The 53,330-nt window shown below is 37.1% G+C and overlaps 9 protein-coding genes and 1 pseudogene across 15 annotated transcripts; 5 read left to right on the top strand and 5 right to left on the bottom strand.

Annotated features, from left to right (window-relative positions):
* Positions 1–8,091: 8,091 nt before the first annotated feature.
* On the bottom strand, positions 8,092–12,356 carry LOC121796372 (agamous-like MADS-box protein AGL14). Of its 3 annotated transcripts, none has more exons than XM_042195235.1 (7): positions 11,943–12,356; positions 11,124–11,205; positions 9,504–9,571; positions 9,325–9,421; positions 9,060–9,101; positions 8,911–8,952; positions 8,092–8,457 (listed from the first exon to the last, which is right to left on the bottom strand). In XM_042195235.1, the coding sequence occupies exons 1-7, from the start codon at positions 12,122–12,124 to the stop codon at positions 8,356–8,358; spliced, it is 615 nt and encodes a 204-aa protein (XP_042051169.1). In that variant the 5' UTR covers positions 12,125–12,356; the 3' UTR covers positions 8,092–8,355. The 3 variants fall into 3 exon arrangements, with proteins under 3 accessions (XP_042051169.1, XP_042051167.1, XP_042051166.1); XM_042195233.1 differs by having other exon boundaries at positions 9,325–9,424; positions 11,124–11,202; positions 11,943–12,352; XM_042195232.1 differs by having other exon boundaries at positions 9,325–9,424; positions 11,943–12,348.
* Positions 12,357–14,113: 1,757 nt separating this feature from the next.
* Positions 14,114–16,946, bottom strand: LOC121796362. 4 transcript variants are annotated; one of them, XM_042195215.1, is made up of 6 exons: positions 16,783–16,946; positions 16,123–16,255; positions 15,807–15,964; positions 15,565–15,696; positions 14,878–15,279; positions 14,114–14,493 (listed from the first exon to the last, which is right to left on the bottom strand). In XM_042195215.1, exons 3-6 carry the CDS (start codon positions 15,947–15,949, stop codon positions 14,355–14,357), a joined length of 816 nt encoding a protein of 271 aa, XP_042051149.1. In that variant the 5' UTR covers positions 15,950–15,964; positions 16,123–16,255; positions 16,783–16,946; the 3' UTR covers positions 14,114–14,354. The 4 variants fall into 4 exon arrangements, with proteins under 4 accessions (XP_042051149.1, XP_042051151.1, XP_042051150.1 ...); XM_042195217.1 differs by having other exon boundaries at positions 15,807–15,958; XM_042195216.1 differs by lacking the exon at positions 16,123–16,255.
* Positions 16,947–17,076: 130 nt separating this feature from the next.
* On the top strand, positions 17,077–22,357 carry LOC121796306 (ubiquitin carboxyl-terminal hydrolase MINDY-1-like). Its single transcript, XM_042195134.1, has 12 exons — positions 17,077–17,365; positions 17,826–17,944; positions 18,130–18,236; positions 18,469–18,556; positions 18,719–19,736; positions 19,874–19,928; positions 20,019–20,100; positions 20,750–20,830; positions 20,923–21,027; positions 21,098–21,144; positions 21,573–21,723; positions 22,049–22,357. Exons 1-12 carry the CDS (start codon positions 17,197–17,199, stop codon positions 22,124–22,126), a joined length of 2,100 nt encoding a protein of 699 aa, XP_042051068.1. The 5' UTR covers positions 17,077–17,196; the 3' UTR covers positions 22,127–22,357.
* A 1,553-nt stretch (positions 22,358–23,910) lies between these two features.
* LOC121797084 (phospholipase D gamma 1-like) lies at positions 23,911–26,146 on the top strand. The gene is made up of 4 exons (XM_042195816.1): positions 23,911–24,791; positions 25,579–25,693; positions 25,756–25,950; positions 25,994–26,146. Exons 1-4 carry the CDS (start codon positions 23,911–23,913, stop codon positions 26,144–26,146), a joined length of 1,344 nt encoding a protein of 447 aa, XP_042051750.1.
* A 2,172-nt stretch (positions 26,147–28,318) lies between these two features.
* Positions 28,319–31,386, top strand: LOC121796354 (bifunctional dTDP-4-dehydrorhamnose 3,5-epimerase/dTDP-4-dehydrorhamnose reductase-like). The gene is made up of 2 exons (XM_042195205.1): positions 28,319–28,844; positions 30,688–31,386. Exons 1-2 carry the CDS (start codon positions 28,395–28,397, stop codon positions 31,138–31,140), a joined length of 903 nt encoding a protein of 300 aa, XP_042051139.1. The 5' UTR covers positions 28,319–28,394; the 3' UTR covers positions 31,141–31,386.
* A 121-nt stretch (positions 31,387–31,507) lies between these two features.
* Positions 31,508–35,175, bottom strand: LOC121796317 (cucumisin-like). The gene is made up of 4 exons (XM_042195152.1): positions 33,434–35,175; positions 33,030–33,358; positions 32,634–32,959; positions 31,508–32,539 (listed from the first exon to the last, which is right to left on the bottom strand). The coding sequence occupies exons 1-4, from the start codon at positions 33,734–33,736 to the stop codon at positions 31,884–31,886; spliced, it is 1,614 nt and encodes a 537-aa protein (XP_042051086.1). The 5' UTR covers positions 33,737–35,175; the 3' UTR covers positions 31,508–31,883.
* Positions 35,176–35,469: 294 nt separating this feature from the next.
* Positions 35,470–35,653, top strand: LOC121797556 (annotated as a pseudogene).
* A 582-nt stretch (positions 35,654–36,235) lies between these two features.
* LOC121796390 (cucumisin-like) lies at positions 36,236–39,839 on the top strand. Its single transcript, XM_042195251.1, has 9 exons — positions 36,236–36,590; positions 36,675–36,763; positions 36,882–36,979; positions 37,065–37,205; positions 37,288–37,387; positions 37,466–37,976; positions 38,053–38,381; positions 38,452–38,777; positions 38,872–39,839. The coding sequence occupies exons 1-9, from the start codon at positions 36,507–36,509 to the stop codon at positions 39,534–39,536; spliced, it is 2,343 nt and encodes a 780-aa protein (XP_042051185.1). The 5' UTR covers positions 36,236–36,506; the 3' UTR covers positions 39,537–39,839.
* Positions 39,840–39,961: 122 nt separating this feature from the next.
* On the bottom strand, positions 39,962–43,974 carry LOC121796338 (sucrose-phosphatase 1-like). 2 transcript variants are annotated; one of them, XM_042195184.1, is made up of 10 exons: positions 43,842–43,949; positions 43,506–43,541; positions 42,808–42,891; positions 42,437–42,736; positions 42,209–42,310; positions 41,794–41,988; positions 41,421–41,711; positions 40,870–41,056; positions 40,360–40,406; positions 39,962–40,278 (listed from the first exon to the last, which is right to left on the bottom strand). In XM_042195184.1, the coding sequence occupies exons 3-10, from the start codon at positions 42,865–42,867 to the stop codon at positions 40,183–40,185; spliced, it is 1,278 nt and encodes a 425-aa protein (XP_042051118.1). In that variant the 5' UTR covers positions 42,868–42,891; positions 43,506–43,541; positions 43,842–43,949; the 3' UTR covers positions 39,962–40,182. The 2 variants fall into 2 exon arrangements, with proteins under 2 accessions (XP_042051118.1, XP_042051117.1); XM_042195183.1 differs by lacking the exon at positions 43,506–43,541 and having other exon boundaries at positions 43,842–43,974.
* Positions 43,975–44,095: 121 nt separating this feature from the next.
* LOC121796331 (hydroxymethylglutaryl-CoA synthase-like) lies at positions 44,096–48,252 on the bottom strand. The gene is made up of 12 exons (XM_042195173.1): positions 47,991–48,252; positions 47,253–47,359; positions 46,486–46,618; positions 46,214–46,357; positions 45,858–46,016; positions 45,633–45,706; positions 45,480–45,555; positions 45,316–45,371; positions 45,143–45,230; positions 44,865–45,005; positions 44,609–44,758; positions 44,096–44,526 (listed from the first exon to the last, which is right to left on the bottom strand). Exons 1-12 carry the CDS (start codon positions 48,051–48,053, stop codon positions 44,335–44,337), a joined length of 1,383 nt encoding a protein of 460 aa, XP_042051107.1. The 5' UTR covers positions 48,054–48,252; the 3' UTR covers positions 44,096–44,334.
* Between the last annotated feature and the right edge of the window lie 5,078 nt (positions 48,253–53,330).

Genomic DNA, 53,330 nt, shown 5'->3' with positions numbered 1-53,330 from the left:
CCTTGCCCTCGCCATCGACAGTAAAACAACTAATGGGTTTTTTGGGCCTCACAGGGTACTATCGTCGATTCGTCGCCCACTTGCTGTGATTGCGGCACCTCTCACTGACTTGCTCAAGAAAGACTCCTTCACTTGGTCGCCCGCGGCGGCGGACAACTTCGAGGCACTTAAGAAATCCATGACGGAAGCACCGGTTCTCCACCTGCCGGATTTCTCTCAAACCTTTTATTTGGAGACGGACGCCTGCGACTTCAGCATTGGGGCAGTCCTTATGCAAAAGAGTCATCCCTTGGCATTCTTCAGTAAGAAACTGGGTCCACGTCGCAGAAGTGCCTCCACCTATCACAAGCAATTATATGCCATCGTGGAGGCTGTCCAAAAGTGGAGACAGTACCCACCCCATGTCCGACTTAGTACGCCTTTTAAAGGAGGAGATGGCAGTTGCAGATGACTTGTGCGATCTGCGTCGTCAAATTGAGGCTGGCACGGCGGACCCCAAGTTTTTCGTGAGCGATGGCTTGATTTGTTGGGGCAAGCGTGTGATGGTAAGCATGGATCCGACCTTGCGCGATGCCTTGTTATATGAGCACCATAGCACGCCGCAGGCAGGCCATCTCGGGTTTGAACGGACTCTGCGCAGGCTGAACGCCTTCTTCCACTGGCCGAATATGCGGCGCGACGTAAAAGCTTTTGTGGCCGCTTGTGTGACTTGCCAGACAACTAAGTATTCTACGCAAAAACTAGCGGGTCTGCTCCAACCGCTTCCCATCCCAACACAAGTTTGGAGGATGTTTCGATGGACTTTATTGTGGGTTTACCACTCTCGAATGGGTAAACAACGATAATGGTGGTGGTGGATCGTCTGTCGAAATATGCCCACTTTGCGGCGCTACCAGTCCGGTATGATGTAATGCGAGTTGCTCGTCTATTCATTGATACAGTAGTGAAGCATCACGGTTTTCCTAAGACTCTTGTTTCTGACCGTGACCCAATTTTTTTGGGAGACATTTGGCGAGAATTGCTCCGTCATAGCGGTACTAAACTTCATTTCTCAACTGCTTATCATCCACAGTCAGATGGTCAAATGGAGGTCCGCAACAGGGGGTTAGAACAATACTTGCGTGCCTTCACCGCAGATCGTCCGACAAAATGGGCGAATTTTCTTCCTTGGGCGGAGCTCGCTCTTGACTGTTTCCACAATGAGAGCATCGACACCTCTCCATTTCGTGCCCTTTATGGCAGCGAGCCTCCAGCCCTTGTCGCAGTACTGCCTACTGTAGGTAGAATCCGGGATGAGCCAGAAGTGGCTGAGTTGATTGAGCAGCGGGCAAGACTGCTGGTGGATTTGAGGAAAAATCTGGAACGCGCTCAGCAGAGGATGCGCGAGACCGCTAATAAGCATAGGCGTGACGTCCAGTTCGAGGTCGGTGATAAGGTCCTCCTTAAGCTGCGACAATATAGACAGCACTCTGTGGCACGACCACTATCTGCAAAGCTGGCTCAACGGCATTATGGCCCGTTCGCGATCTTGGAAAAAGTCGGCCCGGTGGCCTATCGTCTTCAATTACCCAATGGGGCGCGAATTCATGATGTGCTCCATGTGAGTTTACTACGGCCGTTTGTGGAGGGTGGTTCTCCCGTGTCACTTGGGAGTCTTCCGAAGGAATTTGTAGGAGGTCGTTCGGTCGTGTTACCGTTGAGAATTTTGGATCGACGAACTACTCTTCAGGGTGGAAAGGCGGTTGAGCAGGTGCTGGTACAGTGGTCTAGCGAGGATGAGTCGTTGGCGACATGGGAGCCGCTTGCTAGGATCGTCGTTCGTTTTCCGGCGCTCCTTGAAGGCGAGGACAATCTTATCGGGGAGGAGGTTGATACGGAGACACTTACCGCATTGCCTCAACTCGAAGCAAAGCTGCCAGAGGCGATCGGAGATCACGAAGGGGACATAGCGACGAGGAGGAGGTCGCGAGGGAGGAACCGCGACGGTCGACGAGGCGCGCCGGGAAACCCGAGTGGTTCAAAGATTATGTTTCACGTTAAGTTAGAGATATTTTAGACTTTTTAGTAGTTTTTATTCTTTTTATTTTATTTTACATTATTAGCATATCTTTTATTTTTGATCTTCTAAGTTGAGTCCGATTCGGGTTTTCTTGTTGGTTCTTTCCCGAATCGAATTAGGTCGAACCAAACCTAGGGTCTTTAGCATTATAAATAGGAGGCTCTGTACGATTGAAGGATTAAGAAATCAATACACAGAATTTTCCTATTTTCCGCACTTTAATTTTCCGCAAAGTTCCTCTCGACAAACCCTACTTGCTCGAGAACCCTAGGCTACTCAACGGGAGGATCCCGCGAACGAACCTAACTCTCCTCCGGCGACTCGCACTGCCGGAACCGATGCGACTACCCTCGTATCACCGACAGTATTTGATAGTGATATATACATATTTGTGATTTTGTTGGTAGTACTATATTTAAATCCCATTTTTTCATAGTATGTTAGTCATTGTATGTCTTACTTATATTTATATTTATATTTATATTTATATTCCACATCCTAATTCCACTAATTTTTTATACGCAATACTCATTCACATTTTTTAAAAACTCTTGTCAAGTTAAAATGAGATATATATATTTACAAATGAATGGAGTATCATCGATCTCTAATAATTTGCTCCATGCGAAATTATGCTGATTTAAAAATGTGATTGTCGTTTGATTTACTAGCAAAGTAATTTGTCTGTTCTTGTAAGAATTTTTGTTTGATTCTGTTTGCTTATGTGCTCTCCAAGAATATTCCAGCCACGTTTAACATTTTCCATATTTTATTTACAGCGCTGTTTTCACATTTGATTGTATATATACGACGCTGTATACCGAGATATTCACATGTAAATTATTATTTACATATTAAAAATATAAATTTTAAAAATAAAGCTTTACTAGAGTGTGACTAATTTTTCCTTCATGTCATGTACTCCAATCATGAGTCTTGTACACTTTCGTGAATAATATCATACCAAGCCCTTCGTAAAATCTACTAACAGCAATACATTCATACATGAGTGCATTATATTGCTAAATTTCTTAAGTTACTAACTCTGAACGTAGTATATTAAAAATATAAACACGATGACATTAAAATGTCAACACAATATTTTAATATACTTTGTTGACTGTATAAATATCGATGTCAACGTAGTTATTAAAATGTCAACTAAGTGTACATCGACATTTTAATGTCATTGTATTGACATTTTTAATACACTACATGCATTGATGAGTTAGCAGAGTTGATAACTTAAGAAAGTTAGTGATACGGTCCCAAGTCAGCCGGCTCCAGCCTCCAGTAGAGTCGGGGAAGCGTCGCCGGGAACAGAGGAAGAAGCATCGCCGGAAGAGGAGGCCGTCCAGGAGGATGAACGTCTGCAGCAGCCATCTATTGCAATGTCGAGGCCGAAGAGGAAAGTGAAGCAACCGGATAAGTTTGGTGACTTCGTCACCAAGTAGGAGTCGTGTTATTTATTTCCTTGCTATTTATTTTTGATATGTTTTTGAGTCATTAATATTCTATTTTATTTATTTTTGGTAATTTAGCGTCTCGGGTTTTCTTTGTTGGTTCTTTCCCGAGATAAATTAGGATTAGGCGTCGAACCAACCCTAGGATCCTTAGTCTATAAATAGGGCTATGTTCATCAAACTTTATTATGAATAAAAATTAGCATTTTGCCCACAACACGTGAATAACTCTAAAATCTAGTTCACAGCTGCCCGACGGAGGAATTCCGCGCACAACGAGAAGCTAGAATTTCCGACGATCCTACGACTGGACGCCGGAAGCCTTCTTGGATCGACGAGCAGATTGCCGCCGACCACCGTTAAGGAATCAAGTCCTTAACAGTTAGCAACAGTTGACACCTCCATTGCATATATGTGCATGTATTTACTCTATATATTGTGGAGTATATGAACGGAACATATGATGATGGATTTTTAAGTGGTATTCGATCAATGCACCATCTCATCCACTTACTTACCATGTCTCAATTTTGTCTCGGAATGACATGATTTTGTTTGCTGATTTTGATATAAAGAAGTCGGAATATTGAATTAATCGAACACGACTCAACAGGTTAGGCATGATATATCTGAGCCAATGGCGTAGTTCGATTGGAGATTCAGATATGAGATATCTTTGGCCGGTGGTCCTATATAGTAGTATTATCTATTCCTATTTATTGTAAATTCTCCATTTATATCTTTTTAATTTTGTATAACTTGTTACTCCCTTCCCTTCCTTCGTACCATAATAAATGTTAGATTTAGTAATTTTATGAAATTTTAGGAAATATTATTTTGTATCTAAAGTATAGAGAAAAATAATATATTCACATTAATATATAAGAGAACTTAATTTTTCTAAAATATAAAATATAACATCATTTGGGAATAAATTATAAAAGATAATGTGACATCTGTTATGAGACCAATCAAGGGAGTATTATATATTATACTCGTCTAGATAATTGCGTAGATATTCAACTTAATTAAATAGCCTTACCATAAATTAGTTCAACACAAAATAACTAGTACTCCCTTCGTCCCTTTGTAGTAGAGACATTTCTTTTCGGCACAGGATTTAAGAAAAATTGTTTTAAATGAGTTAAGTAAAAGGAAAATAAAGTAAGAAAGGAAAAAAAATAGAAAGATGAAGAGAGAGTAAAATATTTTTTGCTAAAAAAGGAAACGACTCAACTACAGTGGGATAACCCAAAAACAGGGGCGGACGGAGAAATAAATATCCATAGGGGCTGAAATTTCTAAATTTTATGTTGGTGTATATTTTTAATTAATTTAAATAATTCGTAGGAGCTTTTACATTAGATTTTACACTAAATTTGACTGAATTTTAAAAAAAATCAATAGAAAAAGTAGAAAAAATATTTTATTGAGGGCTTAAGCCCCTCCCTCCTTCTCTTTGGGTCCGCCCATGCCCAAAAAGGTATACGACTCAGCTATAGAGGGACGGAGAGAGTACTATCTTCGTCCCACAATAGAAGTCCACATTTAACTCGACACAAATTTTAAAAAATGTAAAGAAAATGGGTCGAAAAAGTTAGTGGAGTGTAAGTCACATTTTTATATACTCCCCCCGTCCCACAAAAGTATGCATTTTTAGTTGGATACAAGTTTTAATGCGCAATTGGTATGTGTCACATTTTTATATACTCCCTACATTCTACAAGAGTATGCATTTTTAGTTGGATGTGAGTTTTAATGCGCAATTGGTATAAGTCACATTTTTATATACTCCATAATGCGTAATTGGTAAAGTAAGAGAGTGATATAATAAAAAAGTAATTAAGGTATTGTTAATGGAAATGGGTCCCACCTTAAAGAGAGAAGTATTAGAAATGCGACACTTACCCCTTAAAAGGCCTTTTAAGTGGGAGGATTATCCACTCTTATATAGATAAGATATGATCATCACCAAGTCGATGTGGGAAAAGATTTAATAGTTTTTAACACGCCCCTTTACGTGTAGGTCGGAATGACACATCGGACTTTCATCACGTGGGTAGGCAAGAGAAGAGATAAAGAGAAAAAAATCCATCATTGACTTGGGCCCGCTCTGATACCATATTAGAAATGAGTCACTCACCCTTTAAAATGTCTTATAAGGGGGAGGGTAATCCACTATTATATAAAGGAATTAGGATCATCTTCAAGTCGATGTGAGACAAGATTAAATAGTTTTTAACAAGAAGAATTTTCAAAATTTGAAAATGCATATTCTTATGGAACAGATGAACTAAAAGAAAATAGTAAGTGCATACTCATGTAAGATGGAGGAAGTATTAATTTTATAATAAAACGTTAGTGAAATGAGTTAGTGGAATATAAGGCTTATATGTCATTTATAGCAAAAGTGAAGGTGGAGTTTTATTATGGGATGGATTAAAATGTCAAAAAAAGTAAAAAAAAAATGAACTCTTGGTGGGACATAGAACAAGTATTTTATCAAGGAAAACATATAAATATGCATCGTGAAATTTTAAATTGAGGGTAAAAAAAAGCCGCAGTCTCAGTTGGTTCCTGGGTGGTAGATTGTCCCTAAGCAGACAGGATCGAATGCTGGCAGCCGCAGTGTGGGAGTTTCACCACTGTGGTGGCTCCTTGTGTGCTGGTTACCAGTGTAAGTTCCTCCCACCTAATGGGCCGCTGAGGTACCATGTTTGAACCCCTCCATAGCGATGTCGGGCCGGGTTATGGGGGCGCCTGGGGTGAGCGAATCACCTTTTGTCCCTAAGGGTAAAAAAAAGCAGAACCAGTTTGTGTTGGTGTCGGTGCCTGGCTAAGTTGCAGACGAGGCACATGGGTATATAGTTGAACGAGAAGAAGATGGGTTCGGGTTCCTATGAAATAGTATTAAAATTTGTAACTTAATTTTAATAAAATGTCTATATAATTATATTTAGGACACTTAGTTAGATCAATTTTAATTTTTAATGTCGATAAATTTATTCTTCTTACACTCTTTATCCATAATTAATAATTTTTATTTGTGGTGTTTATGGTTTATCCCATTAACTTCAAACTTTTATAAGGTAACAAACACACCAATCCGGCCGGAATCTCACAAAAATAAGCAATGAACTAAAAAAATGGAAAAAATTTATACCTAAATTTCATTATGTCTAAAGCACTCTAGTACTCTTGATGCACCAAAATCCTTAAAAATGCACCAATATTGTTTTCTTTCAATTTTATCTAAGCCCCATAAATTTAGAATTCACAATCTTTAAAAGAGCCTAACATGTATGAAAAAATTATCATTAGACAATGCATCAATCACCAACTCAAATTGCCATCATCCAAAACAAACACAAATTATCAATATTTCTCTGCTCATACTATGAAAACATATACAATGAATTACATAAATGTAGAAGTTAATAAATTATCAAAATGCAAGAAACTATTACTTATTTTTAATAACTAATATTATACTCCCTCCGTCGGCGAATAAGAGTCCCGTTTTTCCATTTTAGTCCGTCCGCGAATAGAAGTCCCGGTTTACTTTTACCATAAATGGTAATAGAGTCTCACCTTCCACTAACTCATTCCATTCACATTTCATTTAAAACTAATATATACAAGTCCTCTATTCCATTAACTTTTTTCTACCTACTTTTCTTAACATTTTCTTAAAATCCGTGCCGTAAAAGTGGAACTCCCAATGGCTGATGGAGGGAGTAGTAGTATTATCTTTAAATTTATAGTAGTAGTAGTTTATAATAATGTAAAAGTGGACTAACGATCCATTTAAAAAGAATATGAATTGTCAAATGGGCTAAGTTACTACTTCTTCTATTGGGCCTTTAGTTACTTTATCTGGGCCATTTATCTTTTGATTGTTGTGATTAAAAAGCATTTTAAAACCCAGTTTTAAAAGTGCATTCAAATAGTTGAACAGGTATACTGACTAGTGACTACTGACTACTGAGTGTAAGCAATGAGAAATTCCTTTTCACCAATTCTACTCTCTTCTTTTATTTAATTTTTTTTTTTTTTTTCATTTTTTATATCAAGAGTGCATCATCAATTCCATATATTTTCTGATTTAAATTATTTTTATTTATTTAAAACCTTAATTTAATCAAGGTTAATATTTGTTCCATACTTTAGCAGCTCAAAAACTAGACATTATAAATGATTAAATCTTTTAAATTTTCCAAACTAATTTAATTTCAATAATTTTCTGTATTCTTTTAATATAGTAAATTCTATGCATGACGACTTGTCAATAAAATGAATATGAGACTCTATTCATCGACGGTTTAAATGCATAACGATTCGTTGAGAACAGTTATGATTATCCAATGGCAGGTAAAAAATTATAAGAATATTATATAGAAATTGAATATTTTAATATTATTATTGTGATTTTAATTTTTAGCATCAGCTTATTTAAGTTTCTGATTATGTTGAGAGCATCTTGACTGAGGTAGCAAGAATTTTGCAAAATTCTCTACAAGTTAAATATGAATACTTAACGAAGGAAAACAAAATCAATCAAGGAGGAACTAATTAAGATTATTGTTACAAATAGTTTAAAACAAATCTGTGCAAATATGGATAATCAATCAGTCCTATAAGTTCCAAAACTACCTATAAATAGTTTAAAAGGAGTACTATTGCAAGTTGTAACAATACACAACTCAATACAAATCTTCAATTTCAGCCACACACTCTATATTCTTCAATTCTATGTCCAAATTCTTTCTTTTAACAATATTTATATTTTGTGACACCTAAGTTGTTTTATAAATATGAATGATATGTATATATTCATGGCGTTTGCCGGTGCGTTTGGGAAGGTGGTCCGATGAATAAAGCGGTTTCCACCGTGACAGGTAGCGGCGGCGCAGCTGTCAAATACAGTATCTCACTCTACACAAAAAAACAATAGACAATTAGAAGCTTTAGCAAATACTATTAAACACACACACACACAAATATATATATACATACACTAATACACATGGAATAAGATCTACATACATATATGAGTGAGTAAAAATAAAAGGTCTGTTATTGTAAGAACTTAATAACACTTGAGTTGAATATATAAAGCAATTGCATTCACAATCAGAATCAACTGCACTGAGAAAAATAAATTTGTCACTTCAAGTATTCGAATCATAGCAACTTGATATGTGCCATGACTCATGAAAACTTCAATTTGTTTGAAAAAAAATAAACAGTAGCTCTATCTAAACATATAATTATAATTTCGTATTTAAATGATGTCTTATATTTATAAATAATGTATTTACGTTAAGTTTAATGGCACAAAAGTAATGAAGAAATTAGGTAAATAAATCTATTAATATTCTTACATACCTTCTTCCTTAACTCTGCGTTTTCTCTAGTCAGTTTCTTCCCCTACATGAAGATTCATTTTCGATCAAACCTCTATATTCGTAGAAATACATGTAAATAATGAATCTTGATAAATAATTCTCTTAATCAAATTAAAAGATTTTAATTACCTGTTCCTTGAGCTGATCAATCTGCTCGTTCAATAATTTAGTCTGGTACAAGGTAAACATTATTCGAACTGAATATGTTAAACATTAGTCGAACATATATTCAATTAATTGATATGATCACTTGGGAAAGAATTAACTAGCTAAATTCTGGTTTTATTTATCAACTTGGTAAAAATTTGCCCTACAGTTACTAAACAAGTTAGATTTTGGGCTACATATATTAAAATTGCACATGTTTTACTGAAATCGATTTGAATGTATATACCTTCGTAGCTCTGATGCTTCTTAAGCTATGTTCTAACTGTCGTTCGAGCTGATCTAACTCTTCCGTTGAACAAAAATCTAAGCCCTGTCCCAAGAGTCTTCTGAAGCATAGGTACATTCATGCAACAGTTAGATACAGAAAAATCAAGAAAGAAGTGACTAACAAGGAAGATAAATAACCTCTTAGATTCTTCTAGAAACTCTATCTTCTTAAGCAAATCATCACTGCTCTGATCATCTGTCGTTAGCTGTCTCAGATCCAATCATAGTACAAAATTTAGAATGTGTCTCACAGTTGATTAAATTTGTACCGGTTTTGTGGTTTAAATCTGAAATATCATAATTCAAACAGATTATATATGACTCAAAATGGAAGCTAAAGCATTTGATCAATATTTCACACATGTTCCTTATTTTCTTGCATCTTATGTTTCAGACTTCACAAACTATGGCAAAATTCTTGTTTTTAACCAACTGAAAAAACTTCCTAAAAATAACACAAACTTTCTAAATTTTATTGGCCAAAACTCAAATATTTGGAGTCTGATGGTTAAACTGAAAGAACCATTTGAAAGCTCTGAATGATAGCTTTCTAATGGTACTCATAGTAATGGTCATGGTCACCGAAAGTGATCCGAAATTCAGATTTTTATACCATGTACCGTTAGAAAGTTATCGTTGAGAGCTTCACACCTTCGGATTTCTCATTCGACTTCCAAGAATCGAGTTATTGGTTAATAAATTTTGGGCTTGGGTCAAATTTGGAAACATAATTTTGGAGCATTTTTTTATACCCATGACAGAGTTAGGGTTTCCAGTTAAATTTTTTATTTTTACGTATTATTTTGATTTGAACTTCTGGAGGAGAACAAAGATTCGAGGCTTATTTTCGAGTATATTATTTTAATAACATTTTCATTTGATTTGAGTTGTTTAGTAGTCACAAACCTGATTTGCAATATACTTTTATTCTAAAACTACTAGAAAGTGGATAGATTTGTTTTAGATGAAACTTTACTATGAGCAAGTAGGTTCCCTTTTTCTTCTCATTATCTCGATTTGATTATTTTCTTTACATAGAATAGTATGTCATGATCTAAACTCAAAATAATATATATTTTTTTGCACAAGATGATAGTGAGATACAATCACAAAAGGTTATTAGTACGAGCTCAAAGTACAAAGATATAAGACTAACTATTATTAATTATATTGTTATGTTGTAGTTTGATTGATTGGGTTATTTCATAGGAGTAGATTAACTTCTACTAAATTCCCCACTCCAAACTTCCAGCAAACAACACACCATCAAAAAACTGAAAAAAACCAAACTTACCATCTGGAAAAAATTCAAAAACACTCTATCACACTCCAAACTTCCGACGAACACCAACAAAAACCCACGCCCACCACCACACGAACACACCCAACGCGCTACCCCACTCTTGAATCTTGTTGTTATAACGCCCCCCTTCATTTTTTAGTTTTTGGATCCGCCACTGTATGTAGTATTAAGTTGAAATCGGGAGCACAAGATTTAAACTGTAATTTGCATTATAAATTCTAATACACATGCATTAGTTCAATAAAACAAAGACGTTTCACCACAACTTTTTCTCGAACTCCCGGTCTATTGGTTAGAGGAATGGGAAATTATTTTAACTTTTACCAATTAAGTTGTTCTTCATCACGGTTTTTGATACTTTCTTGACCAAAAGCGCAAATGCCTTTTTTCACTAAAATAAAATTAAGTAGAATCAATGTTTCAAAATTCAAAATAATTCGGTGAAGAGTTCTGACCTTGAGATTTTCTTCCATGTTGCTCCCACTTGAAACGGCAGCGTTTGCCATATATCTGTCTATGGTCTTATTGATCCCACTGCTGAATATTAAGAGTTTCAAATGAAAACATCAATCATCAAAAAGCAACCTAACTTTTCATAGAATGACAAATTTAACCACAAATTAGTACACAGTGCATGGCTAATCCTGAGACTTTCCCATTTTCCTTAAGTGTTTGAATTAAATTTTGATGAAATTAGACCTTAATATTAATTAGAGCTAGCATAAAATTAATGAGAAATAAAAGACTCCTAAAATTTCCTAAAAGAACAGACTACTAATGTAACGTTCGAGCCAAATCCCAAATTAGAGAGATATTACGAGAATATGTAGGTATGATGCTTATTTGATGAGACGAATGAATATGTAGGCACTAAACAGTACTGCAAAAAATCTCGTGCCGAAAAAAAATGTTTCGCTCTAAATGAGACAAAATGAGTAATAGTTTACATAAGTACCACTAAATGAGTCTTGTTTAATTTTTGTACTTGTTCATTGTGATGATCTCAATATTTTGTTGAAGAGAATCGCATTGGAGAGAACAAACTTTGGGATTTGGACTTGGCATATTTCCAAACCTTTAAAGGCGTTGGAGTTTACAACATTAATTCAACCCCATTTCAAAACAATAATTAAAGTAAAACAGCAGAAAATAAATAAGCTACCAACCACAAAAATTAAAGAGAGAGGAACCCAAACAAATGGGGGAAAAAATACACAAAGAATTGAGTGAAATTTAAGAATTGAAATATATAATAATAAACAAAGTGATGGTACCTTGAACTTGAGAATTCACATAATTTTCCAGTGGAAGAGAAGACCATGAGAGCAACTTCAGCATCACACAGAACTGAAAGCTCAAATGCCTTCTTCAGCAGACCGCTTCTCCTCTTCGAGAATGTAACCTGTCTGTTCGTCACGTTTTCGATTCTCTTCAGCTCAGTCTTCCCTCTCACCATTGATTACTTTTTTGTTTTTCTCAGATCTGTAGCAGCAATTCAAGAGACAGGGAGAGAGAGAGATTTTGTTGTGTAGAAAAGGAGCAAAATTGGAAACCCTAGATTTAAAAAGGATGATGAGAGATGATTTTGGGGTTTCTACTTTTAGGTGAGTTTTCAACCATGGAATAGAAATAAAGATGCTTTAGGAAAGGCCAGGTGATTGGTGAAGCCAAATAGTGACCTAATCCATTTCTTTTTTTAGTAAAATTAGACAACCTGAAAAGAAAGACTAAAATGAATGGGAATAATAATGCAACAAGTGGAGACCTGTCGGAGTTGTGAACTCCAAAATTCCTGGCCCACTCATCTACTCATACAAATTAATACTATCACTAATATTTGGCCATTTCTCATCTACCCATCAAAATAGTCAAAATATCCCTCAGTCTATTTCAGATTCTGGTAACCTGACATGAAAGCAATCAACTCATATCAGATTTACCATACTTTATTGGTTGCTAAATTGTTATTAAACAAATTGATCCATCTATTAACTAAACAAAAGATAAGACTCTAACCGATGACCGATTAATCACGTTATGGATATCACACCAAACATTTTAATTATCGATTATCAGGTAATCGATTAATTACCGACCGAGTCTGATTCGGTTACCTTTTAGTGAAACTATTTGTCCATCCCTATCATACTTGTAGATATTACTCTTGGTAGAAACTTAGTCGATTTATATCAGACTTATATTAGACATGCAGACTTTATAATCTTGATAAGAACACGATCAATTCATTATATATAGGCTTGCCGGACTTGGTATTCTTAGTACGAAGTCAGTCAGCCTCGGTTTAGAAATAAATATCCATGGTTCCAATTTGAGCCGAGTTATAAATAGAAATAAATTTTAAAATTATTAAAAAAATTAATTCCAACTATAGTAGGACTACGACAAAAAAAGGAATACATGACTATAGTAGAACGGATGGATTATAGTGTTCATTATATTTAAAATTGATTTAAAATAGTTGTATGCGATTGACTATCTACTTCATCTACTCCCATCATCCCCCACTCTTCTAAGTGAACCATTTTTTCTTTTTGCGATATCTCACTCTAAATTATACTATATTTCTAAAAATAGAAACATCACTCTCTCTACGTTTTCACTCTCTCTTACTTTATTTCTCCACTCAACACACAAAACAAGACTACATAAAATCCTATGTCGAAATAGAAATGCACTACTTAGAGTTGGATGGAGGGAGTATTATGTTTATTTTTCACATTTTTTTAAAAGATGGTCACTAATAACGTTATTTACCTTTATGATAATTTAAATCCTCGATATATTGGTATTTACTTTTATAATAATTCAAATCCTCAAAATATTGGATGGCAAGAGGAATATCTTTTTTTACTCTTATTGATTTAATCTCTTACTTGCAACGACATCTTTTAACTTACGTTAGCTCCACATAATTGCCTCTTGTTGAGCCCAACATATATTTATATATTACGAATTGTTTGAGACTATAAGCTAAATGTTTATTTTATATATAATCGATAGTGTGTACAATTTGGGGCTCGGATAATTGAGAGCATAAAAATTGTCGCTTTTTCACAATCGCATTTAAAAATTTAAAATATTTATTAGACTGACGTCTGATGAGCTAACTCAGAAATCCAACTAGTACTGTATTTATCAAAAAGTTGATTGGACCCTTTCTTATATCATGTCATAGCACAGTTTGAAGTGAAACTGATTTAAACATATACCGATGATAAAAGTCACATAAAATTCTGAACTCAAACACTGTTTTTTTTATTGAATAAAATACTAAAATTTATAGATAAGAAATTTACATCTTTAGGTGAAATGTCTAGATAAGGAAAATGACAATTTCTTGAGTTGCTGTGAAGGATGAGAAATTCAGCGGCTGTAGCATTGAAAATACGAAGTAAAAAGTTTCTAAGAGAGGCGATTTCTGGAGTTGCTGTGAAGAATGAGAAATTCACTGGAATCGTTAAAATGGGGCTTCCAAAATTGAGAAAGTGTGAAGGAGCAAGAAATAGATTAATGTTGCAAAGAGACGAAAGGCATGTAAAATGCCAGGTGAAAAGAAAGAAAGAAAGCACTCACAGACGTTCAAAATCTGTCGTTCAACATATCAAATCTCCATATTTATATATCCTGTATCTGTTGACATATAACTTTATATGGCTGCAAAAAGGTCATGGAAGGGCAGGCAACTCGACTTTGGTGAACGACAAGAAACTGACCCTCCCATGCTCGACCACGTAGAGCTTGAGAGGTATTCGACCACAACATGTCTCAATGTCCTCAATCTCTTGTCTGGATGGCGGGTGGCCACTGCATAAAAATGGTATCTTTGTGTCACTATATGCAAAGGCAGGTCTTATCCATACTGAATTTTACACAAAGAAATACTAAAACAGATGGAGTTCGTATAACAGTTTGTGTACTAGCAAGGATCCTAAACCTGATCAAACTATAGAGGGAACATTCAGCACACAAATAAAATGATCGTCTTTAAAGAAAGAAAGACGAAGTGTATTTCCATTTTTCTTGCCGTCAGAAATCATAGGATAACAAAATGAACAAAATTAGTTGCATTTTTTATCCAGACTAATATCACCACATTGTTCATCATAGATGAGTTAGCAACAGTTTGTTGAAACATTATTGAATCGAAGGAAAATGAGCTGATCAAGAATATTTGCTGATTTAAGTTACCTGGCTCGGCACACCATAAAAGATGGATCTCCTGAGGAAGACTTTCTGAACTTGCTATTAGGAGGGAAAACATCAAATATTGGTCTGGTTCCGCCAAGATGCATGTTATTAAACATATCTGTGATGAAACCGTAGTCTACATTTCCCTTATCAGTAATACTGCAGGACTCTCCCACACTGTCATCAGCATTGGTTTTATTTTTCATATTCTTCATGGACCAAGCCACACCATGTCGGCCAACAATATATCCGAGATACTTCAGGCACCGGTAAACCTCAAAAGACTCCCAAGAGCATCCATACTTTTCCCGGTCTTCTGCTAGCTTTGCATACAAATCACTCAAGAGAAGAGGAGTGTCGTCAACATTCAAGACATCCAGGGCACCAATCTCAGCTAAATATCTACACCAAAGAACAACAATAACTAGAGTTCTTTACTCTGAATTAACTATGTGAAATGTACTACCCAAGCAGCAGCATCTATTTAATCCAAATACCAAAATCAGTTATCAACTGAGGCAATAACAGGATTTAAGAACAGTATTTATTCTCTCTGGTAGCAAAAAGTGATAATTGTAAGCAGAGCACTGACAATAAATAAACAAAGTAACCAAAGATAAACAGAGCCCATAATGCACCAAAAGATAACAATGTCGGAATTGAAGATGAAGAGAATGCAACACATACAAAGTTTCTTCTATTGAGCAATATGTCTTCCCATTCCGACTTATCCCAGTCGTGATCCACATTTTACCCTTCTTCTCCAGCACCTCAGCCATTCCCAGCTCTTCAATCCACCACACCTTCGACCTCTCTTTTCTGCAGTGCACATGAATATTAACCATAGTCTCATACGTTTTTAATAACCATTTCCCACTCACAGACACAGAGAAACTAAACTGCACATCACTTGCTTTCCAACAATATACCTAAATTGCAGCTTGGGAAAGTCGCCAGAGGCGAAGCAAAGCTCATCATCAAGTGAATCCTCGACAAAACTCTCAGAATCACTATCACAATCATACACCCCATCATCAGAACTAAAGCTTTGTGAGGTGTTTGTTTCCATCATTCAGACAACCTGGAACTTCAAAAGACAAGAGAACGTATATGTACTTAATCTTTCACAGAAAATATGATATCTTGCATAATGAATGCAACAATCCATCTCATTAACACTGATACATACAAATATCCTAACTTCTACCTCAAAAAACATTCCTTCAATATCAATTTATAACTAACCAGTCAAAATTCTGCAGCAAAATCTTGAGCCAAGTGCCGTTAACTTATTGGGAAAGATTGAGACTTTACGGATTTTAAGGCTTGCAGAGACCGAGTCTTGACGGTGCAGAGACATTGGCTTACCTAAGATGTTCTGCACCATTACAAATATCAGTTCCATTATTTGATTGGAGTTGTAGAATCTAAGAAGGCAGAAAACGCCACAAGTAAGAAGAGAATTAGGTGAGAAGAGTTAAGAGAAAAAATGGAGAATAGATGAGAAGAGGGAAGAGAAATGGGAGGGGAAAACGATAACATATTCCAAGAATATCATTTTAGTAGCTTTCCAATATGAGTGGTGTTTCCCGGCAGAATCAAGGGCACCAGTCCATCTCCAGCTAATTAAATGTAAAAAGCTTAAGCTAATTAAATCCCTCATATACACAGATGATGTAAAAAGCAGTGTTGAATTTTAAGCTAATTAGATATCTAGAGCTGGTGATGCATGCTCAGGAATTAGCAAATGTCACAATGGATGCAATTTCCGTTTCAAATTTTCTACTAAAAGAGATTGATTGTAGAGGTAGCAAGTTTATGTGAAGTGCAAGAGCATAGCATATTGAGAAACATGTGCCCCTTTTGAGAGCAAATTGAGAAAGGAGAATCCGATGTGTGTATTACCTAGGCCGTTGGAGAGGGCGTTGAGTAGTTTGGAGTAGTAGCTCCTGATCCTTTTCTCCGGCGGTACTGAGAATAGAGCGGCGGCGAGAGGGAGGAAGGTTTCGTGTTTGGCTATCAATTTAGTTATATTTTGATGTGATTAGATTTATATAGACTTCATTATTTACACACTATTGCAGTTTATTTACTAAAATGAGTATTAATTGAAAGAAAATATTTGATAATTAATTAAAAATATTTGATCTCAATCTAAATAAAGTGAAATTGCGACAAGAGAACTCCCAAAATCATTTCTTCTATTTCCAGGCTGTAACTGCTATCGTCACTCCACCGCTGTTTGTGTTTTGTAGTAACAACTTCTGGAGAAAGCATAATTGATTTGATCGCTTCAGAATCTGCGAAACAGCTACACGAATGGATTCTCCGCATCAGTCCGGTTCACCCTCCGCCGCCCCGCCGCCTGAGCTGGAGGCCAAGCGCGAGAAGGAGATGGTGCATAAGACTAAAGTCATTCAGTTTCTCGGGCGAACCGCGCCTATCATTCTCCAGAACGACAACGGCCCATGCCCTCTCCTCGCTATCTGTAATACCGTTTTCATTCTCTCTAGGTCGTTCTAATTTTAGCTCTGATAAGAGTTGATGTGATTCTGATCTTAGATATAACGTATTTTTGGGTTTTGCACGATTGATTTCATGAAACTGCAAACTGTGGAAAATGAAAAACCTGAGTGAAATTCAATTCAGAATTATTACTATGTTAATTAGTAATTCTGACTTATCTTGTCTAAGTCTGGAGGGCAGCTCATCACGTTTACTTTTTTTGTTGGTGTGTGGATTGTGTGGAATATGGCTGTGTGAGGAGAACATAATTTAGTCGTAGCTGTTTGTGTTTTGTTTAATTGGTTTGACATCATGGGTATTGTGGCTTAGGATAAAAAACTGATCTTGTATACTGAATTATGTTCACAATAGATGTTCTAATGCCGAGCCTTTTCATGCATCTATCATTGTTTGACCTAACTTGGTGTTACATATGACGATAGGTAATGTTCTTTCCCTAAAGAACAGTTTGAATCTGAGCCCAGATATTCCAGAGGTTTCCCAAGAAAAATTGCTTTCACTTGTGGCTGAGCGGTTGATTGACTCAAACACTAACACCGATGTAATTGCTTCTTTATTTTTAAATATTCTTGTTTATATATTGGTGAGATTAAGGCTTTTGAGTTGGGAAGAAGATTTTTCTTTTCTCAAATTTGTATCTTTGTAATTAACTTGAGCTGAGTATAGTAGTTTGCCTGCTTCTTTTCCCTTTTATTGATTAATCTAATCTTGTGTCTTGGACGACAGAACAAAGACACTGGGTATGTAGAAAATCAGCTGCAAAATATTGCGGATGCAATTGATTTACTCCCAAGACTTACAACAGGCATTGATGTGAATTTGAAATTTAGAAGGTATACCACTTGTTTTGCTTCTCCTTTTAATTTTGATTTTTGAGCTGTCAAATGCTACAATCTGCTTGTATGTGCTTTGAGGCTAAATTTTTGTGGTCTCTATATACTCTAGTACATGTGTTATTCAATTTTATTTTTGGGGGTAATCCTTGTTGTAGTGCGGTATGATCCAATTAAACTAGAAACTGTGTCTACATATAATTTTTTGACGAATTTTGTCTGAAATTTTCAGAATTGATGATTTTGAGTTCACCCCAGAGTGTGCAATCTATGATTTGTTGGATATTCCACTCTACCATGGATGGATTGTTGACCCACAGGTATGGTTTGTTTCTATATCTGACAGGCTAAACTTGCAAGAAATTTGTGAAACCTACAACAAGTCCTATTTGTTCTTTCATACCTCCCATTATCTTTTGTATAAACCGGTGGCCTGTGGGTTGATTGATAGTCAAGTAAATGTTTCTATGCATGCGTTTCAGGACCATGAAACTGCTGATGCTATCGGGGCTAAATCATATAACACTCTCATGGGGGAGCTTGTTTCATTAGAGGCAAAAAGTATAACGAGTGACGAGAAAAAGAATTCTGAAGATGACACTGTTGATTTTGTCGCTGCAACTACTGCAGCTCTTGGAATTCCTTCTCCAAGTCTTTCAAGAGGCCAATCCTTTAATGATTCTCCTCCACAAGCAAGGAAAGGGGACATCGAAGAAGAAGAAGAGCTCTTAAAAGCCTTGAGATTGTCAGAGATGGAAAATTCTATTCCAATGGCAGATAGTGTTGTGTCTGATGGCCATATGCATGAAAGTGAGTCGATCAACAAGTGTGAACTGCTCGCACCGCCGGAAATGGTTGAAACTAATTTTGCTGTCGAATCCGCTAAGACTGTGGCATTGATATCCAATGATAGCAATGCTCTGGGCGAGCTCCATGTAGATCCAGGCTCTGAAGTGGTTTCACATGAAGCCCTTTCTTCAGAAACTGATGAAAAGCAATTGTGTTCTCGACCTTCAGATGAAGAATCTAGAAACGTTGTTGATAATGTGATTGGTTCAGGCACAGTGATACTGAATGGAAAGGTCCAACCAGTATCTTTAGGACAAGATCGTCTACCTGCATCTAGTGACTCACAGCATAAATTGATGAGTGATAATCATGCCCAGGATCAAGTCACTTCCACCTCAAACCCAGAAGCCGAGAAAAATTCTTGTGATGTATCTGATGGAAAAGATTCATCCAGCTTGTTGAATAGTGCAGATTCAGATTCATCTAGCAGCCAAATGCACCAAAATGATAAGCCTGAAGCCAAGTCTTCCATTGTTGATGATAGTGAACCAATTTATGAAGGTGAAGATCGCATATTGGACTCACGTACTGTTGCTTATGCAAACCGAGAGCCTATGTATGAAGGGGAGGTGGTACTTGCAGAACAGGTTGATACAGGTTTTGTGGACAATGGTGACTTCGGTAGAAAGGACACAATTTCTGTAAAAGAAGGTAAAAAGTGCTCTAGATCATTGATAATGATTCCCTGGTGATTATTTTGTTTTATTAAATTCATTCAAGATTATGGCAGCTCTATTTGTTTAATTTTATTAGACCTTTATGCTAATGCATGTATTATTTCTCATTAGGGGAAATCATCAAGAACTTCATGAAGAATAGTGCTAGTCAGTTGACTGTATATGGGTATTTATGTTTGCTACATTGCCCCATTGGTCAAGAAGATATGCTTTGTTTGCCATAAGAATCATCTGATGATTGGTTGTCTTGCTGCAGCCTATTTTGCTTACAAGACAAAGTCAAGGAACGTGAGCTTTGTGTGTTCTTCAGGAATAATCATTTTAACACTATGTTTAAGGTTAGTACATGCAATTTGCTATGTTATTTATCAGTTTTCTTTTCAACAATTATAGTGATAACTCGGTATGCTTGTCGACTCGGTAATACGTGTAAGTTTTTCCCATGTCAAAACATTGATTATATATGACTTATTGATGATCAATGCATTTAACAACTTTTTATTGTTCAATAGTTATAATGTTGTATCAGTTTCCTGTTATGACAGAGTTCTTTCATATCCATATACCCTTTACTGCATGTAAAACACCTTTCTGAGGAATGACAATCCATGACCTGACTTCTTTTCTATTCATATTGCTTGCTTGTATGTATCTGCCCATGTATAGAGAATTTCCATATATTTAGATCCTATGCTTGTAGCAAAGCATGATATATTACATCACATAATATATTTGAAGATGCGGTTCAATCTGGTTATATTATTTGTTTAATTCTGCTCAGGGGTGGATCTAGAGTGTAAGCAGCCTTTAAAATTTTCATATATATGTGTAAAACCTATCATAGGAGTGGGAACTTGTAAGGATTAATTTGGCATCTGGAATATGGAATAGCATCTCTCTGGAATATTGATGATTTGTAATCGCAACTCTGTATTGGTATCAGACCATTTGATTAAATCTGTACCTGATTTATCGGTTAATTTGCAGTATGAAGGTGAATTGTACATTTTAGCAACTGACCAAGGGTATCTAAATCAGCCAGACTTGGTGTGGGAAAAACTAAATGAGGTAAGTTGATGTTTCTTTTTAGTGCATGGAAGCCTAGAATCTAGATAGTGGTGAACTGTTTATGTTTCGTTAATTTGATTTTCATGTTTTAGGTGAATGGTGATACTGTTTATATGACTGGCAACTTTAAGCAATTCAAGATGGATGAACATTCCAGCAGCACTTGGGATGAACAGAATGCTAGGGCCACTACTGCAGTATGTAGTTTCTTGTTCTAGAGCTTTAGGTGTTTTAGTTTCTAGCCTTAATTAAATCTCTTCTTTGCAGGACTACCTGGCTAGCATTGATAGTTCCGAACCAAATACAAGTTTCAAGTAATTCTATTTCTTTGGCTCATGATTTATTGTTCTCTTAGTTTTATGTTACATATTTATGATTTAGTTCACTGTGACTACAGAATGTAGTGGTATCTGAATATTTCATGATTGGCCTACTTTAGTCTTCATTTATTCATGTACTCACTACTTTGCCAGCTAACACTTTATTGATACAGTATGTATTTTGAAGTCATTTTCTCATAAAAAGGTGTTTTTTCGGATTTTCTTTCATGGTGGGTATTATTTAAAAAAGACACTCAGTAGATGTTTATGTCAGTTTGATTTATATTTCTTTTTACTTATACTTTCAAATTCTTCCTAGTACTAATTTTTGTCTGATGCATCACAATATGGTATTCAAATTTAATTTGATTTATATGCTAAAAGAGCAAGCTCGTGAATCTTACTTGGATTCCTTTTCTCAGTTCTGATTTGCAACTGGCGATAGCTCTCCAACAGCAGGAATTTGATCAACAGCAGCAGGAACAGCAGCGAGAACAGCAGCAGCAGCGTAATGCACAGCAGCAAGCCGTCAGCGGCAGTTCAAGGCTGATTGTCGGTCCTCCCCAGCCCCAGGTATGTTAAAGTTGAGATCTTCCGTATTATTAAAATAATAAATAATCTAGCAAATCGTACTAATCCTGCGACATCCCTATTAATGCTTTGCTTCTGTTACATGAGCAATATTATGTGAAATTGATACCAGGAACATCCATTATTACTTATAGCTCGAACACAACAGACGACATATATCCCTGTTGTTAATCTCATGCATTCATTTCTACGGGCACATGTATTGAGTGCCAAATACAATGGAGCTTGCACTTTCAGGGTTTCAGCGTAGCTTCAGCATCTTTTCATTACAGTAGTTGCATTATCTGATTCAGATATGCTTGTGCAGGCTCCGCGGAATAGTGGGAAGTACACGAGCTCCTCAAAGCAGGAATCGAAATCAAAAGAGAAGTGCATCATAATGTGAATGCTGTGGGTGTTTCTGGTTTAGTTGCAACCCTTTTCGGTTTACCTCTTTGTTTGTAACACTGATAACTCGTTATAGTCTTCTGTTGTAAATAAAAATCACTCATTTATAGCATAGACAACTACTCACTTTGTTGTGGGATTTTGCTTTCTGCTATTTTTCTGCTCACTCAATAATTAGTTTCATTTGGTGTTATGTGAATAAAAATAAGGACCTGGTTTGATGAGTGTATTTTGAAGGAATTATATGTTGTTTTATTTTCTATGACTTGAATAAATATGATTGTTCGTTTGTTTCAAATTCTTGCCGTTTATAAAATTAAACAGATTGTGGTGACAAGCTTGAACTTGATGAGAAAATGGAGAATTATTGCAGTAATTGTTGATTAAGTCATTATTTTTATAGACTAACGTTCTTTTTTTTTCTTAAATATTTGGCCAAAAAAATTTGGTCCTGTATGTTATGTACTTATGTTTGACACCTTTTTCCTACACAATCTAAAAATGATCATATTTTTAAAAGCAAAGTTGACTTGATGTCACACTTCTATTTTGAGAACAAATAAATCATCATTAATCCAACTACTTTTTCTTTTATTATTATTTTAATTACTTTTTCTCTCTATCAATAAATTTAACAGCATTTTCTTTATTTATTTAACAAATCGTATCTACTAAAATCTTGTCACCCAGCGCCTTGTGTGACAAGATAACTAAATATATACTGCCAATCATAATTAAGAATAGTAATCAAGATAACTAAAAATATCACATTTCCATTTTTTTTAAAAAAGTCAGTTATCAGTAATACGTCAACTAACCTTTTTTACATTTTATTTTTCTTCATTTTTACTCTTTTTTGTTGATTCCACTGGACTCTCTCCCTCTAAGTGTACGTCCCCCGTCCCCTGCATGCATGTATCATTTACATCTTTTAATATATGAAATCTTCTTGTACTACTATTATTACTCTATCACGCTATTATTGTCATTTGTAAAGATTTTTATAGTAAACATGCACTCTATATTTTAGTAAATATATGTATATACTGCATTACACAATTACTACTCATGTCGAATAAATTCACAGAAATACTAATTGAATAATTTCCGCTTACAACGCCCCCCCATCATAACTTCACAAACCTTCCAAATAACAAAGACTTTTCTCCATAACCTAACACCTTCTTTCTCGATCAAGAATCTAATTCTATTACATTTTCTTGAGTCACATATATTTGTATTTGAATCATCCTCAATATGTTCATTTAGAGAGTTGAATATCCATTTGAATGATTATTGTGGGTTTTTTTTTATCACAATGTGCAGATAGATATGTGTATATATATTTGAATCTTGATGAGTTTTATGGTTGTTTTAGGAAGGCCCTCTTTGAATAGTGCCTTTGGGGTTATGAAATCATAGCCTTTATCTGCATAACCTAACACCCTATTTCTCGAGTTACATATATTTGGATTTGATTCATGCTCGATAACTTTATTTAGAAAGTTGACATTTTTTTGAGTATCCATTTGAAGGTTTATTTTGGGTATTTTGACATTGAACTCCCTGCATGTTGATCACTATATAAGTTATATAAGGGGGTGTTTGAATATTGATGTAGGAAGTGAGTTATTGAACCAAATGTTCTAAAGATTGAATCTTGGTGAGTTTTATGGTTGTTTTAACAAGGCCCTCTTCAGTTAGTACCTTTGGGGACATAAAATCATTCTAGTATTTTTAGGCCAGTATAGAGAGAGAGGGGGGGAGAGAGCAATGGCCAACATGGCTCACTTGACCTATGGCTCATACCATTGTCAGGGAGTGCAGATTGTCCCATTCAAGACCTCAATGACTCCATTGAGCATGTTCTTGCTTCATGGGAATCTGGAGATTCATGTGAAGGGAGCCAAGAATCTCCCGAACATGGATCTAGTCAACAGTAGCATAGGTGACATGATAGGCACTTTTTGTGGAAAAATCCAAACAAGTGACCCTTATGTCACAGTTGCCATATCTGGTGCTGTAATCTGCAGGACTTTTGTGCTAAGAGATGACGAAAATCCCGTCTGGGACCAGCATTTCAATGTCCCAGTAGCACATTACGGCACAGAGGTGCAGTTCATCGTTAAAGACAACGATTTTGTGGGATCTGAGATCATAGGGGCTGTTGGGATACCTATACAACAACTAATCACTGGGGCTCGAATGACTGGAGCTTACCCCATCATTGGTGCGAATGGGAAGCCGTGCAACCGGGGTTCTTCCTTGAGCCTATGGATTCAGTATATACCAATGGAGTATCTGCCGATTCACCATGAAGGTGTGACAGGTACCTATTTCCCTCTTAGAACAGGAGGAACTGTCACACTCTACCAAGATGCTCATGTCCATAAAGGTTCACTTCCTGATGTGGTGTTGAGTGATGGCACAGTCTATAAAAATGGTAACTGTTGGCGCGACATATATGACGCGATATCTCAAGCCCGTTGGCTAGTTTACATCACAGGATGGTCTATTTACCATATGGTTCACCTCGTTAGGGACGATCCTCTTGTGACCAACGGTAGCTTGGGTGAGCTTCTGAAGGCCAAGTCTCAAGGAGTGAGAATACTTCTCTTAGTTTGGGATGATCCAACTTCCACAACCATATTTGGATATAAAACAGTAAGACCATCAGCAGTGGGGCGCCCTAAGGCGATCCCTATGGCGCGCCACGTCAGCATTTTTATCCTCCTCCTTCTCCACCTGCAGTGGGGCGCCCTATGGCGCGCCACATCATCAATTTTGTAATATTTACAAAATACATACGAATTAAAAAAAAACTAAAATACATTTAAAATACGAATTTTAAAAACTTCATTCATTTAATAAAAATTAATACATTACAATGCGAAATAATAAAAAACGCAAACTCAGCGACGGCGGTTACGAGCCCACACTTCTTCAATCATGTCGCTCATGAGCTGCGCATGCTCCTGTTGGTTGCGCATTGAGGCCTGCCTAGATAAAACCTCATCGAAACCTAACGGTAACCCTCTATCGGGTGTCTCGGTCGATGTGCCGGTAGAGCTAGATGCACGGTCGTCGTCATTCCAATCGGTGATGCTTCCGCCTTCACTCTCGACTATCATGTTGGCGTGCCATCGTTCGCGGCCTTCACAATGGGGCGGACGATGTCGCGGACGATGGCCATCGTCCGCGACCATCGTCCGCGACGTCCGCAATGGAGCGGACGACGGCGCGGACGATGGCCATCGTCCGCGGTTTAAGTCGCGCCCGAAGCATAGGCCGCGACTATCGTCCGCGGCCTATGCCACACACCCACAGTGGGGGCGGACGATGCACGCCATCGGGCGTGCCATCGTCCGCCCATTGCGGATGGCCTAAGGACCAACCAACCATCTCTGTTGTTTTCTTGTTTCTATGTAATGTGTCAACATAATCACTGCGGGAAGGGGTTATGAACACCGGGGATGATGAAACGAAACGCTATTTCAAGAATTCGTGCGTTAAAGTACTGTTGTGTCCCAGAAGTGCTGGGAAAGGCAGCAGGGCTAAAAAGCAGGTTGCTTTATACACTTGTTTAATTCAAAATCAAAGTGGTATAATGTGTTGTTTTGTCATTAGGAAACCGGAACAATCTACACTCATCACCAGAAGAGTGTGATCGTAGACGCGGTCGCGGGTAACAACAGAAGAAAAATCATAGCATTTGTTGGAGGACTTGACCTATGCAAGGGAAGATATGACACTCCAGAGCACCCAATCTTCAGCACATTGCTAACTGTTCACAAAGATGACTATCACAATCCCAATTTTGTGGTAATGTTTGTCTAAACTCACTAGATCAATCTTGACTTGAAAGACTAATAAAAGTTTTAGTGGTAAGATGGTGGTGATGGATGCAGATATATGGATACAGGATGTCACTTTGGAGGCGTGGTATGAGAATCCGGAGAGTTTGGAATGCGTGAGACGAAGAAGATGGATGGGGCAACTCAACTGGCAACAGTTTTGAGTCTGAAGAAATGAGTCCATTGAGAGGACACTTGCTCAAGTGGATGCAACCGGGAAGGTCGCTCCTCTCCACGTTCCCGGACATACGTGTAAATTGAAAAAAGAGAATTTGAATTATATACTTAAATTGAGAATTTGAATTATAACATAATAATACTCCTTGCAATTTTGTCGTACAAGTATATTGTGTGACTTAATAATATTTATAAATATAATGTCCTTACAATTTATTTTACTTCTACTAAAGTACTCCCTCCGTCCCTGAAAATCTATCACCTATTTCCTTTTTCGTCCGTCCCTAAATTTTTTTTCATTTTTACCATTTTCGGTAGTGGACCCTACATTCCACTAACTCATTCACGCTCACATTTTATTATAAAACTAATATATAAAAGTAGGACACACATGCCACCAACTTTTTCAACCCACTTTCTATTACATTTATTAAAACCCGTGTCGGGTCAAATGGTGACGAATTTTGGGGACGGAGGGAGTAGTATTTAATATTTAAGGGTATATTAGTTTTCTACATAAATAGTACTATGTAGATGCATAAGAGCATCCACAACCGTGCTCTTGCCAGCGAGCACGGTTGTGGGTCCGGCCCCACTTTTTCTGTCTGCTCTCTGGCAAGAGCACAATACCCACAGCTGTGCTCTTCCGCAAGGACGAGCACAATTCAATTTAAATTCAATTAAACAAAAACATTTCCATAATATGAAAATTCATTAAAAAACTGAAATAACATTACAAATTACAAATAAATTTAAAAAGACATAATTAAAATCCTAAAAATTAAAAATTACATAATTAAAATCCTAAAATTAAAAAAATCACTACTCGTTGCCGAATTTCGCCCACATGTGTTTGATTAGGTCTTCTTGTAGCTCAATGTGGGTTCGGGTATCGCGCATTGTGTGCCTTGTCTCGATCCTCTGGCCCACCGTCGTATGCACACCTCAGCGTGGGAGAGACCTCGCGGTTGAGCTTCCGACTTCATCCTCGTCGTAGAAGCTAGCCGCCCTCGATCCTTCGTTGGTTATAATCATGTTGTGTTAGATAAAACACGTGAACATGATGTCGGCGATATTATTCACGTACCACAGCCGAGCCGGGGCCTTCACAATGTTGAATCGGGCTTGAAGGACCCCGAAGGCTCTTTCGACGTCTTTCTGCGCGGACTCTTGACGCTGCGCAAAAAGAACCCGTCTCGGGTCGTGCGGGTTGCTGAGCGTCTTCACAAAAGTCGGCCACCTTGGGTAGATACCATCGGCGAGATAGTAACCCATGTGATATGTATTTCCGTTGATGGTGAAGTCGATCGCCGGTGCTACACCATTCATCACATCATTGAAGAGTAGTGAAGAATAGAGCACGTTCAAGTCGTTGTTGAATCCGGCAACGCCGAAATATGCATGTCAAATCCATAGGCGGTAGTCGGCGACCGCCTCAAGGATAAGTGTTGGGCCGCCGCCTTTGTGACCGCTTAAGCGTTGCCCCCTCCAAGCAGTCGGGCAATTCTTCCACCTTCAATGCATGCAGTCGGGCGACATATGCTTCGTAAGCGGCACGATGTTGTTCGTAGTATTTTTGTTCTTCGCGCTCCGCTTCCGCCATAAGATGGGTGAAATCCATTTGAGGTTTTGAGTGAGAGATGAAGGTGTAGATAGTTTGTATGAGAATTATGAATGAGAGATGATTTGAAGTGATAAATGGATGATGAATGTGTGTATTTATAGATGATTTTGGGGAAAAATAAAATAAAGTAAATTCAAAAAAATTCAGAAAAACGGGCAAAAAAACGGCCATATTTTTGGGATTTGGAAAATATATTTTTTTATCGATTTTTAAAATTAAATACCAAATTTTTAATAAATAAAAAAAATTCAAAGGCAACGACTATGCCGTTGTTCAATCGCTGCTCGCTACGTCGCCTGCTCGCTGGCACGGACGTGCTCGATGCAGCAGCAGCGCCGTGCCAGCAGCAGCGGGTCTCGTTCTTACCAGCGGCACGGACGGACGGACGCCGTCCGTCCACCTTTGTGCATGCTCTAAATTTCATCAACGGTACATTAATTTCACAAAATTTTAATAATTTTTTAATATTATGGACGGCCATAACGGACCATTATAGCCATTTAGCACCACTCTTTATAAAAATCGACGATCACATTCATTCGTTCAGACATTAAATCGAACAGTCTCACCACATCCCTCCATTTCCCCAATCCCGATTCCAAATCTCCACCATGGGCGCCACCGCCAACGGCACCTCAGCTCAGCCCTTCAAGTTCCTGATCTACGGCCGCACCGGCTGGATTGGCGGCCTCCTCGGCAAGCTCTGCGAGGCCCAGAACATCGACTACGTCTACGGCTCGGGCCGCCTCCAGAACCGGGTCGACCTCGAGGCCGACATCGCCTCCGTCAACCCCACCCACGTCTTCAACGCCGCCGGCGTCACCGGCCGCCCCAACGTCGACTGGTGCGAGTCCCACAAGGTCGAGACCATCCGCACCAATGTCGTCGGCACGCTCACGCTCGCCGACGTCTGCAGGGAGAAGGGCCTCGTCCTCATCAACTACGCCACCGGATGCATCTTCGAGTACGACGCTGCGCATCCCCTCGGCTCGGGTATCGGCTTCAAGGAGGAGGACACTCCCAATTTTATCGGATCTTTCTATTCCAAGACAAAAGCAACGGTCAGATTTCTTCCCTACCTCTTTTTAAGTGATGGATTTGCTCTTTAATGTCGCTCATCCTCAAAATCCAGCTAGAATGCTCGTCTTCTTTGGTTTTTAATGTGGATCTATGTTTTCGATTTGGTGCTTAATGTGGTTGATTTATGGGAATTCTTTTGGTAAAGATATGATTTTGCTCTGGCCCTACGTTTAGTTGCAGTAATTGTAGCTTGTTTTGGTAAAAGGTTTTTGTATGGGAATTGAATGAGCATATTCCGTTCTTTTTCTTTGACTCCTGTTACCTGGGAGATGAAGAATAAACCAAAGATTTCCTTTTTCTTTGTTTCCATGATTTGCACCTGTGCTCTATACATATCGAGATCTTGCGGTTTTCCTGAAAATCCAGCTAGAATATTCATTTTCTTTTATTTCCGATGCGGATCTCTGTTTTCGATGTAGTGTTGCTTCTGATTTGGTGTTTTATTGGAGAAGAAGGTGGGAAATGGTTGATTTAGGTATAATGGCAGTACTATTTGGGGAATTGTTTTGGTAAAGATATGATTTTGATTTGGCCCTACATTTAGGTGCAGTAATTGAAGCTGTTTTGGTAAAACGTTTTTGTATCTGATGATTATTAAGGTGGGAATTGAATGAACATATATTATTCATTTTTCTTGGACTCCTTTACTAGGTAGATGAAGAATAAAGTGCATAAAACTAAGATTTCCTTTTTGCAAAAGTCAACTCTAGAAGATCACATTTTTTGTTTCCATGATTCGCTTGCTCTTATCATTTCTTTTTTTGTTTATCTGATCGTGCTTGCGTACTAGATCGATTGTGGTCTTGTCAGCTGCCTGGATCTCATCGTATGATATGTGGATCCGCTGCAGTTAGGTTCGATTGAGTTCTAACTCGTATAGTAAATAGATGTTTTATTCTCCAACATTTAGTGTTCTTAAATTGTCCTTCTCTCCATTTTGTGATGTTAGATAATTGGATCTGTTGGCGTATGCTTACTTCATATTCTCATAATTAGGGATGTCAGTGTAGCCCGCAACCCGTGGGCTGGCCCGAATAGCCCGCCAAATTTATAGGGTTAGGGCCGGAAATTTCTAGCCCGATAAAATCAAAACCCGATTAGCCCGCACCCGATTAACCCGCAACCCGTTAGGGCCAGACCCGAAAACCCGATGGGCTGGCCCGAAAACCCGATAAAATTTCTATTATTCAATATTTTTACTTATAATTCGACACTTCATTAATTAATTTTATAATATATATAACTAAAAAAATAACTTTTAATTTTATATTAAATATAAAAATTATATATTGAAATTTTTATTAATATAAAAATTGATAAATAAATTTAAAACTTCAAATTCACTAAAAAAATATTTAAATTTCTAAAACATACATTAAAATTTCACAAAATATCTCAAATATTAGTATTGGATCATGTTTATGATTGTGTTTAATCATATATCTCAAATATCTCATAATTAAATACTTTACATTTAATAAATATAACTATTTTTCATCATTATTTATTGGATTGATCGCATGTTAATTTTATCGGTAGCAACCCGATTAACCCGTTGGGCTAGCCCGAAACCCGAGCTTTTAGGGTTAGGGTTGAACTTTTATAACCCGAAAGAAATCACAACCCGACTAGCCCGCACCCGATTGGCCCGCAACCCGAGCGGGTTGGCCCGAAACCCGATGGGCCGGCCCGATTGACATCCCTACTCATAATTGTTATGATGATTTATCATGAATGGAAGTCAATCTGTTTCCATCTTCTGACACTGAAACATCTCTTGATTATTGGTTTGGCCTGATTTTAGTTTTCTTCAACTGTTGTCAGGTTGAGGATTTATTGAACAACTATGAGAATGTCTGCACCCTGCGAGTCAGGATGCCCATCTCATCTGATCTTTCTAACCCTCGTAACTTCATTACAAAGATTACTCGGTATGAGAAGGTTGTTAATATACCAAACTCCATGACAATCTTAGATGAACTTCTCCCAATATCCATTGAGATGGCAAAGAGGAATCTCACTGGAATCTACAACTTCACTAATCCCGGAGTTGTGAGTCACAACGAGATTTTGGAGATGTATCGGGAATATATAGACCCTAGCTTCACTTATAAGAACTTCACTCTTGAGGAGCAGGCTAAGGTGATTGTGGCTCCGAGGAGTAATAATGAGCTTGATGCCTCAAAACTGAAGAAGGAATTTCCTGAGCTCTTGTCCATCAAGGAGTCCCTCATCCAGAATGTATTCAAGCCAAACCGAAAGACTCCTGTAGCTTGAAGAACAGAGATCCTAATGTTTGCCATGGGATGGCATCAATTTCTTTTTCTTTCCTTTCTCTTTTTTTTATCTTTCTTGATCTGGGCTTGAATACATTTCCTCTTTTATTCTGTGCTTGAATGCATTTCCTCTGTTATTCCTGTTACCATATTACATGTAAGAGCTTGTTGTTTATTTGTTGATTCCGTGTTGTATTAAATTGCTACATTTAATAAACTAGATGAAATTTTAAATTACTTATGTGGAGCTATTTGTTTCATTGGTTCTATCAATTCTTTTCATAGTAAGTGTGACATGCTACTAGTGAATATATTTCCCTGAATCCAGAATTTTTTTTCAACTGTGTTTGGCTGATTACGTAAGCTTCATAAAACATCTATTGACTGAACAGATACTCTGTTTCAAGAGTAGAATTTATTCATTGTATAATATTCAAATAATGCATGGATTTATGCTTGGATGTGCAAACAGACAGGGAAGAGAGTAATTCATGTGTTTCTTGAATTTTGGCAACAGCCTTATTTAATACAGTACTCCTATATTTGTAACTGCATGACACAAAAAAAAACATTGTAGCCATAAGATGAAAACACTAACTAACACCCTGGTGGCCTTGAGTGCAGTTTGGCTACATTCAAGGGCTCACAGCCAGGTAACAACAGATCATTATTGATGCATTTAATTAGAAAATGTGCAGCTTAATCTTAGTGCTGCCCTCTCATTGCCATGGTTTCTTGAGAGAACTATGGGAGTGGTGTGCGATGTGCGACGCGCCCAACTTTCTGGTACACAGAAGAACGTGCAGATACCGAACTATCATCAAGATTGTAAGGAGCACCCGGGATATAGTTGTAGACTGCGAGGGGGGCCCTGACAATATGCGTTCCGCTTGCTTCCGCCAAATAGATCGCAGTTGAGGTGATTGGCTGCTGTGATATGGCTGGTCCAGTCACATTAACAGTGAAAGTTTGGGTTTCTCCAACTGCTGAGAATTTTAGGGTGGTGGGCTCAACTGTAACGTTGAATAGTGATGGCCCTGGAGCGCCAAAGATTCCTCCTGGGTTGGTGAAAACAACGTAGGTTGAGTTTGCTGCTCCAACGTTAGTCACTTTTCTGGTGAAGGTGGCATCAATCGGCTGGCCATCTTCGACATACAGTGAAAATGAGGGGTAGTTGAGATCCCATGCTCTTCCGGGTTTTATACCGTTGCAGGTGCTGTTATCTCCTGTCACTAGCCTCAGAGTGGAACTGTTGTATCCCTGTTTGCAGAGGAAGTTAACGTAGTCTGCTTCTGATGCATCGAATACAAGTCCAGGATCGACTGCAGCAGCTGGGTTGATCTGGCCCGAACCATAAGCGAATTCAAGATCCTCACTTTTAGACGGGTCCATGACATAAGCTGATCATCAAGGAAAGATTGGCATCAACAAAAGTGTTCATCAACTCTTCAGACATATTTGATTGTATGAGCGCAGATAAGGTAATTCACTCACCTGTAGTCATGAGGGCTGATTTAATGGCAGCCGGCGACCATTTGGGGTGAGCAGCTTTGACGTAGGCAGCAGCACCACTGGCATGAGGGCAAGACATGGATGTGCCAGAAATGATGTTGAAGAGTGTGCTTCTCGTGTCGCCATAGTAGATTGAGGATGGTGACAGAGGAGACCATCCAGCCAGAATGTCGACACCAGGTGCTGTGATGTCAGGCTTGAGAATGTCTGGAGAGATGGGGCTCGGCCCTCTGGAAGAAAACGAAACAACATCGGGAGCCATGGCGTCTTTCCATGCCTCAGTGAAGAAAATGGTTGCAATGGGATTCCTGAAATGGGAAAATGTGTTACATAATCTGGTCTTAATTATTGAAGAGGGTTAAATTTAAGGTTACTCACTCTGTGCTTCTGATGTATTCAAGAACACTCTTCCCTTCTGAGGGGCTGACGAGTGCAGTTGGCAGAGGCCAGCTGAAGGCAACGTCGAGGTTTTCAACGTTTACATCAGACATGATGTTTCCAACACCATTAGCTAGAAGAACACCAGAACCATCCCAGATTGTGTCACAGTACACAATTTTACCAGACACTATATCAGCATTCATGGCTCCAGTTAGGCACCAGCCGGCAATTTCTGGATTGGCACCGACAGTGTAGTTGGCAGCATCTCCTCCCCATATCAGAGGGTAAGTAGTCCCATTGAGCTCAAACGTATTGATGTTGATTCCCTTCATTTAATGAAGTTCAGTTTGTTGGATTCAGAAGATGATTTAGTTTTTAAGAATGTGTTGTGTGAGACTTACAGTAAAGATTTGGCCATTTCCGAGTTGCATTCTGGCAACTAATTTTCTGTCAATGGTGCTGGCAGCAACTGTGAGACTCCATGGAGAATAGTTCGAAACTGACACAGGGAAAGGACCAGAATTTCCAGCGGAGTTTGATGTGAGAATTCCATTCTTCATGGCGTGGAAGGATCCAATGGCGATACAGTCATCAAAATAATCGAGAGGCCAGCCTGCTCCCAACGAAACAGAGATGACATCCACTCCATCTGCGATTGCATCATCAAAGGCTTTAAGGATGTCTGCATCACCGCACCCATCCATCCAGCAGACTTTGTACACTGCAATCCGTGAATTCGGGACACCTCCTCGTGCCTTCCCGGCTGCCACACCAAAGTAGCTTGCATCGACCTCAACCCCTGCAGCAGTTGATGCAGTGTGTGTTCCATGTCCTTCTGTGTCTCTTGGTGAAGGGACTTCTCCTTCATAGTAATCGTCGCCACTGTGATAGAATCTTGCTCCGATGATCTTACTGCACTCAGAATGGCAAGAGAATTTTGAATCAGCCAATCAATCTTATGTATTGTTAGATAAAGAAGAGAATGTTTACTTATTGCAAGTGAAATTCGCTCCTGTGCATGCTCCCTTCCATTTAGTTGGTGGAGAAGTGAAACCGGAATCGTTGAAACTCGGATGCTCCGGCCAGACTCCTACAGAAGACACCATTCAGAGGATGTAATAACATAAAATTGTATATCATAGGAAATAGAAACAACCAGTGAAGTTAGTTACCAGTGTCGAGGAGGCCGATGACAACATCTGATTCAGGTGCTGCTCCGAGCTTGTCTGTGGTGAGATTCAAGAAATCCCAAGATCTCGTAGTGTGAAGCTTGTGCTTGCGGCTTGGATTGACTGAAACCACTCCTTCCATTTCTGCACGAATCTATTGACTTAAAACCTATACTGTCTGAATGAATATCTTTGGTTGTTTTGTAGCTTCAAGATAAATTTATCTCACCTGAAATTCTAGCAGCTTCCTCAGCAGTGAGCTTTGCTGCAAATCCATTGAAACTTCTTCCATAGCTATGGACTAGGGAGTCTTTGGCTGCCGAAGCACTGAACCATATTTCAAACAAGGATCAGTTCTCATATATCTAAGTACTAGTAGTAAGGTAGATGAAGCTATAATCTTGATTCAATAAAATTATTATTCATGTTTATGTTTGGAAGCAAACCTTCCAAGTACTCTATGCAACATCCCATGATGCTTGGAAGCAACTGATAGTCCTTCTTGAGGTTTATCTCCCATGTAGACAACATGAAGCTGCATAGAGAACACTTAGGTTCCGATCGAGATTGAGATTGAGATTGAGATCGAGAGGGAGAGAGATTCGTAAAATTTGGAGTTACTTACCTTTCTTTCTAGGCAGTGGCAGTTGAGCACAAGGGCTGCAAGTAACAAAGGATAGAGAAGTGAAAACAGCCCTGTTTTCGCCATCTCAAATAGACTCTGTTGGTTTGTTGAGATGGTTTTTATCTTCTGAAGAGTTGTGGTTTATATAGGAATGGTTTTGGTGGTTGTTTCTGATCTTAACTGGCAATCCAATGCAGGAGGCTTCCTATATCTTGGTTTTGACACATTGCAGCCTGTATTTTCATCGTATTCATAGAATTTCTTGTTCAAGAGGTATATTATATATAGATTCAATACTTTCAAAAGTTTTATGTATAATAATGTGTATTTACAACAATGTGAAAACAGTGTTTGCATGTTTTGTTTTTTGCTTGCCTTGTTATTTTGATGAAGAAAGCGTATGATATAATGAGGCTACTATAGTACTATGAATTCCATTTATCGAACACTAAAACCATGAGTACATCCAAATATAAGGTGCATTCACAAAATAAGTATTCACCTCTTTACGTATTTTAGAGAAATGTGAATATATTTATCCTGTATATAATAAATATTAATCCGTGGCTAAATTTCCCACATTGAGTATGAGAAGAAAGTTGGCTTTAAAAAGGTGGAATAAAAGGGAGAGGTCCATGAACTAATAAGCTCATGCTTTTCTTGCCCAAGTGTATCTGTTCTTGTCAGTTTATATTTGATATGTGACCATCGGCTCACACAATATTAAATTTATATTTAAAGGGCAAAGATCTATCAAGGTAGCTTGCTATTTGGATCTTTGCACTCGCTCATATGTTGCAATATTGCATGGGTCTTGCGCACCCCACCAATCCAAGTCCAATCTTCACCCTTATCTTGAACAAGTATAATTTATGTGTAATATACTACTAATATACAAAATATATACTCCCAAGTCCAATCTTCACCCTTTGCAACAAATATAATTTTATGTGTAATATACAAAATATACTCCAATATATATAGTTACACTGGTATTTGTTGTTAGAAAATAGTCGTTAAAGGATTAATTTAAAGAATCCACAGAAAATTGCAGAAATTCTTTCTTCCAATAAATCCTATAATTCCTTCAATTTTAATAATCATATACTCTTTCTATACTAACACCTGTTTTGATTAATATCCTTAATCGATTAATATGCAACAATGGAATGGAACAAAAATACACTCCACTTAATAGACTTGGTTAATGATTTAGGGGCATTTACAATTCATGAGGTGCAGCTTAAACAGATAATGATAATACTAAATTATTTATCAAGATTTATTTAAATTTCGAAATATCCCATGCAAGTCCCTTGGATAATTTTTACTCTATATATATAAGTTAAGCTACCTTACTCAAGTACTAATACTATATATTATCAATTATGAAAAGTAAACGCCGATTAAGTTATAAAAAACAAAGCATCCTCAACAATGCGTGCATACATTGTTTGTAACAAACAACAGAACCCAAATAAATTAAAAATCTACTCAACAATAAATTCTTCAAATACTATAAAAATACAGAAGAAGACAGGAAGCCTGCTGCTGCATTTGATTGCCAGTTAAGATTATCAAAACCATGCGGAGGAAACAATCATCAAAACCATTCCTATATAAACCACAGCTCTTCAGAATATCAAAATCATCTCAACATACCAACTGATCCTATTCGAGATGACGAAAACCGGGCTGTTTTCACTTCTCTATCCTTTGGTGCTTTCAGCCCTTGTGCTCAACTGCCACTGCCTAGAAAGAAAGGTAAGTAACTCCAAATTTTACGAATCTCTCTCCCTCTCGATCTCAATCTCAATCTCGATCGGAACGTAAGTGTTCTCTATGCAGCTTCATGTTGTCTACATGGGAGATAAACCTCAAGAAGGACTATCAGTTGCTTCCAAGCATCATGGGATGTTGCATAGAGTGCTTGGAAGGTTTGTATCCAAACACAGACATGAACATAAATAAGCTGAATCAGGATTATAGCTTCATCTACCTTACTACTAGTACTTAGATAGATGAGAACTGATCCTTGTTTGAAATATGGTTCAGTGCTTCGGCAGCCAAAGACTCCCTAGTCCATAGCTATGGAAGAAGTTTCAATGGATTTGCAGCAAAGCTCACTGCTGAGGAAGCTGCTAGAATTTCAGGTGAGATAAATTTATCTTGAAGCTACAAAACAACCAAAGATATTCATTCAGACAGTATAGGTTTTAAGTCAATAGATTCGTGCAGAAATGGAAGGAGTGGTTTCAGTCAATCCAAGCCGCAAGCACAAGCTTCACACTACGAGATCTTGGGATTTCTTGAATCTCACCACAGACAAGCTCGGAGCAGCACCTGAATCAGATGTTGTCATCGGCCTCCTCGACACTGGTAACTAACTTCACTGGTTGTTTCTATTTCCTATGATATACAATTTTATGTTATTACATCCTCTGAATGGTGTCTTCTGTAGGAGTCTGGCCGGAGCATCCGAGTTTCAACGATTCCGGTTTCACTTCTCCACCAACTAAATGGAAGGGAGCATGCACAGGAGCGAATTTCACTTGCAATAAGTAAACATTCTCTTCTTTATCTAACAATACATAAGATTGATTGGCTGATTCAAAATTCTCTTGCCATTCTGAGTGCAGTAAGATCATCGGAGCAAGATTCTATCACAGTGGCGACGATTACTATGAAGGAGAAGTCCCTTCACCAAGAGACACAGAAGGACACGGAACACACACTGCATCAACTGCTGCAGGGGTTGAGGTCGATGCAAGCTACTTTGGTGTGGCAGCCGGGAAGGCACGAGGAGGTGTCCCGAATTCACGGATTGCAGTGTACAAAGTCTGCTGGATGGATGGATGCGGTGATGCAGACATCCTTAAAGCCTTTGATGATGCAATCGCAGATGGAGTGGATGTCATCTCTGTTTCGTTGGGAGCAGGCTGGCCTCTCGATTATTTTGATGACTGTATCGCCATTGGATCCTTCCACGCCATGAAGAATGGAATTCTCACATCAAACTCCGCTGGAAATTCTGGTCCTTTCCCTGTGTCAGTTTCGAACTATTCTCCATGGAGTCTCACAGTTGCTGCCAGCACCATTGACAGAAAATTAGTTGCCAGAATGCAACTCGGAAATGGCCAAATCTTTACTGTAAGTCTCACACAACACATTCTTAAAAACTAAATCATCTTCTGAATCCAACAAACTGAACTTCATTAAATGAAAGGGAATCAACATCAATACGTTTGAGCTCAATGGGACTACTTACCCTCTGATATGGGGAGGAGATGCTGCCAACTACACTGTCGGTGCCAATCCAGAAATCGCCGGCTGGTGCCTAACTGGAGCCATGAATGCTGATATAGTGTCTGGTAAAATTGTGTACTGTGACACAATCTGGGATGGTTCTGGTGTTCTTCTAGCTAACGGTGTTGGAAACATCATGTCTGATGTAAACGTTGAAAACCTCGACGTTGCCTTCAGCTGGCCTCTGCCAACTGCACTCGTCAGCCCCTCAGAAGGGAAGAGTGTTCTTGAATACATCAGAAGCACAGAGTGAGTAACCTTAAATTTAACTCTCTTCAATAATTAAGAACAGATTATGTAACACATTTCCCCATTTCAGGAATCCCATTGCAACCATTTTCTTCACTGAGGCATGGAAAGACGCCATGGCTCCCGATGTTGTTTCGTTTTCTTCCAGAGGGCCGAGCCCCATCTCTCCAGACATTCTCAAGCCTGACATCACAGCACCTGGTGTCGACATTCTGGCTGGATGGTCTCCTCTGTCACCATCCTCAATCTACTATGGCGACACGAGAAGCACACTCTTCAACATCATTTCTGGCACATCCATGTCTTGCCCTCATGCCAGTGGTGCTGCTGCCTACGTCAAAGCTGCTCACCCCAAATGGTCGCCGGCTGCCATTAAATCAGCCCTCATGACTACAGGTGAGTGAATTACCTTATCTGCGCTCATACAATCAAATATGTCTGAAGAGTTGATGAACACTTTTGTTGATGCCAATCTTTCCTTGATGATCAGCTTATGTCATGGACCCGTCTAAAAGTGAGGATCTTGAATTCGCTTATGGTTCGGGCCAGATCAACCCAGCTGCTGCAGTCGATCCTGGACTTGTATTTGATGCATCAGAAGCAGACTACGTTAACTTCCTCTGCAAACAGGGATACAACAGTTCCACTCTGAGGCTAGTGACAGGAGATAACAGCACTTGCGATGGTATAAAACCCGGAAGAGCATGGGATCTCAACTACCCTTCATTCTCACTATATGTTGAAGACAACCAGCCGATTTCCGCCACCTTCACCAGAAAAGTAACCAACGTTGGTGCAGCAAACTCAACATACGCTGCTATTTTCGACATAGGAGCATTGTTCGGCATGCCAACACAACATCTGTTTAACATTACAATTGAACCCTCCGTCCTAAAATTCTCAGCAGTTGGAGAAACCCAAACATTCACAGTTAATGTCACTGGACCAGCCATTTCACAGCAGCCAATCACCTCAACTGCAATCTACTGGGTGGAGGAAAATGGAACGCATTTGGTCAGGACGCCACTTGCAGTCTACAACTACATCCCTGGCGCTCCTTACAATCTTGAGGATGATTCGGTATCTGCATCTCCCCGCCGTTCTTCTGTGTACCAGAAAGTTGGAGGTGTTGCACATCGCAAACCACTTCCATAGTTCTGTCGGAGAAGACTCATCAAGTGGAGGCAGCACCAAGATTAAGCTGCACATTTTCTGATTAAATGCATCAATAATGATCTGTTACCTGGGGATGAGTCCTTGAACGTAGCCAAGCTGCACTCAAGGCCACCAGGGTGTTAGATAGTGTTTTCATTTTATGGCAACAAGAAAGGGGCTGTTAAGTCCCATGTCTCTAGCAGCCAAGCTGTTTCCACTTATATTAAATAAAACAGTTGTCTAAATTCAAGCACAGACTGGTTGAATACTTTCTCTTCCTTGTCTATATGATGGCAATAAACTTAAGAAATTCATATAAATCCATGATGCGTTGTGTTCGGATTTAGTTGTAACAAACATAAAAAGGTAGTGATAAAAATGTTTATCCATCTTTATATTGCTGGTTGTAACAAGTGAACCATCAGTAATAGAAGAAATAAGCAAGAGATGCAAGTAGTAATTATTTAGTGCATGTATATCAACAATATCAAATACATGTATATAGAAAACTAGGGTATTGTGTGTCAATCCATCCTCACATGGTTGGATGATGAATACATGAACATCAGCAATAGAAAAACTTAACAGCTCTGAGTAGTAGCATATCTTTTACATTTATTTGGAGAGAGAGAGAGAGACTAGATTACTAGAACAACCACTGTGCGTCACCACCTGGGCCTGCTTCCTTGAACCATGTTTGATGGACATGCACCCAAGTTAAGCCATCAGCCACGGTCACATCCTGAGGCCAAATTGCAGAAGGTATTGCAAAACATTACGAATATAGAAAGCAAGAAAGTTCGACTCGAGACTAGCAACTTACTTTTGAACTTAATAAAGCAGTGGTCAAACAACATAGCCGCTCTCCACCTGCAAAAGATGAAGGAAGACGGAAACAATGAGCATTGAAGAATTTGTAGACCTATAATATGCCAATATCAAATACTACTACCTTATAGAACTCTCCGACTTCACAAAAATGGACATAAGAAAAATGCTTTGGAAATATATGAACAGTAAATTCGTAAATCATTAAGCCTTTTAATGCGTATTATAGCTAATTACAAGATACCAGCTTTCCAATGGCCTTAACTTTAGCTTCGGCATGAATATGAACCTCTGCCATGTACCATTCACAACCCTAGTCAACCATAACTATTATTTGAAAATGCAGTTGAGTTTGATGCTTGCATCAAGAAGCTCCAACACAAAGGGTCAGGTGATGGTCAGGAAAAGGCGGATATTTAGTATAGCTAACTGAACAACTATGTAGAAAAAGCTAGCATTTTTAAAGCAATGATTTGGTACAAACACAATAGGATTATACTATCACCTGATTGCTCCCATTTCTTAAACTTCACCAGCCATGAGTCTGACCCAACCAGCACAGGTAAAACCTGATCTACCCAAACACGAAATGGCTGGCCTTTTTGGTCCCCGTAAGAGGTTCTTAGTGAATCCACACATTCATGGAGATGCTTTTCAATTCCAGAAGGATGAACAAAAATCCCAGATTTACTCTGCAAGAGCATAATTAAGGATGAAGCCTACGGCAAAGGACTTCAAAGTGAAAACATTAAATAAGCAGTAAGACACAAGTTAAGAATGAAGTGGTCGTGGCAGAATTGGTCTGATAAAGCTACAAAGGAAACATAAGTTCTATTTATAATAAAAATGTTGGATGAACATGTAAAGCCAAAGATCTCTGGTGAATGTATGTGACAGGAATCAAGCAGTTTAGATCCTGCACACTTCAACAGAAAAGGTATATAAAACTGGTTTTCTTTTCACACTTCAACAGAAAAACAGAAATTAAAGAGATACTATATATATATCAGTGCATTTGGACTAGAAACTAGAATTAAAAAGCAAAGCCAAACATACACAAACTGCCTTCAGATTTGCCAAATAAAGCTCCGAATTTTCAACTTCAGCAAGTCTCCACCGCTCATAAAACAAGTAAAACTTCACAACTTCATAAGCAGGATCGAAGGTCTCCAACTTAGAATCAGATAAGTCTGTAACATCTCTAGGAGATATACATGGACCTAGATTGAAGTGGCCGATGGCTTCTATAATACCCGCTGCACATCTCTCCTTTGCATGAATTATTTTAGGATTGTTTTTTGCATATATACCGTGCCACTGCAGCAATTCTTCCTGGGCATTACTGACCTGCAGACTCAAAAAAAGTTAGAAAAGCTTCCATTTACAGACTAACACAAGCTTGCTTCACAACTTTAGGTGAAATACTTACCATGACACCATGTACATCTGGGATAGTATATAGATCAGCATCATTTCCAGAGTCGCCACAAACAAGTGTGTTTTCAGGTAATTTGCCCTCAGCCTTAAACTTATCGTGCAAATAAGCAAGTGCTTGCCCTTTTCCAGCACATTGAGGCAAAATGTCCAAGTCCATACCTCCACTATATATTATTTTGACATCCAACTGAAAAATCAGCATGAAAAGGCTATAACTAGTGAGACCAAAAAAAAGAAATCTGAGGTAAGGACTGACAATCTAGCTAGAAGAAATGACTTTATTGCAGTAGAGGTATATTAGACAACAAGCACAAACTGGAAAAGTTTGGGGCAATGTGAATGAAATTCAAGACCGAAATAGAGACGTGGCACCATCAAAGTTTGAACTATTATACTGCAAGTCATACCCCACGTTTTTTTAAGCAAGCCGAAACAGATCTTGTAATATCTTCAGCCTTGTCTTTCTGAACATAAAAGCTCACTTTGTGTGGTCGTTGCTCTGTCTCAGACTGCATCATGCCATAGAATAAGTAACCTCATGTATAGGCAGCTCAAACATTAGGAAATAAAATAGTGTCATCCACTTGTATGCCAAATATGGAATAACCAGGTTTAAGATATTCCAATAGCCATACCTGAAGAGTAAGCTCTGAAATCTTGCTTGTCTCTTCAAGAACTATATTCCTATCCCATTTCTGATTTAAACATTCAACCCAACCGTTATCCGGTTCCATAGAGTTACCGTAAGTTATTTCAGTTACCACAGACATTATTGTGATATCAGGGGTTAGCATGGGCTTCTCTTTCCTCAATTCCTTGTATAGTGTGGGTGACCTCCCGGTGGAGAAAACTAGCAAAGAGTTACTACGGTAATTTGCTTCCCACAAGGTATTGAATCTAAGAAGTGAGAGATTCTCGGGATCATGATGATCAACCTGCAGTATATCATCACTCATTAGTGCAGTCCCCTCTGAATAAAATATCAATATTTACTACTGAGACTCACCATCGTATGATCAAGATCAGAGACAATCATGAGGCGTGCATTCACAGTTAGCCGGTCCATTATTTTTCTAAAGCTATATTCACTCTGCAATGAAACAAAACATCACAAGGGATCAGCTTAACAACTTAGAAATTTAGCCAGCAATCATCCCAGCATATTTTTTCATGACATGTAAGCAGAAGCACAACAAGATGAGTAAGTTAAAATGTAGCCATATAATATGATGAATTCAAATCTGTTCTCCACAAAATATAATTTAGAGATGAAGCATTTGTTTTTTCAGATGCAACACGAAAACAGAACAGTCGTGATCTCAAACGTCTATTAAAATACCTTTACTACATTTACTACATAGGCTCCATTTATCTATACTAATTTACTTTAACAAAATTTGAGAACAGTAGTTTGAATTTTGATAGCATTCCTTTTTGCACCATTTATTAGGGATATTTTCGTCATTATTTAAATTACCAGGAAATTTATTGCAAAATATGAATGTGATCATGACATGTATTTCACAGATCAATAGCATAAATAGTATCTACAATATTCAACTATCTATTTCAGCCACATATCAGATTTATAACAATAAAAAGGTGCATTTCGTTTTCTTTAAGTAGATGTGTTTATGGGTTCAATTATCACAGGCAAACATGAAAACACTAAACTTTATTATGTCAATTGATTGACATATCTACCTTAGATCTTATGAATCTTCAACTTTTTCGCAGCTTCTGTCAGATTTGGCATAGGTGAATTCAGGGGATGTGAAAATACATCAGATAAATATGCTGAATCGATGTTTAAGTGGTTTTTTTAGCTCGGACTAAGAGATTAGAAAATAAAAGGAAGATTATGCAACAAAAAAGGTTAGAACAACAGAATTAGGGAAATTGTGCTTCAGTAATCACACATCTGAAACATTACCAACCGCAGATTGACAACCTAACATAAATGCCTTGATTCAATTTGATTATTTTTTTGTAAATACAAGCAAGAGAGGTGCGAAGAAGAAGCGGCGTTGATGATGATACCTGATCAACAGCGGCGGAGGTGGCGATTGCGTTGTAAAAGGTGAAGAGAGAGGAGTGGTGGTAGCATGGAACCGTTTATTTGGATCTCGACCTTTCAATTTTGGTTTGGCAGTTGGATAATTTACCCTTTTTTCATTTTAGTACAAATTGCCTGAAAAATCACTTATTTTATATTTGTTTTACGTTATTTTTGGTGAAAATTGTTAGCAATTTTTTTGTGAAAAATTGGATTGGATAATAAAGAGAGTGCAAACTTTATGTATGATTAATTGAATCCATTAAGATGTAGAACAGAATACACCCATCTATGATGGTTCTTTTCCAGAATCATAGAGAGAAAAACAATAAAATATAGACTCGAATAAACTACAGATAATAATTCATCTGTCAAACCAACTCAAACGCTTGTTATCAAACAATGAAAATAGATTATTTCTCTATATGCTGAATTAACTAGGCAGAAGAAAAGCCAGCTTTATGGCATAAGACATCTTCAGTGGCCGTTGGCAACGGAGCCGTTTGCAATCGCCTTCTTGGCGTAGAATCTCCGGTATTTGGAGTCGACTTCAGTGAGATAGTATGTACCTGGTGCAAGAAGGCTGCAGTCCTTGGTCGTGACGAAGTCTTTGCCTCCATATCTGTGCTCCATGAGCTGCATCAGTTCGACGAATTTTTCTGGTGGGAACTGCATATGGGAAGAGTGTTTATCAACAACTATCTCCACCAAGAATAAACATTTGAATAAGAGGCCTAGAGTTCCAACATACCTCATGCCTCGACTTCAGCTTCTCCGAAACGTTCATGATAGATGCAATGTTGGACAGGTTGAAAGGCTTTTCTCCCTCGGTGAAACGGAGAGAGAACATAGTGGCTGACAGACCACTCCCGTAGGAAAACAATATGACCCTCTGCCCTGCCTGAAGAAACAAATGACAAAATCTATCAAATGAATATCTCATATTTAGTACTGACAGCATTCATAAAGCCAACGAAGCTGATTCCATGAGATCAACGGATGTTTACCAGGGTGCTGCTTTTGTTGTGGATGAGGGAAGCAAATGCAGCGTAGAGTGATGCTGTGTACATGTTCCCAACTTGTTTTGGGATAAGAGTAGATGGTTGCACCTTGGTCTCGAAGAAAGGTTTTGCGACTTGTTGAGATGCCTGTAAAAAGATTCACGTTAGCCCAAAGATTGTTTGTATCTTAGCTAGCCCAAAGATTGTTTGTATCTTAGCACAAAAGTGGTAGAGCAATAGACTATCATCAACATAAATTGAGAAAATGGGAAAATGATTCAGACCTTCTCAAGATCGCGACTTTGGTAGCTTTCCTCGTTGCTCAATGATGAAAATGGTGACAGCTTTTCTTTAGCAGCCTCATCAATGGAACTGAAAAATCATACCATAGAGTTAGATAAGCAGAAACTTGTGACAAGTAAGTCGTCAACACTCTAGAGATGAAGATAATGTTTACCTGGCCTCCCTCGTAAAGTCATTGAACAACAATCTAGAGAAGCTCTTCTGTACAAGCTGCAGGTTTCAAGAAAAATGTCAACAAAGCGTCTTTTTCTCAGGAGAAAACGGGAACACTAAAAACTCTGAACTCTGTTAAGCAGGACCCCGGTTTACATAAAGTACCTTGTTGTATGGAGAATGAAATACAAAGTAGTCCGCATCCAAGATCGAGAACTGCATGCCCTCCTGCTTCTCAAACCTATATTGTACATAAAAGTTAATACCGGTGATAAAGAATAGAAATGCAAAAGCAAGTCAATTGTCAAGTGAACTTACTTTTGACAGAAGCCTTTGTAACAAGCATCCAGTGCCATAAGGTAACAAGTCTGAGAAAGCTTGCCATCAACAACCTACAAGCATAACTTCAACTGTAAGAGAAACAAACAAATAATGTGGTGAATTTGTATGAGTACATCACTTTCATAACACCAACTACAAGATTCCGGCATTTCTGACAACAAAAGTATATGTAAGAGAAAAAGGGACTTAGAAGAAAATTACTGGATATTCACTGGCAAGGTCAGGCTTGTAAAAATCATAAACATGAGCCATGTGACTCGACCTAAGCTTGCTTTCAAAAGCAATAGGCGCATTTGGTCCTATTAGCATGGCAATGGCTGCAGCCCCACCAGTAGGCCTAGCTGGTCCCTCGGCATATACCTGTCAAACGATGCAAAAGGGTAAAGAACAAAACAAAAACATGTGATATTTAATAGAATCTAAATCAGCACCAGTGTTTTATCAACAAATAATATCAAGAGACAAAAAAAATTGGCTACTTTTATTTTTTGCTTAATTATTCAACACCTTTAAAATTTAAATCCAAATATAGAAGGTAATAAAGATGATGAACATACCGCACTGTCGGTGCAGACAACAAGCCCATATCTTCCATCCCAAGAGCTACTTTCCACCCAATTGACACAGTTAAACAGTGCTGCTGTTCCTCCATAGCAAGCATTGCTTGAGTCAACACCTTCGATGTCAGTATTGCCACATTTCTGTTCATGCACATGGAAAATTTATAAGCTGCCATAATATGACCTCTAATATATTCATGATAAACCAGAAAAGTAGAAAATGTTATTGTAGCTTGTGTAGTTCAAATGTAGAAAATAAACCAAAATACCTCGAAGATCGGCATTAAAAATGTCTTGATGGATTTACTTTTGTCGAGTACAGTCTCACTTCCCACTTCAAGACGTCCAATCAGCTTAGGATCAACATTGTACTTTTCTAGAAGTGAAGTAACCGCTGTCATGCTGAAAGTTCAAAAGATTAAAATAAGATAGAAAATTCAAGGTAACCATAATCTTATGGAGTCATTCTTATTTACTACTTGTCTACTTTTGGTTTGTGTAACTAAGCAAGTGAACGGAAGGTAGAATATTAGTTCTAAGTTCATATACCGTTAAAGTTCTTTGCCAAACCATATCTAATCATCATCTGATGCCATAGATTTGTGAAATAATTATTCCCTTCTGGTTACATTTTGGAATTAGAGCAATATGAAAACATCTTACAGAGAATATAGAGTTTATGACATACACATAAAACTTTGTAAATTAAGATTCAGCAAAAAAAAAGGAAAAAGACAGATAGATTATTTTCCAACTTAAGGGTATTCTATCCAAGTACTACATAAATTGATAGATAATGAACATTCACTTTTTTTAACAAGAAAATTGGATGCAAGATCATGTTTTAATCCAGAAAATCCACTTTAACTACCAAAAAAGGCCTATATAATCATCATGCTACCAAAAGCCAACCATAATCTTTCAATATATGTTCCATACGACAATGCAGGTCAACATCATCACTAATATACAATTATACAATCAACCCAAACACAACAAAGAGCTGTTTTTTCGTGTGGACATATCGATTCATTACCTCATGGAAATGACATCTTCGACCTCCGAACAAAATGCCATGCAATCTTGTCCAAGCCCAATTGTGTACTTCCCTTTGCTTGCTCCATCGTGAGCTTCCAACACCTCCTGCAACGCATGATATAACAAATTGAATAATCCAGCTCAACGCATACTTTTACTTAAATTAAAAAAAAAAACTAAATTCTTAAGATTTTCAGTAACAATCGTGCTAATGAGTATCTAAAGATAAGAAACCACATCCCCTTCAAATAAAAAAACTAAGAAATCATCTAAAGCATCAATTCATATAGATATGCTAAGATCCGCTTTCCCTCCCAACAATCAGGAACGCAGCACATAAAAAAGGAGACGACGATGCAAAGTTTGTTCAAAGTGAATCTGAAATTTGATTTTTCTCTAAAATCTGAAACTCTTAGAGTCCAGAAAAATAAAAGCAAAAACGGCCTAATGAGATTGATTGAGACAGAGAACCGAAGCTCCACAGCAGAGAAAAATTCAAATCAAGAGATGGATCCATTCAACAAATCAGAGAAATCGGAGCAAAACAAACGATGACGCACACACAATCAATTTTTTTTCCATCAATAACCTATAAACATACACACACGCAAAAAATCAAACAGCAAAGCACTATGAGCACGAAACACACACAACAAACTGAACAGTTTAGGCATGGTTTAGGCACTTGGGTTCAAAATTTGTTAAATAAAACAGAAATTTGGAGAGCTATCCTCACCTGCTGGATGCAAGTCGGAGGAAAGTAGATTTCCATGGCGAGGATCCCGACATTCTTGGCCATCTCAGTTGAGGAAACGAAGGAAATAACGGATGAGTTAAACAGCACTCGCAAAGCTCAACGATGAGGGAGAAGGAATGGTTGGATTGTGTGTGAATCTGAAGGTGGTGAGAGTGTAGTGTATATATAGGGAAGAGTCAAACGAGAGCAGAAATTCAGTATTTTTCCATTTTCTTAGCTTTCACAGCCCCCAAATGCAGACTTCGTGAATCTCCACTCACCAACCATATGAATCATTATATTATTATTAATTTTTTTTTTCTTACATTTTTTTTATACTTATAGAAATAGAATAGTCACTTTTGACTCGAACCAAACCAAGTGTACTAATTTGGAATCATAGTTAACTCTCATGGGTTGATCTGGAATCGGTATAGTGGTTCAACCCTTATAATTTCAATTTCATAGTTTTAGTTGGCGGCTAGGGATGTACTATGGTTAAAACGGAATAGTCATTTCGGCTTGAACAAAATGACTATTCTAATTTTTGAACCGTAACTATTTCTCATGGGCTGGATTGGAAGCGGTATATTGATTCAATCAGCCCAGTTTCAATTCCGAAATTTTAGACTCATAACTGAAACTGTCTATGTTTTTCGGTTCTCTCTTTCTCTTCATGCTCTCAAATTTTGTAATGTCAGAATTTTTATTTACCTCGAAAGGTTGAATTTATAAGTTGCAATATTTAATCTTGTTTTTATTATCATATTTAGTACTATATTGGTTCTTTTCGAATAAAATCACAAACTCTATGCAATCGTACTTTAGCTTATTTAACCTTCAACCTATAGGTTGGAAGTTTTATCAAATAGTTTTTGTCTCGTCGAAATTTTACATGGTAACAACCATATTGGATTATTATATCTAAATTTTTTAATAAATATTTTGTTTAATAATTTTTCATTGTATTTTAAAAATTTGTTTGTCCGTTTTTGGAGTCGTAACTGATGTCTAAATATAAATATTTGTTTGTCCTTTTTGAGTCGGAACTGATATACTAGTGGTATATTAATATGAAAAAGTGAAAAATAAATGTAGACTTTTGACTGAATCTTGCAGTAAATTAGAGGTTACTTGGTAGTTTAAATTGTTGCTTACTTTTGTGCTCTCTCTATACGTCCTTAAATTACTGGGTAACAAAAAGTTAGTACTCCCTCCTTCCCTATGTAGTAAAGGTATTTCTTTTCCGTACAGAATTTTAAAAAAAATATTTTAAATGAGTTAAGTAAAAAGAGAATAAAGTAGAAAGGAAAAAGATAGAGAGATAAAGAGAAAATAAAGTGAGAGTAAAGTACTTTTTGCCGAAAAAGAAATGACTCAGCTACAGTGGGATAACCCAAAAAAGAATACGACTCAGCTAAAGAAGGACGGAGGGAGTAATAATGATTAAATGTTTTATTCTAAATGTTTGTTTATTTTACTAAATTCATGAAATATAAAATTTCAGTATTACATTTTGGATTGATAATATACAAATATTATTGTCGTCTATCAGTCAAGGTACTAAGAGCATCCGCATCGGTGCTTGTGGGGAAGGACGGTGTCCGTGCCGTCGGCACGGCATGCCCCTGTCCGTCGCTGTGCTCTTGCCGACGGCACGGCTCTGCTCGATGCATCAAGCACGTCCATGCCGCTGAGCAGGGCGACGTGGCGCGTTTCTATTGGCCAACGGCAATGCCGTTGGCATTTTCTTTTTTTCCTTTTTTAAAAAAAATCTAAAATAATACAAAAAATTTAAAAATATATATATATATTTCGGATTTCCAAAAATATAGCCGTTTTATTACCGTTTTTTTAAATTTTTTTTTAAATTTTTAAAAAAATTTTAAATCCCAAAATCATCTATAAATATACACATTCATCATTCATTTTTCACATTAAATTATCTCTCATTCATATTTTCTCATACCACTCATCTACATCAAATTATGTAATTTTTAATTTTTAGGAGTTTAATTATGAAATTTTTAATATTTTAGTAATTAGTAATAGTATTTTGGGTATTTTTAATGCATTTTAATATTGTGAAAATATTTTTATTTAAATTGAATAATAGAATGGTGGGACCCTTGAGTATGTCTTTGCGGAAGAGCATGGATGTGGATGTTGTGCTTTTGCCAAAGAACAGAGAGTAAAAAAATGAATGAAAGTGGATCCGGACCCATATCATGCTCTTTGGCAAGAGCATGGATGGGGATGTATTAAAGAGAGGCGTTTCGGAGTTTGTAATTTGAGTACTCCAATTTCATTTGTCACACGTTGAAAATGTCGCACTTTGAGTAATATACTTTTCAAATGCAACTTGTATACTAAGTATTGAAGGAGAAAAGATTCATATCATTTATCTGTATGGTATACTTGGAGTTATATTTGTAATTTGAAAGAAAAAAGACATTTACATATTTTTGGTGTAGCATTTGTAATTCCATATGCATAGAGCAATGTGAAAGTAGGTTTTTGCATTTCGTTCTTTAAAATTGAATGTTCATATAACTAATATTCATATTTTCAATTATAATAGTGAGTATATGTTTTAACACTGCAAAAACTAAGGTTTTACAAGAGTCTCTTTAGCGAGAGGTCTCGAGTTCACTAGGTAAGGTTTTGGGTTCAATTCCAATTTCGTACAATTGTAAATATTATATTTAACATAATGAAAATAAAATCTTTGGGACATGTATGGATAAATTGTGTTTAATAAGATCAAACTATATAGCATATAATTTTATACTCCATAAAAAAATAAATGAAACTTATTCATAATCAAATTCATTTTTACTAAGTGAAGACCAATAATATTTATTTCAACAAGAAATTGCTAGTTATCAAAGTATGCTATTTATTACTCCAAGGCCCATCATTTAATGCCCTATTAGTTAGATATTGAAAATAATTTATTTGCATGATATAATAGGTTTGTAACTTGTCGAGAAATATTCTTTTTAACATTTCCTTAATGCAAAAACTTTGATGCGACCGTCAAAATAGTGTGAAATGGCCGCAATTATAATTAAATCATTCATTAATTACTAATAAGTAGGAGTACTAAAATAAGGATTGGTTGATGTTTTGATTAGAGTGCATTAGTGTTCAATTGAGATTTGGTTAAATCTATAATTAGAGTTTTAAATAAGTTTATTGGTCCTACAATGCCAATTTATTAATGTCTAATTATATTTATTAATTAAAATTAGTTTTTTTAAAAATTAAGATAGATGCACATGAGTGTGACTCTTTTATAATTGAATTTGCCGTCACATTTCTCGTACGTACTTGAATTCTGATATGCCCAACATATCATTTTTTTAATAGTTACATTTGAACTAAACAAGTTTGAATTTTAAAATGATTTTTAAAACAAATGATTTAACAAGTTTGCCATCAACAATGCAAATTAAAATTTAGATTGCGAGTTGGAAAAATAATGCCTAGTTAATCTGCAAGTCGAGTTATAGTTATGGCGTCGAAATATCAAATATGTGAAGCATGAAATAAAGCTATCTCACTTTTTTTGCATATACTAATAAAATTGAGTTATTCTGGTCAAGTTCGATTTGAGGTGATTAGTCAAGATTGGTATTCTCCAATAAATTTAAAACCGTCCTTCAAATAGGAAAGTAATTCCATTTAAGCACTATAGTCTATAATTTTTTCCCTACTATGTAGACAGCCAAAACTGACTACTTCAATTATGTCACATTGCACACACTTGTTTATTATTAAAATAGTGAGTACCACAAATCGGTTGTTTACTAATTATGCAATCAAAAGGTAGCACATGTGCTTCACCTTTAAAGCGAATTAGCAACGTTGTTTATTTATTCCACCAAAAATGATGCTAATAATCATTCATTTAATTTATATACGTACTGCTATTAAATCTATTCATTTGTTGTCAAGACTACATAAAAAAAACGAGTTAATAAAAACACTTTTTTTTTCAGAAGAAAGTAAGAATATGATGTAGTATAAGATATAATAGTATATTATTAAAAACATAATGTAATTGAGATCGTGATTGGTTAGATTAATATAAAGAGAAAGAGATAAATGTATATAAATTTACGAACTTTACTTTTATTTTATTTTATGACATATTTGATAAATTACTGTAATAATAACATGACTTTTCAATTTGTAGTAAAATAGACATGCTCAAATTTCCCAAAAACTTGAACTTATTATAGGTGTATCTGTCACATTGGTCATGAAATAAAAACATTAAATCAACATAACATCATCAAAATTCAACGATCATGTCTGTTTCGTTACAAATTCAAAGGTGATATTATACGACATCTATTATATAGTACGTATTAAAAAAACCAAAATAAGTCAAGGTTGATGAATTTTTGTTACACATCAATCCTAATTAAATAACATTATTGCCACAATTTTTTTGCTTCAAGAATTGGATAATTTAAGAATACATATTACTCTGATGGAATAATTAAATATAACTAACCATTACGGCGATTAAATCGACATGATTAGTTTTTTTCGACATTAGTTATGGGGTAGCAAGTTGGTTAAATTATAAATCAAGTTAAATAATTGTATTAAATTTCCATAATAAAATAAAGAACGGCCATAGTAGGTGGCATTGTTTCAAGATTGGACTTCCACCGAACAAAGAGGGTCTTAATGCAATGATAATAAGTCAATTTAGACGTGTGGAACTTTAGCTGGTCAAGTTTGACAATATTTACAATCATAAAAATATAAACTAATCTATATTTATTTAGATGTCAAACAATAAAATCTATCGCCCCCTATTTGTCGAATAAATAAGGCTTGGTTTGTTACAAGGAATGATACACGACTATAAGATTATTGTTTTGGTCGAATTAATAGAAAAATCATGAATTTTAGTTAAATTATGATTCATCCCATAACTTTAGAAAAGAAAAGAAAAAACAAACTATGCCTCAACTAAAAAATTGGGCCAGGCTAATTTTGGGCAAAATGGCGTGAGCCTAATTATAGACTCGACTTATCTAGCGAGGCTAACTAAATATGGGCTAAAAGTTTGATAAAGCTAGCCCAATACTATACTGACTGATTATTTTTCAGAAAAATAAAATAGACAAAAAAAGTGTAAAAGAAAATGGGTATTATGACAGAAAAAATTATGAAATTTGATAGTTTAAATATTAACCAAAAAATGAAGTAGGGAATCCATGGTTAAATCGCAACCACTAGCTTGGTTGGAACTAAACTAGAAGTTCCAATTTTTTTTTTATCGTAACCAGCCTTGACAAGCCTAACCGAAACTGGCTT

The sequence above is a fragment of the Salvia splendens genome, chromosome 3, assembly GCF_004379255.2.
Source record: "Salvia splendens isolate huo1 chromosome 3, SspV2, whole genome shotgun sequence".
Lineage (NCBI taxonomy): Eukaryota > Viridiplantae > Streptophyta > Magnoliopsida > Lamiales > Lamiaceae > Salvia > Salvia splendens.
The sequence above is the reverse complement of the archived record's forward strand: the minus strand, read 5'-3'. Positions and strand labels throughout refer to the sequence as shown.

Excerpts from the sequence above, each read along its gene's own strand:
- LOC121796372 (XM_042195232.1), bottom strand. The coding sequence starts at position 12,124 with ATGGTGAGAGGGAAGACTGAGCTGAAGAGAATCGAAAACGTGACGAAC. Across the intron at positions 9,572-11,123 it reads ACATGGAAGAAAATCTCAAG|CTAACGACAGATGATCAGAG; the intron begins GTCAGAACTCTT and ends GATCTGAGACAG. Across the intron at positions 9,102-9,324 it reads GAAGCATCAGAGCTACGAAG|ACTAAATTATTGAACGAGCA; the intron begins GTATATACATTC and ends ACCTTGTACCAG.
- LOC121796362 (XM_042195215.1), bottom strand. The coding sequence starts at position 15,949 with ATGATGGAAACAAACACCTCACAAAGCTTTAGTTCTGATGATGGGGTG. Across the intron at positions 15,280-15,564 it reads TGCTCAATAGAAGAAACTTT|ATATTTAGCTGAGATTGGTG; the intron begins GTATGTGTTGCA and ends TCTTTGGTGTAG. Across the intron at positions 14,494-14,877 it reads TTTATGGTGTGCCGAGCCAG|TGGCCACCCGCCATCCAGAC; the intron begins GTAACTTAAATC and ends ATTTTTATGCAG.
- LOC121796306 (XM_042195134.1), top strand. The coding sequence starts at position 17,197 with ATGGATTCTCCGCATCAGTCCGGTTCACCCTCCGCCGCCCCGCCGCCT. Across the intron at positions 18,557-18,718 it reads GATGGATTGTTGACCCACAG|GACCATGAAACTGCTGATGC; the intron begins GTATGGTTTGTT and ends CATGCGTTTCAG. Across the intron at positions 21,145-21,572 it reads GAACCAAATACAAGTTTCAA|TTCTGATTTGCAACTGGCGA; the intron begins GTAATTCTATTT and ends TCCTTTTCTCAG.
- LOC121797084 (XM_042195816.1), top strand. The coding sequence starts at position 23,911 with ATGGCTCACTTGACCTATGGCTCATACCATTGTCAGGGAGTGCAGATT. Across the intron at positions 24,792-25,578 it reads ACCATATTTGGATATAAAAC|GGAAGGGGTTATGAACACCG; the intron begins AGTAAGACCATC and ends ATAATCACTGCG. Across the intron at positions 25,694-25,755 it reads GCAGCAGGGCTAAAAAGCAG|GAAACCGGAACAATCTACAC; the intron begins GTTGCTTTATAC and ends TTTTGTCATTAG.
- LOC121796354 (XM_042195205.1), top strand. The coding sequence starts at position 28,395 with ATGGGCGCCACCGCCAACGGCACCTCAGCTCAGCCCTTCAAGTTCCTG. Across the intron at positions 28,845-30,687 it reads ATTCCAAGACAAAAGCAACG|GTTGAGGATTTATTGAACAA; the intron begins GTCAGATTTCTT and ends AACTGTTGTCAG.
- LOC121796317 (XM_042195152.1), bottom strand. The coding sequence starts at position 33,736 with ATGGATGGGTGCGGTGATGCAGACATCCTTAAAGCCTTTGATGATGCA. Across the intron at positions 32,960-33,029 it reads GAATACATCAGAAGCACAGA|GAATCCCATTGCAACCATTT; the intron begins GTGAGTAACCTT and ends TTCCCATTTCAG. Across the intron at positions 32,540-32,633 it reads ATCAGCCCTCATGACTACAG|CTTATGTCATGGACCCGTCT; the intron begins GTGAGTGAATTA and ends CTTGATGATCAG.
- LOC121796390 (XM_042195251.1), top strand. The coding sequence starts at position 36,507 with ATGACGAAAACCGGGCTGTTTTCACTTCTCTATCCTTTGGTGCTTTCA. Across the intron at positions 36,591-36,674 it reads GCCACTGCCTAGAAAGAAAG|CTTCATGTTGTCTACATGGG; the intron begins GTAAGTAACTCC and ends TTCTCTATGCAG. Across the intron at positions 38,778-38,871 it reads ATCAGCCCTCATGACTACAG|CTTATGTCATGGACCCGTCT; the intron begins GTGAGTGAATTA and ends CTTGATGATCAG.
- LOC121796338 (XM_042195183.1), bottom strand. The coding sequence starts at position 42,867 with ATGGACCGGCTAACTGTGAATGCACGCCTCATGATTGTCTCTGATCTT. Across the intron at positions 42,311-42,436 it reads TTTCAGAGCTTACTCTTCAG|TCTGAGACAGAGCAACGACC; the intron begins GTATGGCTATTG and ends GGCATGATGCAG. Across the intron at positions 41,712-41,793 it reads CAGATGTACATGGTGTCATG|GTCAGTAATGCCCAGGAAGA; the intron begins GTAAGTATTTCA and ends TTGAGTCTGCAG.
- LOC121796331 (XM_042195173.1), bottom strand. The coding sequence starts at position 48,053 with ATGGCCAAGAATGTCGGGATCCTCGCCATGGAAATCTACTTTCCTCCG. Across the intron at positions 46,619-47,252 it reads GAAGATGTCATTTCCATGAG|CATGACAGCGGTTACTTCAC; the intron begins GTAATGAATCGA and ends TTGAACTTTCAG. Across the intron at positions 44,527-44,608 it reads AGCTGAAGTCGAGGCATGAG|TTCCCACCAGAAAAATTCGT; the intron begins GTATGTTGGAAC and ends TCCCATATGCAG.